Genomic DNA, 60,948 nt, shown 5'->3' with positions numbered 1-60,948 from the left:
TGGGCTAGTTCCTCCATGCGGTCCCGCAGTTCCAGCACATAAGGTACAACCGGGGTCCCCTCAATCTCCGTCTGCCCCTCCCAGTGGTCCTTGATAAGATCTAAACGCCCCCTCACCCGCCTCCCATATAGGAGTTCGAAGGGTGAGAATCTGGTTGATTCCTGCGGCACCTCTCGGTAGGCAAAGAGAAGGTGTGGCAGGAACCGCTCCCAATCCTTGTACGCCCCCGTGAACGACTTCAACATTTGCTTTAGCGTCCCGTTGAAGCGTTCACACAGGCCATTAGTCTGGGGGTGGTATGGGGAACTAGTCAGGGATTTAACTCCACAGACTTTCCATATCTGCTGGGTTACCTCGGCCGTGAACTGTGTACCTTGGTCGGACAGTACCTCCTTGGGAAAGCCCACTCGGGAGAATATCCGGACTAGCACATCTGCCACCGTCTCAGCCTGTATGTTAGAAAGGGCCACCGCTTCGGGGTAACGGGTGTCGTAATCTACCACTGTGAGGATATAACGTTTGCCGGAGCGGCTAGGTTGGGCCAAGGGTCCTATGATGTCCACGGCTACCCTCGTGAACGGTTCTTCAATTATGGGCATGGAGACCAGTTTAGCCTTTGGGTGGTCTCCCTTCTTAGCTATGCGTTGACATATCTTGCACGTCTGGCAATACGCCCGGACGTCATCGGATACCCCAGGCCAGAAAAAGTTCTGGGTTACCCGATATCCCGTCCTGCGTATTCCCAAGTGTCCTGCCAGAGGAATGTCGTGCCCAATTCTCAATAACTCCCGCCGGTATTTCCGTGGAACTACCAGCTGGCGTTTTTGCCTAGGCCCAGGTGCGTTAACCCGTGTCTCGGTGAGCCTGTACAAGCAACCATTTTCCCAGATAAACTGTTCCTTCTCTAACCCCCCCGTTCCCCGCCTGGCCTTCTCTCTATACTTTCTGAGGGAAGGGTCTCCGGTCACCTCCCGCCCAAAGTCTTCTGGGGTGTCCCAGGGAAGGGGTTCTATAGTCAGGGGTAGGTCAGGTCGGCTTACCTGGGTCTCAGTAGGAAGCGGATGGCTCTCGGCAGTGCGACTTTGTGCTCTGGTGGTTACTGCGTGGGCCTCCTGAGCGGTGGTTGAGGCGAACGCCGAAGTCAGGGGCCCAATGTCATTGCCCAACACGACTTCAGAGGGTAAGTCTTTCATTACGCCCACTTGAACATTGCCAGCTCCCGCACCCCAGTCCAGGTGTACTTGTGCAGTAGGAATGCGATACACTGCCCCCCCTGCCACTCTCACAGCAATTGATTTCCCCGGCTTCTCCGATGCGTTAATGAGATGTCGTTGTACTAGCGTGATGGTCGCACCACTGTCTCTTAATCCCCGTGCTGTCTTGCCGTTAACCATGACCAGTTCGCAATGGTGTTTCCGATTGTCTGTGACGGTGGATTGCACCATGAGGGCTTCGTAAAGGGTGCCCAATGGTTCTTCCTGACCCAGCTCCTTGGGACCCCAAGTCGAATCTACAGAATGGGCTGCTGCTGGTGGTTGCTGGTACCCAGGTCGAGACCAATTTGACCTGGTGTGGTTGTCCATGGGGCAATTCTGTCGGATGTGACCCAGCTGTCGGCACCAGAAGCAACGTAGCTCGCCGACATCCTGTCGTGGGTAGCGAGAGTTAGAAGTCACCGGTCGGTTAGGGGGTTGGTATCGGGCTGCTGGTGGGTGTGATGGCACTGAAGGTTTTGGAGGTTGAACCCGTGGTGCGACTTGGTTAGTTTTGCGAGTATCCGCATACTCATCCGCCAACTTGGCGGCCTCTGGTAGAGACAGGGGCCTGCGGTCTCTCACCCAGTCTTTGACATCCGCCTGGATATGGTTGTAAAACTGTTCCAGGAGTATCAGTTGCAAAATCTCCTCCGCGGTGGAGGCCTGGCTACTGTTTACCCAGTTCGAGGCCAACAGGGATAACTGGCATGCCCATTCCACGTAGGAATCTTTAGCGGTTTTGCGTGAGTCCCTGAACTTCTGTCGGTAGGACTCTGGGGTTACTGCATAACGGGCCAGGAGTGCTTCTTTAACCCTGGCGTAGCTATGGATCTCCTGTTCTGGTACAGCCCGGAAAGCATCAGAGGCTTTGCCTGACAGCTTTCCTGACAATATTAAAACCCATTCTTCCTTAGCTATCCGGTGCAGGTTACATTGCCGCTCAAAATCTGCTAAATAGTTATCAATCTCAGTCTTTTTCGTCAAAAGCTTTAAAAGCGCTGAACGGAATTTTCTTTGTATCCGCTGTGTTGTACTCACTGTTTGGGGAGTGTGCGGCTTCCTGCTGGACCGCTGCCAGTTTTAATTGTAGCTCTGCGTCTCTTTTTTGTTTAGCCTCCTCCGCTAAAAGGCTCATTACTTTCAGAATAATGTCAGCTGTTGGGTTCGGACCGAACCATGCTAGTTTCTCCCTCATTTCTTTGTTGGCTGGTGATTCCTCCTCCTGAATCACTGGTGTCTCCATCTCTTGTACAGCTGGCATTGCTGCAACCAAGTTCTCTCGGTCTAGCTCCATTAACTCTGCTATAATGACCTGCTTGGTTTTGTTGCTAGCAATCCTTCCACGAGCTTCCAGTGTATCTCTTTTAAGCAGGGTGTAACAGCCTTCCATTCACTGTTCTTAGTGTCTGCTTGGAATCCTGGTGTAACAGAAGTAAAAAAGGGAAAATCCCGCCGCTGCCAACCAGTTGTAACGGGACTGCAATATTAAATCCCCAGATCTCCGCTGGTATAGAAGGTAATATCCCAAATCCCCCAGTAACCAGACGAAACACCGTTCAGGGAGACAACAGCCAATTTAATAAAAGCTCAAGGAGTAAACTGCCAACTGTCAACTTTTGAAAAATGTTCTTAAAGTGGTACATACATATTGAACTGAGTGGATACAGGCATTTAAACAGCAGGGAGAAGGTTTAACTGAGGGCCCACAGGCAAATACAAGAAAAATTCTTCACATAGGGTCTTGGGGACCCCCAGTCACCTTTGAAGGGGGGGAGGAGGGGGGCTTTTTAATTTAGGGCCCTCACCCACCACTCAGGGGTGGGGGCCGGGGGGAGGACAGTAGGTCCCCCCCCATTATTCTTCTATAGGGCCTCCACCCGCCGCTATGGGGTGGGGGCCGGGGGGAGGACAGTAGGTGTGTGTCCCCCTTTATTGCAACTTAGGGACCCCACCTGCCGCGCAGGGGTGGGGGACAGGGGGAGGACAGTAGGTCCCCCCCATTATTCTTATATAGGGCCCCCACCCGCAGCTCAGAGGTGGGGGCCGGGGGGGTGGACAGTAGGTCCCCCCCTTATCCTTATTTAGGGCCCCCACCCACCGCCCGGGGGTGGGGGGAGGACAATAGGTCCCCCCCCCCCCGATTGTCCATCATGGCCCCCACTCACCGCTCAGGGGTGGGGGCCGGGGGAGAGGACAATAGGTGTCCCCCCCTCATTATCCTTTAGGGTACCTGTACTAGGGCTTTTTTGTTTCTTTTCACAGTGAGCAGACAATTTAGGTCTTTCAGCCTTTTGGTAGATAACTCCCTAATACCGTGGGAATTAGGGAGTTATCTACTAAGCGGTTGCAAGATGCAGCCGCGGCAATGAATAGGATCGGAGTTTCATTCATTCGAATGAAATTCCGATACGAACAAAGTCCCGAATTGCGTTCTAACACGAATGTAGAAACTGTTAGAACGCAATTTGGCAGTTTTCCGGCGTCCTGTCTAAGTGACAGGAAGCATCGCGGGAACAGAAAACCGCTGGTCACCGCGTAGGAAACCTCCATAAGAGAAATAATCCCTAGAGCAGACAGGAAGAAATGAATAACAGATCCTGAAAGAGGGAGAGAAGAGGAATCGATTGGGGAAAGGTAAGTTCGGCATGACAGTGCCGCTTTAAACTTTGAATTATTAAAGGAACACTATAGTCACCTAAATTACTTTAGCTAAATAAAGCAGTTTTAGTGTATAGATCATTCCCCTGCAATTTCACTGCTCAATTCACTGTCATTTAGGAGTTAAATCACTTTGTTTCTGTTTATGCAGCCCTAGCCACACCTCCCCTGGCTATGATTGACAGAGCCTGCATGAAAAAAAAAAACTGGTTTCACTTTCAAACAGATGTAATTTACCTTAAATAATTGTATCTTAATCTCTAAATTGAACTTTAATCACATACAGGAGGCTCTTGCAGGGTCTAGCAAGCTATTAACATAGCAGAGGATAAGAAAATCTTAATTAAACAGAACTTGCAATAAAGAAAGCCTAAATAGCGCTCTCTTTACAGGAAGTGTTTATGGAAGGCTGTGCAAGTCACACGCAGGGAGGTGTGACTAGGGTTCATAAACAAAGGGATTTAACTCCTAAATGGCAGAGGATTGAGCAGTGAGGCTGCAGGGGCATGTTCTATACACCAAAACTGCTTCATTTAGCTAAAGTTGTTAAGGTGACTATAGTGTCCCTTTAAAAGTAAACCTACACAGCCAAGCTGTGAGTTTAGCTTTGTTGGAAATATTTTCAGCTCAGCTATTTGGCTTAATTTTGAAATACTGTTTCAATGGGTGTATGAAAGCAATAAAACCCACTTAATCTTAATGCATTGCATTTACCCTGCCCTCGCAGTCACAACACTTCTCATAATTATGTTGTTTTTTTTTTTTTTGTGTCTGTGTGTAGGACAACCGCCTGCCCAGGCTGCGTCAGTTGGTCAGTCACCATCATTTTCATGTTGTACAAAAAAAATGTTTATTATATATCTAAACAGAATATGTGTGAATACCCATATAAAAAGGGTCTAAAGTACTAAAAGTGGGTCAGTAACCATGGAAACAGCACAAACGGCGACTCCGGCCCTTTGAAGAACGGACCTTTTTTATACATGACTTCCAGTGTATTTATCTCAACATAGTTATAGCAAGGCATTGTTCTGACCGAATTTATTCAAGGGTAATAATTTTCACTAGGAGAAACATGTTCTAACTCATAATCCTCCCCACCCACCAAAAAAAAAACACATTATTTTTGTTGTCTACCTGGTCTATATCAATCAGAATCTGCCTCTGAGAAAGTCCACTGCAATATATTGCGCCTCCATTGCTCCAATAGGAATACTCCAATACCAGTAATTGTTCCATTGTTCTAATAAATGTAATGCCAGTATCACCACTTTCCTGTCAGAAAAAAAAACAAATCATGAAATGGTACAAAGTTAGCCCTAGCTTTATATAAACAGAACACCCTAAGCATGTTTACAAACACAGCATGCTGTAATGGCTATGGTGCAAAGTGTCCTGGTGTCGCCCCACTAGTTGGCCAAACCGCTTAGAAGAGGTTGACTTCTCACCTGTGGTCTGATGCCACTTCTTACCTTCACTACTTTCACCAGTGAGCTGGAAGCTCCGAGTCCTGCCTAGGAGTTTTCTTAACTCTCCTAAGCCCTTGCGCATTGCCTTAAAGCGTCACCAGATTGTCATCCTACAGCATTGCACTTAGCTCAATGAAGAGAGCTTTTGGCATTCTTAAGGCTTTAGTAAAGACAGGAGTGGTGCCTGGCAAACCCCGGGTAAGAAGTCAAACCGTTATGAAAACACTGTAGTGGTTATGGTGCACTGAGTGTTGATTTGAATAGTTTGTTGATGAGACCTTTAAAACATAAAGGGGAGATTTATCAAATTGCTTTGAAAATAAATTTTCATGTTTAGTTTCTAATGTACTCATATTTATTAGAAAGACTATGATTAGTATCTAGTTCTCAGGTGGGGGAGGGGTTAATACGTGATATACCGACTATGGTTCTGAGGTAGTGGAGGAGGGGTTAGTGTCTGATTCTGAGGTAGTGGAGAAGGAGTTAGTGTCTGTCTCTGAGATAGAGGAGATGGGGTTAGTGTCTGGCTCTGAGGTAGAGGAGGAGGGATTAGTGTCTGGTTCTGAGATGGAGGAGGGGTTAGTGTCTGGTTCTTAGGTAGAGGAGGAGGGTTAGTGTCTGGGTCTAAGGTAATGGAGGAGGGGTTAGTGTCTGGTTCTCGGGTAGTGGAGGAGGGGTTAGTGTCTGGTTCTGAGGTAGTGGAGGAGGGTTTAGTGTCTGGTTCTCAGGTAGTGGAGGAGGAGTTAGTCTCTGGTTCTGAGGTAGTGGAGGGGTTAGTGTCTGGCTCTGAGGTAGTGAAGGAGTTAGTGTCTGGCTCTGAGGTAGTGAAGGAGGGGTTAGTGTCTGGTTCTGAGGCAGTGGAGGAGGAGTTAGTGTCTGATTCTGAGGTAATGGAGGAGGGGTTAGTGTCTGGTTCTTGGGTATTGGAGGAGCTATTAGTGTCTGGCTCTGAGGTAGTGGAGGAGGGGTTAGTCTCAGGTTCTGAGTTAGTGGAGGAGGGTTAGTGTCTGGTTCTGAGGTAGTGTAGGAGGGTTAGTGTCTGGCTCTGAGGTAGTGGAGGAGGGTTAGTGTCTGGTCCTGAGGTAGTGTAGGAGGGTTAGTATCTGGTTCTGAGGTAATGGAGGAGGGTTAGTGTCTGGTTCTGAGATAGTGGAGAACGGTTAGTCTCAGGTTCTGAGGTAGTGGAGGAGGGTTAGTCTCAGGTTCTGAGGTAGTGGAGGAGGGTTAGTGTCTGGCTCTGAGGTAGTGGAGGAGGGTTAGTCTCAGGCTCTGAGGTAGTGGAGGAGGGTTAGTCTCAGGTTCTGAGGTAGCGGAGGAGGGTTAGTGTCTGGCTCTGAGGTAGTGGAGGAGGGTTAGTGTCTGGCTCTGAGGTAGTGGAGGAGGGTTAGTGTATGGTTCTGAGGTAGTGGAGGAGGGTTAGTGTCTGGCTCTGATGTAGTGCAGGAGGGTTAGTCTCAGGTTCTGAGGTAGTGGAGGAGGGTTAGTGTCTGGCTCAGAGGTAGTGGAGGAGGGTTAGGGTCTGGTTCTGAGGTAGTGGAGGAGGGTTAGTGTCTGGCTCTGAGGTAGTGGAGGAGGGTTAGTCTCAGGTTCTGAGGTAGTGGAGGAGTGTTAGTGTCTGGCTCTGAGGTAGTGGAGGAGGGTTAATCTCAGGTTCTGAGGTAGTGGAGGAGGGTTAGTGTCTGGCTTTGAGGTAGTGGAGGAGGGTTAGTGTCTGGCTCTGAGGTAGTGGAGGAGGGTTAGTGTCTGGCTCTGAGATAGTGTAGGAAGGTTAGTCTCAGGCTCTGAGGTAGTGGAGGAGGGTTAGTGTCTGGCTCTGAGGTAGTGGAGGAGGGTTAGTGTCTGGTTCTGAGGTAGTGTTGGGGTTACCTCAGCACATTTCGCCCTGTCACTATGCTTTCCCGCCCATTATGTGGAAAGTTTCGCACTGGACACGCGCCGTTGCCGCCAATTTCTTCGCAGCGCATTATGGGTCGGCTGATGGGCGTGGCTGCGGTCTATACCCTCCCATTGCCTTGTAGTGGGCGTGGTTAAACCGCATCCTAGCCCTTTTAGCGGCGTCATCAAAGAGCATCTCGCCATCATCCCGAGCATCGAGGCGGAGGAGGCCGTCCGTGCTCTCTGATTGGATGAGTGCTGATAAGGTTTCGTTGAGCTGTGATGTGATTAGTTGAGAGTGCTGTCAGTCAGTGCGGTGGGGGCGTGGTCAGTGCTGAATGAGAGCAGAGTGTCAGTGACAGGCAGCAGAGTGACAGGTTCGGAGGGAGACTGGAACAAACCGGCTCTCCGGGTCACCTACCTGGCCACATCACCTAACTACCTGCCGGCTCATGGTAATATGTTACTATTATTATAGGGAGGGGGTATTACATTATATTATTATAGGGAGGGGGTATTATATTATTATAGGGAGGGGGTATTACATTATATTATTATAGGGAGGGGGTATTATATTATTATAGGGAGGGGGTATTACATTATATTATTATAGGGAGGGGGTATTATATTATTATAGGGAGGGGGTATTACATTATATTATTATAGGGAGGGGGTATTATATTATTATAGGGAGGGGGTATTATATTATATTATTATAGGAAGGGGGGTATTACATTATATTATTATAGGGAGGGGGTATTATATTATTATAGGGAGGGGGGTATTACATTATATTATTATAGGGAGGGTGGTTTTTCATTATATTATTATAGGGATGGGGTATTATATTATTATAGGGAGGGGGTATTACATTATATTATTATAGGGAGGGTGTTTTTTCATTATATTATTATAGGGATGGGGTATTATATTATTATAGGGAGGGGGTATTACATTATATTATTATAGGGAGGGGGTATGCTATTATTATAGGGAGGGGGTATTACATTATTATAGGGTGGGGGTATTATATTATTATAGGGAGGGGGTATTATATTATTATAGGGGGTATACTATTATTATAGGGAGGGGGTATGATATTATTATAGGGAGGGGGGTATACTATTATTATAGGGAGGGGGTATGATATTATTATAGGGAGGGGGGTATTACATTATTATAGGGTGGGGGTATTATATTATTATAGGGAAGGGGTATGATATTATTATAGGGAGGGTGGTTTTTCATTATATTATTATAGGGATGGGGTATTACATTATTATAGGGGGTATACTATTATAGGGAGGGGGTATTATATTATTATAGGGGGTATACTATTATTATAGGGAGGGGGTATGATATTATTATAGGGAGGGGGTATTACATTATATTATTATAGGGAGGGTGGTTTTTCATTATATTATAGGGATGGGGTATTATATTATTATAGGGAGGGGGTATTACATTATATTATTATAGGGAGGGGGTATGCTATTATTATAGGAAGGGGGTATTACATTATTATAGGGTGGGGGTATTATATTATTATAGGGAGGGGGTATTATATTATTATAGGGGGTATACTATTATTATAGGGAGGGGGTATGATATTATTATAGGGAGGGGGGTATTACATTATTATAGGGTGGGGGTATTATATTATTATAGGGAAGGGGTATGATATTATTATAGGGAGGGTGGTTTTTCATTATATTATTATAGGGATGGGGTATTATATTATTATAGGGAGGGGGTATGATATATTATAGGGAGGGGGTATTACATTATTATAGGGTGGGAGTGTTATATTATTATAGGGAAGGGGTATGATATTATTATATGGTGGGAGTATTATATTATTATAGGGAGAGGGTATGATATTATAGGGAGGGGGTATGATATTATTATATGGAGGGGGTATGATATTATTATAGGGAGGGGGTATGATATTATTATAGGGAGGGGGTATTATATTATTATAGGGAGTACACTATTATTATAGGGAGGGGGGTATGATATTATTATAGGGAGGGGGTATTCTATTATTATAGGGAGGGGGGTATTACATTATTATAGGATGGGGGTATTATATTATTATAGGGAGGGGGTATTATATTATTATAGGGGGTATACTATTATTATAGGGAGGGGGTATTATATTATTATAGGGGGTATACTATTATTATAGGGAGGGGTATGATATTATTATAGGGAGGGGGTATTATATTATTATAGGGAGGGGGTATTCTATTATTATAGGGAGGGGGTATTACATTATTATAGGGTGGGGGGTATTATATTATTATAGAGAGGGGGTATTACATTATTATTGGGAGGGGGTATGCTATTGTTATAGGGAGGGGTATTACATTATATTATTATAGGGAAGGGGTATTACATTATTATAGGGAGGGGGTATTACATTATTATAGGGAGGGGGTATTATATTATTATAGGGAGGGGATATGATATTATAGGGAGGGGGTATGATATTATTATAGGGAGGGGGTATGATATTATTATAGGGAGGGGATATGATATTATAGGGAGGGGGTATGATATTATTATAGGATGGGGGTATTACATTATTATAGGGAGGGGTTATTATATTATAGGGAGGGGATATTACATTATTATAGGGTGGGGGGTATTATATTATTATAGGGAGGGGGTATACTATTATTATAGGGAGGGGTATACTATTATTATAGGGAGGGGGTATGATATTATTATAGGGAGGGGGGTATTACATTATTATAGGGTGGGGGTATTACATTATTATAGGGTGGGGGTATTATATTATTATAGGGTGGGGGTATTATATTATTATAGGGAGGGGGTATTATATTATTATAGGGGGTACACTATTATTATAGGGAGGGGGGTATGATATTATTATAGGGAGGGGGTATTCTATTATTATAGGGAGGGGGTATTCTATTATTATAGGGAGGGGGTATTCTATTATTATAGGGAGGGGGTATTACATTATTATAGGGTGGGGGTATTATATTATTATAGAGAGGGGGTATTACATTATTATTGGGAGGGGGTATGATATTATTATAGGGAGGGGTATTACATTATATTATTATAGGGAAGGGGTATTACATTATTATAGGGAGGGGGTATTCTATTATTATAGGGAGGGGGTATTATATTATAGGGAGGGGGTATTACATTATTATAGGGAGGGGGTATGATATTATTATAGGATGGGGGTATTACATTATTATAGGGAGGGGTTATTATATTATTATAGGGAGGGGGTATACTATTATTATAGGGAGGGGGTATGATATTATTATAGGGAGGGGGGTATTACATTATTATAGGGAGGGGGTATGGTATTATTATAGGGAGGGGTATTACATTATATTATTATAGGGAAGGGGTATTACATTAATATAGGGAGGGGGTATTCTATTATTATAGGGAAGGGGTATTACATTATATTATAGGGAGGGGATATGATATTATTATAGGGAGGGGATATGATATTATAGGATGGGGGTATTACATTATTATAGGGAGGGGTTATTATATTATTATAGGGAGGGGATATTACATTATTATAGGGTGGGGTTATTATATTATTATAGGGAGGGGGTATTATATTATAAGGAAGGGGGTATTAGATTATTATAGGGAAGGGGGTATTATATTATTATAGGGAGGGGGTATTATATTATTATAGGGAGGGGGTATGATATTATAGGGAGGGGGTATTGTATTATTATAGGGAGGGGGTATTGTATTATTATAGGGAGGGGGTTTAATATTCTATTATTATAGGGAGGGGGAATTATATTATTATAGGGAGGAGGTATTCTATTATTGTAGGGAGGGGGTATTATATTATTATAGGGAGAGGGTATGATATTATAGGGAGGGGGTATTATATTATTATAGAAAGGGCATATTATATTCTGTTATTATGGGAGGGTATTCTCTTCTATCTTCATAGGAAGTGGTATAATATTTATTCTATTGTTATAGGGAGGGGGTGTTATATTCTATTATTATAAGGAGGGGTATTATATTCTATTACCATAGGGAGGGGGTATTATGTTATAATAAAAGGGGAGGGGGTATTTTATTATTATTATAGGGAAGGGCTATCATATTCTATTATTATAGGGAGGGGTATTTTATTCTCTTATTATATGGAGAAGGTATTCTATCCTATTATTATAGGGAGGGTGTATTTTTATTCTATTATTATAAGGAAGAGGTATTCTATTATTATAGAGAAGAGGTATTTTATCCTAATATTATAGGGAGGGGGTATTCTATTATTATAGGGAGGGGGTATTCTATTATTATTATTATAGGGGGGTATATTATAGTCTTTTATTATAGGGAGTGGCTATTATAATATATCAGTATAGGGGGGTATTATGTTATTATATATGGAGTTGTATTCTACTATTATTATGGGGAGGGGTATTGTATTATGATAGGGAAGGGGTCTTTTTATTATTATTATTATTATAGGTAGCTATGTTATAGTGTATTATTATTATAGGGAGGGGTATTATATTCTATTATTAACATAGTAAGATGAATTATTATTCCAAGTAGTAGGGATTATTATTATTATTATAGAGATGGTTATTATATTCTATTATTATAGGGAGGGGTATTATTACTATTGGGATGAGGTATTGTATTCTATTATTATCATAGGAGGATAGTATTTTAAATTATTATAGGGAGGGTTAATATTATTAGGGTGGGGAGGGTTATAATATTATAATTATTATAGGGAGGAGGGCCACTATATTTTTTATTATTATTATTATTATAGGGAGGGTATTACTTTCTATTATTATTATTATTATTGTAGAGAGTGGTATTATATTATTTTATTATTATAGGGAGGGTTATAATATTATTATTATAGCGTGGGTTATATTATTATTATTATTATTATTATTATAGGGAGGGTTATATTATTATTATAGGGAGGTTATTACTTTCTAATATTATTATTATTATTATTATTATTATTGAGAGTGTTATTATTTTATTATTATAGGGAGGGTATTACTTTCTATTATTATTATTATTATTATAGCAAGGGTTATGTTATTATTATTATTATAGGGAGGGTATTACTTTCTATTATTATTATTATTATTATTATTATTATTATTATAGAGAGTGTTATATTATTTTATTATTACAGGGAGGAGGGCCACTATATTCTATTATTATTATTATTATTATTATAGCAGCAAGGGTTATATTATTATTATTATTATTATTATTATTATTATAGGGAGGGTATTACTTTCTATTATTATTATTATTATTATTATTATAGAGAGTGGTATTATATTATTTTATTATTATAGGGAGGATATGTTATAAAAGAAAAGAGGGACATTAGGATAGAAAAGAGGGACAGAGAAATTTGGGCCTTCAATAGAGACACTTAGGAGGTGTGCTACCCAGTGACTGAACGCCCCCTGGCAGGCTTTCAGCGTTTGCCAGACTGCTAGCCCCCTCCCTCTGATCTGGTAGTCTGCCTCATGGAGGTTACTGTCAGTCAGACATCGGCTTTAGCTCTAACAAAACGACCGTTTGGGACCAATTGAAGGGATTTACTGGCACAGAGGGCATCGCTGCTGATCTTGTCCTGGGTGCAATATGGGGCAGGATATTGATACAATCTATAGTATGGGAATTGGCATTATCAATACATTGAATGCAGGAATGATATTCCACGCTATCTCTCTACTACACATATTGGTGCTGCTCACCGTCTGTTGACTGTTTTAGGCGTGTCGGATATTTGCGAGACAAATAGCGTGTTCTATAAAGTAATCACCTTCACATGTGAGTCATGTATGACAATGGCTACCTGTGTGTGATAAAACGACACTTTCAGTTCACTTCCCTGAGGGTGGCAGGCCATGCACACATCTAGATATGAGTTAGAGCAGGGTTAAATGCATAGATGGATTTTTATATTGTGTACAGAGACAAATATTGTCTTGCTCGTAATGCTTTTTATCTTTATATATATATATATATATATATATATATATATATATATATTCCCATTGTGGCATCATATTCTCAATGAGAGCCTGTGATCAAGTACTACATATTCCCCCACCGCAGAAGCCCCCCCTCCCCCGGGCTGGTGCTGGTGTAGCTGCTGGGGTCTGTTTGTACAGTGCTTTTGAAAGCAGACGTTGATTTAAAGTAGCGTTATGGATGATGTGACAGGGAACACAGAGTCTTTCACTACCTCTCAGCAGAGGATGGAGGTTTTATAACTTCAAAATATTGTATTGCCAGGATGCAGGATAATGGGCGCGTTTTAAATCCTTAAACCCTCGCTTGTATGTTATGCTTTAATAAGAAGATTTCCTGTGATGGGACAGTTCTAATAAAATGAATTACGATGTCAGTGTTTTCTCTTTTCTATTAAATTCCCTGCCTCAGTGTTAATGGGGGGGAGGAGGGGAGGCTCTGTACATTATCTCTTGGCGGTCTCGACTGTATATCTCGGCCTAGCTGGCAATGTGCAGCAGCTTAAGTGCACTTTATTCCAAGTAAAGCTTGGAGAGGAACCCGGAAACATACACCCCCGGGGAGTTTTGGTGCAGTTGCCCTTTTAAATTTCCCATACAAATGTCAATCTATATTTCATCTTTAAAACTGTGTATTTCACATTTAAAGTGAACCTCCCATCACTAAATACATGGTTTTCAGGTAGGTACACATTTCATCTCTATATTGTGCCGGCAATATCATTACCATATGTAGCACTTAGCGTGCAGATATATAACTCCCTCCTCCAGTAAGATGGTGCCTGGGATCCCATACTTCCTAGAGTTTTATTATTATATTAGATCTCACTGTGCACACTCCTATACAGTACACTCTTACACATCGCTCTCACTGTGCACACTCCTATACACTCTTACACATCGCTCTCACTGTGCACACTCCTATACACTCTTACACATCGCTCTCACTGTGCACACTCCTATACAGTACACTCTTACACATCACTCTCACTGTGCACACTCCTATACAGTACACTCTTACACATCACTCTCACTGTGCACACTTCTATACAGTACACTCTTACACATCACTCTCACTGTGCACACTCCTATACACTCTTACACATCGCTTTCACTGTGCACACTCCTATACACTTTTACACATCGCTCTCACTGTGCACACTCCTATACAGTACACTCTTACACATCACTCTCACTGTGCACACTCCTATACAGTACACTCTTACACATCACTCTCACTGTGCACACTCCTATACAGTACACTCTTACACATCACTCTCACTGTGCACACTCCTATACAGTACACTCTTACACATCACTCTCACTGTGCACACTCCTATACAGTACACTCTTACACATCACTCTTACTGTGCACACTCCTATACAGTACACTCTTACACATCACTCTCACTGTGCACACTTCTATACAGTACACTCTTACACATCACTCTCACTGTGCACACTCCTATACAGTACACTCTTACACATCACTCTCACTGTGCACACTCCTATACAGTACACTCTTACACATCACTCTCACTGTGCACACTCCTATACAGTACACTCTTACACATCACTCTCACTGTGCACACTCCTATACAGTACACTCTTACACATCACTCTCACTGTGCACACTCCTATACAGTACACTCTTACACATCACTCTCACTGTGCACACTCCTATACAGTACACTCTTACACATCACTCTTACTGTGCACACTCCTATACAGTACACTCTTACACATCACTCTCACTGTGCACACTTCTATACAGTACACTCTTACACATCACTCTCACTGTGCACACTCCTATACACTCTTACACATCGCTCTCACTGTGCACACTCCTATACACTCTTACACATCGCTCTCACTGTGCACACTCCTATACAGTACACTCTTACACATCACTCTCACTGTGCACACTCCTATACAGTACACTCTTACACATCACTCTCACTGTGCACACTCCTATACAGTACACTCTTACACATCACTCTCACTGTGCACACTCCTATACAGTACACTCTTACACATCACTCTCACTGTGCACACTCCTATACAGTACACTCTTACACATCACTCTTACTGTGCACACTCCTATACAGTACACTCTTACACATCACTCTCACTGTGCACACTTCTATACAGTACACTCTTACACATCACTCTCACTGTGCACACTCCTATACAGTACACTCTTACACATCACTCTCACTGTGCACACTCCTATACAGTACACTCTTACACATCACTCTCACTGTGCACACTTCTATACAGTACACTCTTACACATCACTCTCACTGTGCACACTCCTATACAGTACACTCTTACACATCACTCTCACTGTGCACACTCCTATACAGTACACTCTTACACATCACTCTCACTGTGCACACTCCTATACAGTACACTCTTACACATCACTCTCACTGTGCACACTCCTATACAGTACACTCTTACACATCACTCTCACTGTGCACACTCCTATACAGTACACTCTTACACATCACTCTCACTGTGCACACTCCTATACAGTACACTCTTACACATCACTCTCACTGTGCACACTCCTATACAGTACACTCTTACACATCACTCTCACTGTGCACACTTCTATACAGTACACTCTTACACATCACTCTCACTGTGCACACTTCTATACAGTACACTCTTACACATCACTCTCACTGTGCACACTCCTATACAGTACACTCTTACACATCACTCTCACTGTGCACACTTCTATACAGTACACTCTTACACATCACTCTCACTGTGCACACTCCTATACAGTACACTCTTACACATCACTCTCACCGTGCACACTCCTATACAGTACACTCTTACACATCACTCTCACTGTGCACACTCCTATACAGTACACTCTTACACATCAGTCACACTGTGCACACTCCTATACACTCTTACACATCGCTCTCACTGTGCACACTCCTATACACTCTTACACATCGCTCTCACTGTGCACACTCCTATACACTCTTACACATCACTCTCACTGTGCACACTCCTATACACTCTTACACATCGCTCTCACTGTGCACACTCCTATAAACTCTTACACATCGCTCTCACTGTGCACACTCCTATACACTCTTACACATCGCTCTCACTGTGCACACTCCTATAAACTCTTACACATCACTCTCACTGTGCACACTCCTATACACTCTTACACATCGCTCTCACTGCACACTCCTATACACTCTTACACATCGCTCTCACTGTGCACTCCTATTCACTCTTACACATCACTCTCACTGTGCACACTCCTATACAGTACACTCTTACACATCACTCTCACTGTGCACACTCCTATACAGTACACTTACACATCACTTTCACTGTGCACACTGCTATACAGTACACTCTTACACATCACTCTCACTGTGCACACTCCTTTACACTCTTTCACATCACTCTCACTGTGCACACTCCTATACACTCTTTCACATCACTCTCACTGTGCACTCCTATACACTTTTACACATCACTCTCATTGTGCACTACTATACAGTCACTGTGCACACTCCTATACACTCCTACACATCAATCTCACAGTGCACTCCTCTACACTCTTACACAACACTCTCACTGTGCACTACTATACAGTCACTGTGCACAGTCTTATACACTCCTACACATCAATCTCACAGTGCACTCCTATACACTCTTACACATCATTCTCACTGTGCACTACTATACAGTCACTGTGCACACTCCTATACACTCTTACACATCAAATATCACTGTGCACACTCCTATACAGTACACTCTTACACATCACTCTTACTGTGCACACTCCTATACAGTACACTCTTACACATCACTCTCACTGTGCACACTTCTATACAGTACACTCTTACACATCACTCTCACTGTGCACACTCCTATACAGTACACTCTTACACATCACTCTCACTGTGCACACTCCTATACAGTACACTCTTACACATCACTCTTACTGTGCACACTCCTATACAGTACACTCTTACACATCACTCTCACTGTGCACACTTCTATACAGTACACTCTTACACATCACTCTCACTGTGCACACTCCTATACAGTACACTCTTACACATCACTCTCACTGTGCACACTCCTATACAGTACACTCTTACACATCACTCTCACTGTGCACACTTCTATACAGTACACTCTTACACATCACTCTCACTGTGCACACTCCTATACAGTACACTCTTACACATCACTCTCACTGTGCACACTCCTATACAGTACACTCTTACACATCACTCTCACTGTGCACACTCCTATACAGTACACTCTTACACATCACTCTCACTGTGCACACTCCTATACAGTACACTCTTACACATCACTCTCACTGTGCACACTCCTATACAGTACACTCTTACACATCACTCTCACTGTGCACACTCCTATACAGTACACTCTTACACATCACTCTCACTGTGCACACTTCTATACAGTACACTCTTACACATCACTCTCACTGTGCACACTTCTATACAGTACACTCTTACACATCACTCTCACTGTGCACACTCCTATACAGTACACTCTTACACATCACTCTCACTGTGCACACTTCTATACAGTACACTCTTACACATCACTCTCACTGTGCACACTCCTATACAGTACACTCTTACACATCACTCTCACCGTGCACACTCCTATACAGTACACTCTTACACATCACTCTCACTGTGCACACTCCTATACAGTACACTCTTACACATCAGTCACACTGTGCACACTCCTATACACTCTTACACATCGCTCTCACTGTGCACACTCCTATACACTCTTACACATCGCTCTCACTGTGCACACTCCTATACACTCTTACACATCACTCTCACTGTGCACACTCCTATACACTCTTACACATCGCTCTCACTGTGCACACTCCTATAAACTCTTACACATCGCTCTCACTGTGCACACTCCTATACACTCTTACACATCGCTCTCACTGTGCACACTCCTATAAACTCTTACACATCACTCTCACTGTGCACACTCCTATACACTCTTACACATCGCTCTCACTGCACACTCCTATACACTCTTACACATCGCTCTCACTGTGCACTCCTATTCACTCTTACACATCACTCTCACTGTGCACACTCCTATACAGTACACTCTTACACATCACTCTCACTGTGCACACTCCTATACAGTACACTTACACATCACTTTCACTGTGCACACTGCTATACAGTACACTCTTACACATCACTCTCACTGTGCACACTCCTTTACACTCTTTCACATCACTCTCACTGTGCACACTCCTATACACTCTTTCACATCACTCTCACTGTGCACTCCTATACACTTTTACACATCACTCTCATTGTGCACTACTATACAGTCACTGTGCACACTCCTATACACTCCTACACATCAATCTCACAGTGCACTCCTCTACACTCTTACACAACACTCTCACTGTGCACTACTATACAGTGACTGTGCACACTCCTATACACTCCTACACCTCAATCTCACAGTACACTCCTCTACACTCTTACACAGCACTCTCACTGTGCACTACTATACAGTCACTGTGCACACTCCTATACACTCCTACACCTCAATATCACCGTAAACTCCTATACACTCTTGCACAACACTGTCACTGTGCACTACTATACAGTCACTGTGCACAGTCCCATACACTCCTACACATCAATCTCACAGTGCACTCCTATACACTCTTACACAACATTCTCACTGTGCACTACTATACAGTCACTGTGCACAGTCTTATACACTCTTACACATCAATCTCACAGTGCACTCCTATACACTCTTACACATCATTCTCACTGTGCACTACTATACAGTCACTGTGCACACTCCTATACACTCTTACACATCAAATATCACTGTGCACTACTATAGTCACTGTGCACACTCCTATACACTCTTACACATCAATACCACTATACACTCCTACACATCACTCTCACTGTGCACTCCTACACATCAATCTCACTGTGCACTCCTATACATCAATCTCACTGTGCAATCCTACACATCAATCTCACTGTGCACACTCCTATACAGTCCTATTAATCAATCTCACTGTGTACAGTACACTCTTACACATCACTCTCACTGTGCACACTCCTATACAGTACACTTACACATCACTTTCACTGTGCACACTGCTATACAGTACACTCTTACACATCACTCTCACTGTGCACACTCCTTTACACTCTTTCACATCACTCTCACTGTGCACACTCCTATACACTCTTTCACATCACTCTCACTGTGCACTCCTATACACTTTTACACATCACTCTCATTGTGCACTACTATACAGTCACTATACACCAATCTAACCATGCACACTCCTATACACTCCTACTCATCAATCTCACCGTGCACACTCCTTTATACTCCTACACATCAATCTCACTGTGCACTCCTACACATCAATCTCACTGTGCACACTCCGGTACACTCCTACACATTAATCTCACCGTGCACTCCTACACATCACTCTCACTGTGCACTCCTACACACCAATCTCACCATGCACACACCTATACATTCCTACACATCAATCTCACTGTGCACTTCTATACACTCCTACACATCAATCTCACTGTGCACTCCAATACACTCCTACACATCAATCTCACCGTGCACACTCCTATACACATCACTCTCACTGTGCACTCCTATACACTCCTACACATCAATCTCACCGTGAACACTTCTATACACATCACTCTGCACACTCCTACACATCAATCTCACCGTGGACACTCCTATACACTCCTACACATCAATCTCACCGTGAACACTCTTATACACTCCTACACTTCAATCTAACTATGCACTCCTACACATCAATCTCACTGTGCACACTCCCATACATTCCTACACAATAATCTCACTGTGCACACTCCTATACACTCCTACACATCACTGTCACCGTGCACACTCCTATACACTCCTACACATCACTCTCACCGTGAACACTCCTATACACTCCTACACATCAATCTCACTGTGCACACTCTTATACACTCCTCCACTTCAATCTAACCGTGCACTCCTACACATCACTCTCACTGTACACACTCCTATACACTCCTACACATCACTCTCACTGTACACACTCCTATACACTCCTACACATCAATCTCACCGTGCACTCCTACACATCAATCTCACCGTGCACTCCTACACATCAATCTCACCGTGCACTCCTACACATCAATCTCACCGTGCACTCCTACACATCAATCTCACCGTGCACTCCTACACATCAATCTCACCGTGCACTCCTACACATCAATCTCACCGTGCACTCCTACACATCAATCTCACCGTGCACTCCTACACATCAATCTCACCGTGCACTCCTACACATCAATCTCACCGTGCACTCCTACACATCAATCTCACCGTGCATTCCTACACATCAATCTCACCGTGCACTCCTACACATCAATCTCACCGTGCACTCCCCTATACACATCAATCTCACCGTGCACACTCCTACACATCACTCTCTCCACGCACACTCCTATACACTCCTACACATCAATCTCACTGTGCACTCCTATACGCTCCTACACATCAATCTCACCGTGTACTCCTATACACTCCTACACATCAATCTCACTGTGCACTCTCATTTAACCCCTTAAGGACCAAACTTCTGGAATAAAAGGGAATCATGACATGTCACACATGTCATGTGTCCTTAAGGGGTTAAAGGTGGAGAATGTGTTGTTTTTGTAAACATTGCTGTACATCCTGTAAATAATCTTTCTTGTTCTTTGTGTTTGCACAGACCTATTTTTGCCAAACTGACCTCACGCTGCATGTGGACTAAATACACACCACTGGGGGCTGGATCATCACCACTGTAACCTAAGCTGAAAGTTTCTTCTCGGATGCCTTTTTCAGCATTTCATGTGAAATGCTCCATCATAAAAATTTAGAAAGCTCATTCAATTCTAAGCAGGAGCTTCTCTATCTGAACACGCCTTCTCACAGCCCAAGTGAATATGATCTGAGCAGTCCATCTCCTGACCCTCGAGACCAAGGGAGAACATTATTCTCCAGGGGTGCTTTCCATTTAAATGATGACATTTCCCCTGGTTCCTTTACTGAACCCCTGTACGATGAGACCAAGAATCTGTATGAAAGCGGTGACCCCTGTGAGATTAAATTTGTGGCCTCGGACAATGAAAACCAGTGTGGCTGGGGGGGCTTTACTCCATCATTCCTCCAGATATTTAACAACTCCCGAGGCGTGCTGTTCTTTCTGTGCATGGCGTCCTTTCTGCAAGGAATGGTGGTAAATGGCTTTATTAACACTGTGATCACCTCAATAGAACGGAGGTTTGACCTTCATAGCTACCAGAGCGGACTGATTGCAAGCTCCTACGATATAGCCGCCTGTGTGTGTTTGACGTTTGTTAGCTATTTTGGTGGGAATGGGCACAAACCTCGCTGGCTAGGTTGGGGTGTCCTGATTATGGGAATTGGATCGCTAGTATTTGCACTTCCTCATTTTACCTCCAGCGTGTACAAAGTTGACCTATCAGATGATATCGGAGGGTGTAGTTCAAACCAAACACAGCAGGTCGCAGAAAGTGCGTCCAGTCTGTCCCATTACAGATATGTTTTCATGTTGGGCCAGTTTCTCCATGGCATTGGTGCCACCCCCCTCTACACCCTCGGAGTAACCTACTTAGATGAAAACGTCAAATCCAGCTACTCCCCTGTGTACATTGGTACGTAAAGGACACGTTCTGTCTCTTGCTCTACAAACAGCCCATGTGGTTTTACTTATTTTTGTTTGTATTTGGGATTTGGGTCATTCCATGACAAATATACAAATGCAGGTTGCCTCACAGTTTTTGATTATTTTGTTTTTAGAATTTTTTTTTATTTATTTTTTTAAATTCTCCTGAAATATAGACAATTATATGCTGTAAGGCTGACCTAGAATCAGGCCAATTTAGGGCATTTTTGGATTGGCCAGTACTTATTTTTTCTTTAAGAGCTATAAAGCTCAGTATAAATAATTTCTGTGATTTGTTGAGCCTTTGTAACGTTATGACTAAACAAACCTCATTTTCTACATGTTTTGACCTTCAAGGTTGAATTATAAAATGCTGGTAACAACTTGATTTTTTTTTTTTGCCCCCGGAGTACCCTCCAAATGGCAGCTTGTTACACTCAGTACTTGAATGTTAAAACAAAATATGAAGAATATGGTGTTTCAGGGCCAAAAATGTCAATCTGGGACCAAATCTAAAATGTACTAAAACTGTAGGTTTACAATATGGTGGCAATGTGATGGAAAGTTTCCAAATGACGTGTCTACACAATTAACCATTACAGGCTATGGAAATTTCTTGTAGATAAGTCATTCGGAAAGTTTTTCTAACCGTATTGAATCATTTGAAAAGCATAATGTAACAAGATTTTGCTGACTTCAAATGGAATGACCATTTTTGTAATTTTGTGCTTTTTAAACTGTCGTAAAAATACCTGAACCTATTTCCAAGAAAAAACTCGATCCGTGGTGGCCAGAAGTGTACTCAGCTCCAGCCCCTTCAAAAGTACAGCCATGCACCTATCTTTCTCTGTATATATTTCTTGAACTAGTGCAGGACTCGATGAGGGCATGGGATGGATTTCCTCCCCCCACCCCCGCCCATGGTATAGTTGCAGGTAGGTTACTTTGTATTATGAGAGATACCTTTTAAACCGGCTGCCTAGTAACAGAATGTGCAGTCAGTTCATTCTGAAAGTCTGATGACAGACTAATCTAGCTGTGAATGTAAATCTGTACATTGCAGCCAGGAGCGATAGCAGAAGCTGAATCACTGTCACATGAATATGGCAAGATAGCAGGTGTACTGTCCAGGGTCACGTCCAGAGTTCAGGGATCAAAGGCACACACTGTGTTTAGCACTTAGTCATAGGCTACAGATAGCAAAACATGCACAACAAACCTTATAAGGTTATTCTACATTGTGTGAAAGTGATACAGATTGTGAGTAAATCCACTAAGCAGGGCTGCTCCTTTGGGACACCTTGTTCATGAATTTGTTCATTTAATTCCGGCAGTGTATGAATACTATGTATTGAAGGGCAACACTTCTCACGTTTAGACCAACATTATGATGCCCGAATATGGTAGATTACACTGTGAATGTCTTAGCTATTGTGAGCACAGATTCTGGGGTGTTGGTGGGGGCAGTCAAATAATTACCCCTTCCTTGTGATTGCTGCTCCCCTAGCACCCCATGCCAAAATGCGAAAGGTCCACCATGACACAGACCACGATTCACGTAGACGTGTGATGAACCCTATTCACACGTCTTCACAGCTTCTATGCTTCACATATGTCTTGCTTCCCTAATTGCAGGTAAAATCTTTTTTGTTCTAGGATACTAGAAGCACCACAGGTTGTGGTGAGTTGGAATTTATTTCCAAACCTGCTATTTTTGCCCCAGCTTTTTTAATTCAGATTTAATTTGTAAAACTTCCAAGTTTAATGAATAAACCTGTAAATTTTCAGGAGATAAATCAGAAATCAAAACAACCAGAAATGAACGTTTTGCAAAACATCTTGGACGGCAAATTAGGGGTTTAGACCTCCTTATACCATGACCTTATAGCTGCAGTTATAATACACTGTGTGCAGGGAGACGGGGGACCTCCTTCACCATAACCTTATAGCTGTAGTTATAATACACTGTGCGGGGGGACAGGGGACTTCCTTACACCATAACCTTATAGCTGGTATAATACACTGTGTGCGGGGAGACAGAGGACCTCCTTACACCATAACCTTATAGCTGTTATAATACAGTGTGTGCTGGGAGACAGGGGACCTCCTTATACGATAACCTTATAGCTGCAGTTATAATACACTGTGTGCGGGGAGACAGAGGACCTCCTTACACCATAACCTTATAGCTGTTATAATACAGTGTGTGCTGGGAGACAGGGGACCTCCTTATACGATAACCTTATAGCTGCAGTTATAATACACTGTGTGCGGGGAGACAGAGGACATCCTTATACCATAAGCTTATAGATGCAGTTATAATAAATTGTGCGGGGAGACAGGGGACCTAGTTACACCATAATCTTATAGCTGCAGTTATAATACACTGTGCGGGCAGACAGGGAACCTCCTTACACCATAACCTTATAGTTGCAGTTATAATACACTGTGTGTGGGGAGACCGGAACCTCCTTACACCTTAACCTTATAGCTGCAGTTGTAATACACTGTGACAGGGGCAGGGGACCTTCTTACACCATAATTTTGTTGCTGCAGAGGGTAGGGAATCTCCCAATCTATGCAATAAACATTTGTTGTTCTGATGTTTTGTATACCTTTTTATGTTTTAGACTACTATATGTAGAATAGCAGCTCACTACCCGTCATGGGACTGAGCCGGTGATTTTGCCAAGTTCCATTTTCATGGACGTCAGTCAGGTGTCAAATAAAGCAAATTAGATTAGAAGAAGCTGCACCAGATGAGGAAATGGCAACATGTGTAAGTTTTTTTTTTTTTTATCTAGCAAGAATCCATGCACCTGGTTTCACTCTGTCTGTCCGGCTCTGTCAGTCTGTACGGCAGAGCTATGCAGGAATCCTATATGGATTTAGGGAGGGAAGGATGGATGGCAGAATGGAGGGAGGGAGAGAGGTAGGGAGAAATGGACTGATCGATGGATGGACGGATATAGAGATGTATGGAAGGAGGAAGAGAGGCAAGGAGAGATGGATCGATGGCAGGATGGAGGTAGAGAAGGATGAAGACATTTACGAATGTAAGGAAGGAGGGAGAGATGGAGCGATCGATGGTAGGATGGATGGTTGGAGGGAGGGATGGATGGGCAGATGAAGAGATGTATGGAAGGAAGGAGAGAGGCCGGGAGGGAGGGACCGAGCAATGGTTGGATAAAGGGAGTGAAGGATAGATAGGCAGATGGAGGGATGGATGGTTGGATGAAGAGATGCATGAATGTATGGAAGGCAGGGAGAGATGGATGGTAGGATGGATGGTTGGATAAAGGGAGTGAATGATGGATGGTTGGATGAAGAGATGGATGAATGTGTAGAAGGAGGGAGAGAGGCAGGGTGATATGGATTGATGGTAGGATGGAGTGAGGGAGGGATGAAGAGATGTATGAATGTATGGAAGGAGGGAGAGAGGCAGGGAGTGATGGATTGATGGTAGGATGGAGGTAGAGATAGATGTATGGAAGGAGGGAGAGATGGAGCGATCAATGGTTGGATAAAGGGAGTGAAGGATGGATGGGCAGATGGAGGGATGGGTGGTTGGATGAATGTATGGAAGGACAGAGAGGCAGGGAGAGATGGATCGGTGGTAGATAAATGTATCAATGGATGAAGAGATGTATGGAAGGAGGGAGAGATGGAGAAATCGATGATAGGATGGATGGTTGGATAAAGGGAGTGAAGGATGGATGGGCAGATGAATGTATGGAAGGACAGAGGCAGGGAGAGATGGATCGATGGTAGGATGGAGGTAGAGATGGATGAATGTATCAATGGATTAAGGAATGGAGTGCTGAAAGTATGTATGTGCAGATGGATGGAGGGATCGACTATAAGGTCTACATGTGAACTGTCTGACCATTAAAGCCTGGGCAGCATGCAATGACGACAGGAGTGGGCTGGGTTGGCATATTATTGGGGTCAGTCATACACTTATAACACACTGGCGATTTATAGCTAATGCTCTGTATGTACGATTTACAGGGAAATCATTGGTATTTTCTTCCTTTACCCCTGCATGCTGACATTGTGGAAAAGGAAGGGCGGCCATACATTTTAACATAGCGTAATTAGGGATATCTGGTCAAGAAGTGCTGTCATCCTGTATCATTCTGTTATATGCATTTTCACATTATGTTCTTTAAATCATTTGCCTTGTGTTTCCCATGCTACCTATCTAAATGTGTTTCACCTTTATCTCTTCATCATTCCAGGTCAAATGACCTTTTCTGAGGTTAATCTGTTTTTTAAGAGGGGTGCAGTTAGGTATTGGTTATTGATTGAAATCATATTGCAGTGAGTCTGTCTGTTACTTAATTGTTGCTGTATTTTCCTGTTTAGGTATATTTTATACGGCTGCAATAGTTGGGCCTGCGGTGGGTTACCTGCTTGGTGGATTTTTCCTAAATATATACACGGAAATCAGCAATCCGTAAGTTGTTCATTACTATGTCAGAAAAACATTCGTATTAACTCTAAGTAAGATTAGTTACAAAGTGTTTGGAAAAGTTTTGGTTAGAACTTTGATCGTATTAATTACTGTAATATAAAACGTGGCCATTTAAGTATAGTACATCCCACCAGTTTTAGCAGAAATTTCCATTTCAGAAAAACACTACACAATTCATAGTGGCCGAAAGATTCCACTGTTTTTCCGTTGAAAATAATGTCAGAAAAATAAATAGTCCCATTGTGTTGGCAAAAATATTATGAATATTTAAAAATAATGGCTAGGATAAAGCTCAATGCATCATGATAGTTTATTGTAGTGGTTATAATACACTGAGCTGTAATAATCTAATAATCTGTAATGATACAATAAGCTGTCATAATACACTGATCTGTGATAATACACTGAGCTCTAATAATCTGTAATGAAACAATAAGCTGTAATAATATAATGAGCTGTAATAATACACTGAGCAGTAATAACATAAGCTGTAATAACTCAATAAACTGCAGTAATACACAGAGCTGTAATAATATAATGAGCTGTACTAATACACTAAGCTGTAATAACTCAATAAACTGCAATAATACACTGAGTTGTGATAATTAAAGGAGCTGTGAGAATACACTGAGCTGTATTAATATAATGAGCTGTAATAATACAATACGTTTTGATAATACACCGAGCTGTGATAATACAATAAGCTGTAATAATATAATGAGCTATAATAACTCCATAGGCTGCAATAATACACTGAGCTGTAATAATACAATAAGCTGTAATAATGCACTGGCTGTAATAAGATCAGCTAATTTGCGCCCCCACACTTTGCAGGGCATGGGGGGGGGGGGTAATGCTTTGTTGGTGCCCCTGGATAATGCAGAATGTCCAAATGTGACAAGAGTACTTCAGAACAGAGTAAAAAGTCTATATATTGTATGTATATAAAATATTCTATATGTTGTATGTACGGTATATAATATCATGATGAATCTGTTGCTGCGAGGAGAATAAACAATCATTCCTGAACACTCTGTCCCGCAGCACTGAACTCACGCCTGAAAATCCCCTGTGGGTCGGAGCTTGGTGGATTGGCTTCCTGGGAGCCGGAGCTGCTGCTTTCCTTATTTCATTCCCGATCCTTGCATTCCCACAGCAGCTGCCAGGTACGTCAGTCAGGGAATCTGTGTCAACAAGGAGAGATTAGAGCAATAAGCGATTATCGACAGATATTTATCAGTTCCGAGCAAAGCCTCCATTATGATGTACACTATTTCTGGTAATCTAGCATGGATGTTTACTCGTAGTGGCCCCTCATAACCTCTTCCTCCGTTAAGTCAAACTTATATTGAATTTACTTGCATTCTTTTGTGAACACATTCTACTGCGCTGTAGCATATGTTAGAGCAGTGGTTCCCAACCCATTCCTCAAGTACCCCCAACCAGTTTAAGATTTATGGATTACCCAGTTGTGTTTTTAGAAGAAAGATAAAACAACACTTTAGACACAACAGGGTAATCCCTAAATCCTGGACTGCTTGGGGTACTTGAGGACTGGGTTGGGAACCCCTGCGTTAGAGCATTGGATTGAAAGATTGCTCCAATACAATGTGTCAGTGTTTGTATTAGATCCCTTTATTGTGTCTGTTACATATTGATAATGCTGTTTGCAGATCAGTTACAATTTAACTTTAAAATGATTGCATTCTGCAAAATAAAATAATGTAAATTCATCACACCTGTTCTATTACTCGTTTTATATATATACATTGTTATTTTGTACAAGCGATGGGAAACCAATCAACATAGCAGTGTGTCGACCCACATCAAATCCCCCCTGTTCCGACCCAGAGAACGACACTGGAGGATGAACGAATCCATCCTGCTGGAGACACCGGTGGTGGCAGACCTCCGCACTGCTATCACAGAGTATTTCGAGGAGAACGAAACGCCGGACACACCACCGCTGACCATCTGGGAAGCCCACAAATGCATTGTCCGGGGACACCTCATTAGGGTCTGCACGCGGAGGAAAAGAGAGCGACAGAGACAAATGGCAGACCTGACCCAGAGGCTGGTGGAACTGGAGGGCAAACACAAAACAGCCCAGACGGACGACAGCTACAGGGCCCTATTGGAAACTAGGAGAAGACCTCCTCACACAAAAGCTACAACACACGATTCTCAAATCTGGCCGCTTCTTTTATGAATATTCGAATAAATGCGTTCGGCTACTTGCTAAAACACTCCAGAAACAACAGCGCATGAGCCATATCACCAAAATTAAACCCAAAGAAGGCCCGGCAACCCAACTACTGGACAAAATCACGGAAGAATTCCATAATTACTATGCAGACCTGTATAACCTCCAGCAGAATGAAAGCCCTAATGAAGAACGAATTAAGACCGCGATGAGGACGGCTTATCTACAACAGCATGTGGAGAGGACTCTGAGCGACACGGAAGCGGCTGAGTTAGAGGCACCCATCACTCTCACAGAACTACAGGCAGCCCTGAAGTCCTCCAAATTGAACAAAGCCCCATGCCCGGATGGTCTTCCGGTCTGTTACCTTAAGGAGTTCGGAGATGTGCTCTTGCCACAATTCATGAAGGGCATAAACTCCATACAAGATGGCGGAGTGTTCCCCAGAGATTCCCTAATGGCGACTGTGGCAGTAATACCGAAAGAGGGGAGGGACCCCACAAACTGCGCGAGCTATAGACCAATATCCCTCCTGAATGCAGACTTGAAACTGTACACCAAGGTCCTGGCCACGCGTCTGAGGGAGATCATCCCGGAACTGGTGGACCCAGACCAGGTGGGATTCATCCCTGGGAGGGAGGCGAGGGATAATACCACCAGAGCATTGAATGTCATCTACGCGGCGGAGAAACGGAAACAGCAGACCCTTCTTCTTTCCACCGATGCGGAGAAGGCGTTTGATCGCGTAGACTGGAAGTACAGCCACCCTGGAGAGGATGGGATTTGGTCCCTACCTAATGGCATGGATTACATCGCTATACACACATCCGAGTGCTAGGATACGGATCAACGGGGCTCTGTCGCCACCATTCCAAATTCGAAACGGAACGAGGCAGGGGTGCCCACTCTCCCCCCTTCTGTTTGCCCTCTCCCTGGAGCCATTCCTGGGGGCGGTCAGACGGGACGGGGGTGTCTCAGGGTTCACCCTGAAGGACACGACCCATAAGATAGCAGCCTACGCAGATGACATGCTATTTTTCATCAGCAACCCATTGGTGTCCCTCCCAAACCTGTTACAAGCCTTCAAGGCATACGGACAGATATCGAACTTGAAGCTAAACACCGATAAATCAGAAGCAATGCTCATCTCAGCCGAGCCCGGGGCGGCCTCCCACTTATGCACGCAGTTCTCTTTCTCCTGGTGCGCAACCAAGCTGAAATATCTGGGCATCTGGTTACCGATGGATCTATCCCAACTATATATCCTTAATTTCGCCCCGCTCCTGCAGAGCCTCGGGGCGGACATGCGGAGATGGTCCGGACTGTGTGTCTCCTGGTTCGGTAGAATAAATGCCATCAAAATGAACCTCCTCCCCCGGCTGCTATATTTATTCCAAACGATTCCGATTTGCCTACCTCATACCTTTTTCGCCCAGCTGGAATCTGACATCGCTAGGTTCATATGGCAGAACCAACCGCCCAGGATCCATGAGGACCTACCACAGGGCTGCACACTTGCTACGCATCGTGGAATGGCACATACCACACTCACCCAAGCACTGGATACTCCTGGAGAGAGCACAGATGGAGGAGGCAATCCCAGCGATAGCGTGGAGGTATGGACCTACGAGGGATACACTGGCTCTCAACCACCCACTCATTGGAGCCACACTGAAGACCTGGAGTACGATACGGACAAAGCTCTCGCTTACCACGCTCCCGGGGCCACAAATGGACGCCCGGACCTGGCCGGGCTGGGGCCGTGGGGGGGGGGGGGAAATCCGGGCGAGATATGTAAACTGGACACAGGGCAGAAGGACACAGACACTCCACCATGACCCGACAAGTAAAAGACTATACACACATACAGCTGATCAAACTTAAGGGAGGAGACCGGGAGCTTGCATACGCCCTAAAATACGAGACACACGACACCAGGGCACCCACAGAGCACACGATACCTGACCAACCACCCCACAGGGCCACCTAACACACGGACACCTAAAACCACGCAACATGGCCTGAACCCCAGATGCACTGATGTAGATACCCGAACCCTAAACATACGCTACCAATAAGGGGGGGGAGGCAGTGGGAGGGGGGGGGGGCACAAGGTTGACGAATGGACGGTACAGCGGGGGCACACACTAACTCACATAGGAGCTAGCTGCCAACACGGAGCTGGTGATCAACACCCACAGAGAACCCGAACCCCATAGCCCACATACTTAGACACCCGCCCCAAAGCAGCGGAGCAGGTCCACTATCCACGGGATACGGAACAGGGCGACCGACACAAACGGGGTATAAAAGAACAATGGCAGGCAACAGACCAGCCTGGGTCGCTACGAACACCCCTTCATTTAGAAAACCCGTAATAGGTAACTCTACCTCGGATAAAGTAGCAAGAGTATTAGCTAACCCTGGATGAAGTACCCGGCGAAAATCTATCCGGCCCAGACAATGAGCCGGGAACGCCAGAAGGCTACCTACTTTAGACACATTATAACAACATAAGTGACCGTAGTTGCCCACACACAACGACCTAACGTACATATTCCGCACGTCCTAGGACACAACACACCGAAAAGACACACTGAATGTAAGACTACATAACCCAGTGGGGTGTACCAACGACTGCTCTGACCCAGACGTTACCAGTAGGATGAAATACTGTCCAGACGATGCACACAATGGGGTAACCCCGATAGCCTAACAAAGACAAGAGATAGAGGAGGTAGGGCAGGGGCACCCCTCAATGATGAGAGGTATCTCAGCTCACTAAGAATTACGTATGGGAACAATGACCTACTCACACATTCGCTACCTGATTTAGCCATATTTCAACTCAAAGAGAGCCATATACGCATACGAACATACAAGGAGATCGCGCTTACTATTGTATACCATTGCATGTATGTCATTGTGTATCTATTGTTCTGCTATGAAAAACCAATAAAAACAACATTAACTAAAAAAAAAAAAAAAAAACTGTGATTCGTATTTTATTTAGAATTAATGATATTACAGTCAAAACAGGTTACCAGCAAGTGGATCTGTGTTTGTCTTCTCTGACTTGATAAGATTCCGCTCTTTTATTCTCCTTGTTAAGTATTAAGAAATCTGTAGGTTGTTAACAGGGTGATGGGAATTAGAATTTTATATTTGCATCCATTTTGTTAGGATCTCAGCGTTACGTGGTTATGAGAGTGTCAGAAGCTCATCAGGTGAATGGTGGAAGCCATAAACCAGATCCTGACTTCGGGAAAACCATTAAAGATATGCCAAAGTAAGTACCTTGCATACGCTGTGAGCCCTATGTTAGAGTGTGGCATGTTGGCACAGTGTGCTACTTATATGGAGATACAATAAGGTAAGTGCTAATGTGATTCCTTCCATGGAAATAGCTGCCTAGTTTTAGAGAACCTTCTTTCCGTTATTTAGGGGAAACTCTCAAAAAGTGGCTATTTTTCAATACATTGCATTTTTTTTTGCCATAACCAGCATCACCAGCCAATGATCATCTTACAGTGATTAGTTTTTAGAATCTCCATTTAAGGTTGTCACATACCAACATGTCATTGGTCCAGAAAGGGTTAAACAGTGCTGGGAATTTCACGGAACACGTCAGCTGTGCTTTATATGATTTTACAATGTTTAGAAGACGGACTCCCTGTAAATGGCTTAAATCAGATTTATTATTGCTCATTATCCCTGGAAGCAGTCTCGTGGCATACTGTACTGTAATTGCTGGTTTACGTGTTTGATATTTTTCTTTTTTTTTTTTTTATTCCATGAAGCCAGGATTCTATGGCTTTTAAAATGTCAGCGTGAGATCAAATCATTTTTGTGAATTCTGCTTTCTCCAGGTCTCTCCTCATGCTGCTCAGGAACCCCACGTTTATCTTCCTTTGTTTGGCAGGAGCCACCGAAGCCACACTTATTACAGGGATGTCAACCTTTGGCCCTAAATTCCTGGAATCCCAGTTTAGTCTGAGTGCGTCAGAAGCTGCTACTTTCTTTGGTAAGAAGTGATTGTGATGGATAACGCCCGGTGTGGAGTGGGGCACAGCAGGATGCCTGAAATAAAGGGATCATGTGTGTTTCACTGCACTATGCTGAGTGAGACCAAGCTAGGCTGGCAAGGATTGGGAAACAATGCCACTATCAGAGGTCTATTCACTTGCCATAGGCCTCCATACCTGTGTCTTTGTCTGCCAATATTGATATTTAGCCTTTCAGTTAGCATTCGGGGGCCATTTAGTTAGTGTTGATCTGCCATTTACTTAGCGTTCGGCTGCCATTCACTTAGCGTTCGGCTGTCATTCAGTTAGCGTTCGGCTGCCAGTCAGTCAGCGTTTGGCTGCCATTTAGTTAGAGTTCGGGTGGCATTCAGTTAGCGTTCGGCTGCCATTCCGTTAGTATTGGTCTGCCAGTCAGCGTTCGGCTGCCATTCAATCAGCGTTCGGCTGCCATTCAGTCAGCGTTAGGCTGTTGATACTCTGAAACTCTATATCACTGCTGCCATGAGATACATTGAAAATAGCTGGGACCTGTTTGACTGAATTTTCATTTAGTTCAGTCAATAAAGAATTAAGTAAAAATTTGCCGTAGTCAATAAAGTCAGAAGAAATTATATTTTCCTGTAACGCTATTTATAAACAATACAAAGGAATCTGTCATCCAAACAATGCAGGTAACAAAGTCCTCGTTGGTTAAGTATTTGATCCATACATTGTGTCATCCAATTTCCCACCAATTGTACAGAACAACCTGGAGCATGCAAGGCATTGTGGGATGCCCGCTTTGCACTGTGGGACCTTGTGTCTACACCTAGTGCAGGAGCAGTGACTGCACCTTATCACTCCATGCTATTAGCCGAGAAGGTTCAGGGACATTTAATCCATATATTGTACTGTTCTATCATTCTTTACAGTAATATAGCCAAACTGTATTATCTGTACAATGCCGCCATAACGTAAGGTTTAGCTCTAGATAAATGTAATGTTGGCTGGGATGCGTGACTGCCCTGTCGGAAAGGATTCTAGTAAAGAATGAGGGCTACTTTACGCAGTATCAGAGATGGACATCTGGCAGTATTGTTTGCATAGTAGGGAATACCGAATTCCATGAAAGGTTAAACTTCACTGATGAGCTGAATAGGAAGAGAATTAAAACAGAGGATGTTATTCTAGTTCATTGTGTGCCAGCATTAGCAAGAAACTATCGACTCAGCCTGAGCTGGAAGCAATCCTTGTACACTGGCGCCATCTACTGTCATATCACATAATACACATAACAGGCAGCTGTCACTGGAAAATGTATGGCACAATCTGCCTATGCAGCACTAATGTAATCTTCTCTACCTTTGATATTGAATACTCCAGTTGCACCTTTACCTTCTCCCTACAAAGATCTTACATGACCTACGTTATAGTTTCAATATCTGACTGTTTCACTGCTTTCAATTATACAGAATGAACTCAGAATTGCCTCTGTTCTTATGGGGAAAAATTACCTCCAGTTGGGTTTTCATGGCTGTTACACGTAATACCCGATCCTACCCTGCAACAAATTCACCGCTATTATATGATAACTTGTACGACTACCTGAATCTGATGATATCGGAATATTACAGTGTGTGTAGTCCCTTCAGCGTTGGCAATATTAAAAGATTACAGTGTGCGTGCAGTGCCTCCAGTGTTGGGGATATTGACAGATTACAGTGTGCATGCAGTGCCTCCAGTGTTGGGGATATTGACAGATTACAGTGTGTGTGCAGTGCCTCCAGTGTTGGGGATATTGACAGATTACAGTGTGCATGCAGTGCCTCCAGTGTTGGGGATATTGCCAGATTACAGTGTGCATGCAGTGCCTCCAGTGTTGGGGATATTGACAGATTACAGTGTGCATGCAGTGCCTCCAGCGTTGGGGATATTGACAGATTACAGTGTGCGTGCAGTGCCTCCAGTGTTGGGGATATTGACAGATTACAGTGTGCATGCAGTGCCTCCAGCGTTGGGAATATTGACAGATTACAGTGTGCATGCAGTGCCTCCAGCGTTGGGGATATTGACAGATTACAGTGTGCATGCAGTGCCTCCAGCGTTGGGAATATTGACAGATTACAGTGTGCATGCAGTGCCTCCAGTGTTGGGGATATTGACAGATTATAGTTTGAGTGTGCAGTGCCTCCAGCGTTGGGAATATTGACAGATTACAGTGTGCATGCAGTGCCTCCAGCGTTGGGGATATTGACAGATTACAGTGTGCATGCAGTGCCTCCAGCGTTGGGAATATTGACAGATTACAGTGTGCATGCAGTGCCTCCAGTGTTGGGGATATTGACAGATTACAGTGTGCATGCAGTGCCTCCAGCGTTGGGAATATTGACAGATTACAGTGTGCATGCAGTGCCTCCAGCGTTGGGAATATTGACAGATTACAGTGTGCATGCAGTGCCTCCAGTGTTGGGGATATTGACAGATTATAGTTTGAGTGTGCAGTGCCTCCAGTGTTGGGAATATTGACAGATTACAGTGTGCATGCAGTGCCTCCAGCGTTGGGAATATTGACAGATGACAGTGTGCATGCAGTGCCTCCAGTGTTGGGGATATTGACAGATTACAGTGTGCATGCAGTGCCTCCAGCGTTGGGAATATTGACAGATTACAGTGTGCATGCAGTGCCTCCAGTGTTGGGGATATTGACAGATTACAGTGTGCATGCAGTGCCTCCAGCGTTGGGAATATTGACAGATTACAGTGTGCATGCAGTGCCTCCAGCGTTGGGAATATTGACAGATGACAGTGTGCATGCAGTGCCTCCAGTGTTGGGGATATTGACAGATTACAGTGTGCATGCAGTGCCTCCAGCGTTGGGAATATTGACAGATTACAGTGTGCATGCAGTGCCTCCAGCGTTGGGAATATTGACAGATTACAGTGTGCATGCAGTGCCTCCAGCGTTGGGAATATTGACAGATTACAGTGTGCATGCAGTGCCTCCAGCGTTGGGAATATTGACAGATTACAGTGTGCATGCAGTGCCTCCAGTGTTGGGGATATTGACAGATTATAGTTTGAGTGTGCAGTGCCTCCAGTGTTGGGAATATTGACAGATTACAGTGTGCATGCAGTGCCTCCAGCGTTGGGAATATTGACAGATTACAGTGTGCATGCAGTGCCTCCAGTGTTGGGAATATTGACAGATTACAGTGTGCATGCAGTGCCTCCAGCGTTGGGAATATTGACAGATTACAGTGTGCATGCAGTGCCTCCAGTGTTGGGGATATTGACAGATTACAGTGTGCATGCAGTGCCTCCAGCGTTGGGAATATTGACAGATTACAGTGTGCATGCAGTGCCTCCAGTGTTGGGGATATTGACAGATTACAGTGTGCATGCAGTGCCTCCAGCGTTGGGGATATTGACAGATTACAGTGTGCATGCAGTGCCTCCAGCGTTGGGAATATTGACAGATTACAGTGTGCATGCAGTGCCTCCAGTGTTGGGGATATTGACAGATTACAGTGTGCATGCAGTGCCTCCAGTGTTGGGGATATTGACAGATTACAGTGTGCATGCAGTGCCTCCAGTGTTGGGGATATTGACAGATTACAGTGTGCATGCAGTGCCTCCAGTGTTGGGGATATTGACAGATTACAGTGTGCATGCAGTGCCTCCAGTGTTGGGGATATTGACAGATTACAGTGTGCATGCAGTGCCTCCAGCGTTGGGGATATTGACAGATTACAGTGTGCATGCAGTGCCTCCAGCGTTGGGGATATTGACAGATTACAGTGTGCATGCAGTGCCTCCAGTGTTGGGGATATTGACAGATTACAGTGTGCATGCAGTGCCTCCAGCGTTGGGGATATTGAAAGATTACAGTGTGCATGCAGTGCTTCTAGTGTTGGGGATATTGAAAGATTACAGTTTGTGTGCACTGCCTCCAGTGTTGGGGATATTGACAGATTACAGTGTGCGTGCAGTGCCTCCAGTGTTGGGGATATTGACAGATTACAGTGTGCATGCAGTGCCTCCAGTGTTGGGGATATTGACAGATTACAGTGTGCATGCAGTGCCTCCAGTGTTGGGGATATTGACAGATTACAGTGTGCATGCAGTGCCTCCAGTGTTGGGGATATTGACAGATTACAGTGTGCATGCAGTGCCTCCAGTGTTGGGGATATTGACAGATTACAGTGTGCATGCAGTGCCTCCAGCGTTGGGGATATTGACAGATTACAGTGTGCATGCAGTGCCTCCAGCGTTGGGGATATTGACAGATTACAGTGTGCATGCAGTGCTTCTAGTGTTGGGGATATTGAAAGATTACAGTTTGTGTGCAGTGCCGGAGAGATTAAAATATTACAGTGTGTGTGCAGTGCCTCCAGTGTTGGGATATTGACAAATGACAGTGTGTGTGCAGTGCCCCCAGTGTTGGGGATATTGACAGATTACAGTGTGTGTGCACTGCCTCCAGTGTTGGGGATATTGACAGATTACAGTGTGTGTGCAGTGCCTCCAGTGTTGGGATATTGACAGATTACAGTGTGTGTGCACTGCCTCCAGTGTTGGGGATATTGAAAGATTACAGTATGTGTGCAGTGCCTCCAGTGTTGGGGATATTGAAAGATTACAGTATGTGTGCAGTGCCTCCAGTGTTGGGGATATTGACAGATTACAGTGTGTGTGCACTGCCTCCAGTGTTGGGGATATTGAAAGATTACAGTATGTGTGCAGTGCCTTCAGTGTTGGGGATATTGAAAGATTACAGTATGTGTGCAGTGCCTCCAGTGTTGGGGATATTGACAAATTACAGTGTGTGTGCACTGCCTCCAGTGCTGGGGATATTGACAGATTACAGTGTGTGCAGTGCCTCCAGTGCTGGGGATATTGAAAGATTACAGTTAGCGCGTGCAGTTCTGTCACTATATTAAACTCAGTTTACCGTTTCCGTTCCGTTGTGGAATGGTGGATATGGCTAAACCGTTTTTTATTCTGCCGCAGGTTATATGGTGGTCCCTGCAGGAGGAGGTGGTACTTTTCTTGGCGGATTTATCGTGAACAAACTGAAACTGCACTGCTCAGGGGTGATCAAGTTCTGCGTGTTGTGTACTCTGCCCGGCCTGCTGTCCATCTTCATATTCTTAATCAGCTGCCCTAACATGCCAGTGGCAGGGGTGACTGTGCCATATCACGGAAGGTACACGCTATACATTTATACATCGCCTGTGTGTTTTATATTTAAAGCACATTTCTGCGTTTTAGTTTTTATGTTTAATGAATCTTAATGATCTTTTTTTAAATGATGTATATCTATTATTATTTTTTTTAAATACTTTTTTTTTTTAAATCTCACTTTTAATTATTATATTTATTATTATAAAATGTCACTTTCTCTCTGGCTATCTGGCCATGACACTACTGATATCGGATCAACTGCTGCTCATCCTAATCGATTAGTTTGTGTTCCATACAGTGCGCTGATAGAACACAGTCTCAATCTGTCCGTCGCATGTAATGCCGACTGCCGCTGTGTGGAAGAGCTGTACAGCCCAGTTTGCGGAGAGGACCAGGTTATGTATTACTCAGCGTGCTTCGCAGGGTGCTCTGGAACACACACAGAGCTTGCAAGCGGGAGAAAGGTAACTTTATGTTTATTTTTATTTTTTTGCAATCTTTATTGAATGAGTTATAAAGATAGATTTATTATAAAACTAATTATCGCACTGAGAAGAGTATGTCTGGAAGACCAGGGGTATGGAAATTATACACAACTAATACATTTTAATGAATATAAAAATTATTATATGTTATTAAGGTTACATGATGTTTTGCATGGAGGTACTTTAACTCCTTGTGTGCCTGGATCCTCCGTATACTGAGGAAGGCCTTCATAAACATATATTTGTACACACACATAAATATATAAATGTTCATACACAGCAGATTAGAACTGAGTATGACACATCATCATGGAATATCAGTATGTTGTATGTTCAGATTTGCCCTTCTCTCATTAACAAGGCGTTCCAGCTGACATATACCATTTTTATTCTCTATTAGACTGTGAGACCAGTAGAGGAAATGGTTTATAGCACCAAGTGGGACCAATTAAATATTCCCTATTAGACTGTGAGACCAGTAGAGGAAATGGTTTATAGCACCAAGTGGGACCAATTAAATATTCCCTATTAGACTGTCTGACCCATGGGGAAAGGGGTTTATAGGGGTATTTAGCACCCAGTGGGACCAATTGTATATTCTCTATTAGACTGCAAGACTGGTGGTGCAGGGTTTATACGGGGTATATAGCTCCCGGTGGGTCAGTTACTCTCCATTATACTGCGAGATCACTAGGTGAAGGGGTTTATACCGGTTATATAGCTCCTGCTGGGATCAGTTATATATTCTCTATTAGACTGGGACCGTAGGGGGTAGGGGTTAAATAGCTTCCGTTGGGGGTCAGTTATACTATATTAAACTGTTCAGGGAAGGGGTTTATATGGGGTAAACAGCACCCGTTGGGATCAGTCATTCTCTTAGACTGTGAGAATGTACAGGGGAGGGGTTTATATGGGGTAAATAACACCCAGTCATTACAGAAGTTGGAGGGGGGCTCCCGACTGAGGCATGGCCTATCGAGAGTGCACGTACATTCGTACCCATATACATGGTTCTTAGTGGTGGACGATTGCGGGATCTATCATCGCTCCTAGGGGATAGACCTCCTACCTTTCTCTCACACTTCCGCTACCTACAACTGAAACATTTTCTGGCCTCCATACCACACAATGCACGACTCCACAGGGAACTTACGTGGTATGAGCAGCTTTGTGATCAAGGTACCACCCTAGACCACGCAATCTCATCTCTATATATGCACTTGCTCACTGGAGGCACCTCCACACGGATGGCATTCAAACGGCAATGGGAAGGACAACTAGGGAAGGATCTCACCGCCCAACAATGGGAATCCGCGCTACTTTGGCAATATAAGAGCTCCATGAGCTCTTATTATCAGGAGCTAAATTATAAGCTGATCTCCCTATGGTACAGGACACCGGTGTTGCTCCACCGCATCTTCCCTTCTACTCCTCCGACGTGCTGGAGATGTCAGGAGGAGCTCGGTACAGTGATACATATCTGGTGGGAGTGCAGGCTTATCATTCCCTACTGGGATATGATTAGGGAGGCGGTTCGGCTCATTCTAAGAGATCTACCAACGTGGGGTGCAGAACTGGCTTTATTACACATCTCCGCTCTACCCATACCAGTGTACAAGAAATCGATACTACGACACCTGCTTAACGCCGCAAAAGCTAACATTCCGGCACACTGGAAAACGGACGTGGTACCGACCAGAAGTGAGTGGATTAAAAGAGTGGAAGATATTCAGGGGGCAGAAGAAGCCCATGCTACCATCATGGGCCGGGTAGCCAGACACACTGACATGTGGGCGCCATGGTTCTTCTATATTGCCAGCTGCCGACAGAACGGGGACAATCAGGGGCACGCAGCGCAGCTTCCAATGCCCCCCCCTCTCTAACCTCTTTTCCTACCCTCTTCTCTCTGAACTCTGGGCCACGGGGGATCTGGGCTCGGGACTGGCTAGACCATACACAGGACGGATAATTGACATCTCACGGTACATGACTGACCTGACTGCTGACTGACGACTTTTCTGTGGACAAACTTGGGGGTGGACGGTAAACCATGATCTCCGGGGACGCCCTCGGAGACCCTGGAGACCTAGGTCACACTGGACACTTATCAAATTTGGACAACCACCGCTCTAGTTCACCCCCTCAATGCCCCGGGGTGGCGCCCATACAAACTTATGCATTGAGAATTCGTGACCTTTGACAAGGGCGATCAATTGACCCCTCTTTAAGTGGCTTAGTGGTCTGTTGGGTGTACTAGCCGGTGGATGTGTCTCGAGCTCCGCTGTGGAACACTGTCTGGAGGGATAATTCCCCACCACCGCAGAGTCTTAGATCCTGAATATTGGCTTTATCTGGGGATCCACTAGACAAAGGGGTTATGTATGGGAAGTGATGAGTAAGTACTCTATAGCGTCTTCACAGACCCAGAATTCTAACCTCTACGTTACTAACGGTTGACCCAATTTTCCTAACTCTGCTCTCATGGGATAGATCATGCCAACTGTTTCTGCCCAACCTAAAGCAACGTCACAACTAGAATAATCAGTGGTGCACTCATGCAAACACCTTGGGAATGTTCTGAGGTACTACTCATTTACATATCTGAACCTGACAGTTGGGGAACTGCTACTGACCCACGAGATGAAGCTCGGATCTCCTGATCTGATATTGGTTACTAGTATTGCTCCTGTCTATATTACAACTCACTAGATACTGAAACTTTGTATACATGTCTTGCTCATGTCTTGAAAATATTGCTCGTATATCTGGCCTGCGAGCCACCTTTGTACTATTTATTATGCCTTAATAAACAGATTTACAAAAAAAAAACACCCAGTCATTATTCCTAATTCCAGTTGTTATTCCAGGTTTACCAGAACTGCAGCTGTGTGGCATGGAAAGTGTCCTCTGTTGGGGGTCAGGCCGTGGCTGGGAAATGCTCGTCTTCCTGTGATAAAATGACTCTACTTCTAGTGTTTTTTTTCTGTGTGATATTGTTTACATTCCTGTGCAGTATTCCTGCATTAACAGCAACACTAAGGTATTTCTACACATGTAATGCTGTTCAGTTAATGTGTGTCTGGTAGTAGTGTATGGATGTGTAGTTAGTGTGTGTCTGCCTGTAGTGTGAGGCTTTGTAGTTTGTGTGTGTCTGGTAGCAGTGTAAGGATTTGCAGTTGGAGTTGATGGCTGTACGCTGTAGGACGCGCTCTGGCAAGTTCGGTCGCCAACTGCCAGACGTTCTGCCCACCCCCCCTCCCCCCAGTCTGGACCTACAAGTCCACTCTAAATTACATGGTTGTCTGCTTGTAACCTACTTGCGAGTCCCCTACCAGCACAAAAATACTGTCACATTCACTGGTGATGTCGGGGGGGGAGGGGGGTAAAAAGATACACCACCATTCCCTCATACATACCTATTCACAGGGGATAACAAACTAAGAAGAATCAACAAACCAAGCAACAGAGTAAGCAGGCCCCAATTGTAGGTGAATCACCCTTCCTAGAAAGTACCTGAAACTTAAGGGTCACATGCCTGTGATGATATAATGCAATAACTCTCACAAAGACACTCACACCAGTAAGACAGTAAGATGTCCCCACAGTGTATATTACAACAGATATATATAGCTCACCCCCATCTTTCTGTTTTACCTATCCCATCCTACCGGTTCTACTGTCCTTCGAGGTACCATACACCTCCTCTAACACGAAACCTTTAAAGCTGACTGTTCACAAACTACTTCTTAACTAAGCGACGATGCCTGAATTGTGTTATAACTTAATCGCAGAGCCCTGCGAGGCTGTGATGCAACCGTTTAGTACTGAGACCTGTGCGTCTTACTCATGATATCACACATATGGTCAAGAGTCATGTATCCACTTGTGGCTTAAAAAAGAGGAAAAGGAAGAGATAACAAAGTCGCTCGACTGTATTGAGCTTGGTAACACTGTTGTATGTTTATATGAGAGACCTGCGCGTCTCTTGCGTTACTTATTTACCTTTTTATCCTGATGTAATTGTCTCAATGACAAAAACAAAGCTTCTTTGAAATAGACATAGGATTTGCAGTTAGTTTGTGTGACTGCTAGTAGTGTAAGTCTTTGCAGTTAGTGTGTGTCTGGTAGTGTAAGGCTTTGTAGTCAGTGTGTGTCTGGTAGTAGTGTAAGGATTTGCTGGTAGTAGTGTATGGCTTTGCTGTTAGTGTGTGTCTGGTAGTAGTGTATGGCTTTGCTGTTAGTGTGTGTCTGGTAGTAGTGTATGGCTTTGCCATTAGTGTGTGTCTGGTAGTGTATGACTTTGCTGTTAGTGTGTGTCTGATAGTGTATAGCTTTGCTGTTAGTGTGTGTAGTGTATGGATTTGCTATTAGTGTGTGTCTGGTAGTGTATGACTTTGCTGTTAGTGTGTATCTGGTAGTAGTGTATGGCGTTGCGGGTAGTGTGTGTCTGCTAGTAGTGTAAGGCTTTGTAGTTAGTGTGTGTCAAACTTTCCCTTAATTCAGTTGCATTGTGTTGCAGGTGTGTGTCTGACAATCAGCGCTCCTTCGCTCTGGGGATCCAGTGGATTGTAGTGCGAACCCTAGGTAATGGATAATGATGTATTTGCTCATGTGACTTATGTATTTCCTGCAGAGTTTCCAGAGGCTTTAAATGTTCAATCCCATCTATCATGCTGTGTTTACATGCCTAACATTGTGGTTTCACTTCTCTCTAACACTCCAACTCCAACATGTACAGACTTAGTCACTGTAGTTCGAATGGCTGCGTTCAGAATCAGAAAACCATTAGCTGCTGGCTGGGGCTATTCGGACTACAAAATCCGGGCACTGTTCACAAAAACTAACAATGGACAGGTTTTGCTGACCAGGCTTCTAATGAGCCTAAATTTGGTCCTGACCAAAAGCTGCTAGACTGATAAAATACAGGCTGGAATTGTTTTGAGCCAAAATTCCTAAAACTTTAAAACTTCCCATGGCTCATGCGAGATGTGTCACGGGCTTATATTAAGCAGATAAGTATCCAGTACTAGAAAATAAGACTAGAATAGGCACCAAACAAGATAAGACAAGACTAGGAGAACCCAGTACCGGAGCAGGAAAGAAAGCAGAATCCAGACCATGTACACAATACAAGAGGGAAACATGGACATGGACAGGACAGGACTGTACATGAACTGGGAATACAAGACCAATAAAACAAGACAAAAGATACAAGGCAAAACAAGGAGACTAAGTACTATATATGCAATAAACATTGGAGATTTCGACATACATAAATGGCTAAGATGTATGCAGCCCACCACTGCACCAAAGTACTCCAATTACGGTGGGTCCTAACTGCTTAGATATGCATGACTAAAAGTACAATAATAAAACACACACAGTACTTACCTGCAAAGAAAGGAGCAGGAAATGAGACCACTGCTTGCAGGAACAGACTGAAACAAAAAGGATTAATGGCAAAGGGCGTGGCAACAAAAACAAACATTTAAAGGAATCCAGGAGACTGGGAATTCCAGGAACGGAATTAAGGAATGAACCCTGAATACCCAGCATAAAGAAAACCAGACATAGAATAGAAAAACAGAAAAACCAAGAAAAACTAAACAAGAATTGTAAAAAGAGTACTGGATACCAGAAGCCAAGGCCAGACATCTGCGCAGAACGTAACAGGACGTGACAAGATGAGACTTGCCTGTCAGAGTTATCGGATTGGTTCGTTTACAAGCCAACCAATCAGAGTGTTCTGTTGAGATTTCAAAGTGTCGGATAAAGGGTTTCTAAAAGGGTTTTCCCTGTGCAGAGAACTTGCAGGGTGCACATGGATTTATTTTTCTTGCGAAACATTTTTTTTGTATTGTCGTGTTTTTGCAAATCAGGTTCGGGAATTAATGTTTTTTTTGCTTGGCCTTTTGTGGGGCTGAATAAAAGAAGATTTAAGAAGAAAATACATCTGATGGTAGGTATAACTTTTTTAGAGGTTCTTAGATTTCTTGTGCCATCAACGTTATTAGGGGGGTAGACAATAATTTTTTATTGGGGGAGCTACATGCTTGTGACAGTGGCCACAGTTTTTTGTTTTGTTTGTTTTTTAGGGATGGACAATGGTATTTCCAACTCCTTCCTCATATATTTTATTCGTGGCCCACCTGCCATGCATGGGTGGGACTGTGGGGATATTTGGTCCCCTCCACATTTTTAATTTCAAATTATTGGCCCCTAACCATAGGCGATAAGTGGCGGGAGGAGGCATTAGGTTCCCACCTGTTTATTTTAGTTAGTTGCCCCTACCCACCAACTATGGGTGTGGGTAGGGAAGGGACTATTAAATTGTTTTAAATATCATGGCAATTATTTGTCCACCCCCATAATTTAATTTAACCGAATGCGTCTGACCGAATGATCCAGTGTCGCTCAACTCTACCAAATTCTGACTAAAATTTGCTTTACTAAATCTGAGAATTACAATTCCGGTCTGAATTCTGCCATGTTTATAGAATTTTGTCCATTCAGATTCTGTAATTTACTAAATAACCCTGTAAGTCTTTTCAAATGATCAGTTAGACTGATCTGTTAGAATGATCAGTATTTTTATTCATTTTTAAAATTGTTTTCAGCCCTTCCGTTTCACTCTGTCATTATTACACCCGCCCCATATTATTAGCTCTTCTATTAAATCCAGCACACAATGGCACAGCCAGCACTGTTTTTGTAAAACATCTCTCTTACATTAACAGCTTTCCAAGGTAGAGCAGTAGCATTAGATATGGACTGGCATATTGCATGGCAGACCAAGAGGGAATATAGAGCCAGGTAGATACCCGGCGTGCGGTGCTGTACCCTGCGGCACTCTGTAATGTGCTAGTTGTCACTTTTCCTATGTGATCACTAATTCACTGTGTGTACAATCTAAAACATAGGATACAAATGCTGTCTTCCATTCATACTCACTTGTGAATTGTCTGTGTTTCTAGGTGGAATCCCCGGGCCCATCGCCTTTGGATCCGTGATTGATATCTCATGCCTCATATGGCAGAACCAAGATGGCGAGCCCGGGTCCTGCTATATTTACCAGAATTCTGCTATGAGCAGATACACCCTGACTGCAGGGCTTGTTTACAAGGTAACAACCCCTCCAAAATAAAATATGTATATATACACACAATACACAGGATCCAGCGCACTCACTTATCCACTAAACAGCAACTTTAATGTTTACAGATTGTATTCGTTTTTTTAAAAACATCTAATCTAGGCAGGGAGTCTAGCCAACTCCTTGGGTTTGCATCCCTCACTGTCACAGGTGCCTCATCCCAGGGCCTATTTAGCCTTGTACTGCAGAGAGCCCCAGATGGATTCCCTCCCCAACCCCCCAAGTAAGTTGGTTTAAAGGAACACTCCAGGCACCCAGATCACTTCTGCCCTTTGGAGTGGTCTGGGTACCAACTTCCATCACCCTTAACCCTGCAAGTGTAATTATTGCAGTTTTTATAAACTGCAATAATTACCTTGCAGGGTTAAGTCCTCCCTTAACTGCGAAGGTCACATAATAACAACAACAAAGTATTTAACCAGTACATCCTAGGGATGTTACGTTTGCCCAACATCCAGTATTGTTACTATTACCCAATTTTATGTACTAATTTCATCTAACAAAGAAAGATGAAGGGCTGAATCAACCCTGCAGGGATTTGAACCTATGATCACTAATTTTTGCCTAGATTAGGTGTTTTAAAAAAAAAACAAAAAAAAAAACGAATAAATCTGTCAACATTGAAGTTGCTGTTTAGTGGATAAGTAAGTGCGCTGGATCTTGTGTATTGTATGAATTGGCCCCCTAGCAGCACCCCATTTATGCATGTTCAGGTGAGTGCAGCCCCCTGGTTTCATATATATTTATACACACAGACACACACCTTTACATTAAATAAAGACATCAGAACTCTGATGTTCTGGTTTTATGTTATTTAACAGACTAGTTCTGATATTATGTTATAACAGACTAGTTCTGATATTATGTTATAACAGACTAGTTCTGATATTATGTTATATAACAGACTAGTTGATATTATGTTATAACAGACTCGTTCTGATATTATGTTATATAACAGACTCGTTCTGATATTATGTTATATAACAGACTAGTTTATATTAGGTTATAACAGACTCATTCTGATATTATGTTGTATAACAGACTAGCTCTGATATTATTATGTTATAACAGATTAGTTCTAATATTGTGTTATATAACCATCTAGTTCTTATATTGTGTTATAACAGACTAGTTCTGATATTGTGTTATAACAGACTAGCTCTGATATTATGTTATATAACAGACTAGTTGATATTATGTTATATAACAGACTAGTTCTGATATTATGTTATAACAGACTAGTTCTGATATTATGTTATAACAGATTAGTTCTGATATTATGTTATAACAGATTAGTTCTGATATTATGTTATAACAGATTAGTTCTGATATTATGTTATATAACAGACTAGTTCTGATATTATGTTATAACAGATTAGTTCTGATATTATGTTATATAACAGACTAGTTGATATTATGTTATAACAGACTAGTTGATATTATGTTATATAACAGACTAGTTGATATTATGTTATATAACAGAGTAGTTCTGATATTATTCTGTTATAACAGACTAGTTCTGATATTATGTTATAACAGACTAGTTCTGATATTATGTTATATAACAGACTAGTTCTGATATTATGTTATAACAGACTAGTTCTGATATTATGTTATAACAGACTAGTTCTGATATTATGTTATAACAGACTAGTTCTGATATTATGTTATAACAGACTATTTGATATTATGTTATATAACAGACTATTTGATATTATGTTATATAACAGACTAGTTGATATTATGTTATATAACAGACTAGTTGATATTATGTTATATAACAGACTAGTTGATATTATGTTATATAACAGACTAGTTGATATTATGTTATATAACAGACTAGTTGATATTATGTTATAACAGACTAGTTCTGATATTATGTTATATAACAGACTAGTTCTGATATTATGTTATATAACAGACTAGTTCTGATATTATGTTATAACAGACTAGTTCTGATATTATGTTATATAACAGATTAGTTCTGATATTATGTTATAACAGATTAGTTCTGATATTATGTTATATAACAGACTAGTTGATATTATGTTATATAACAGACTAGTTCTGATATTATGTTATATAACAGACTAGTTCTGATATTATGTTATATAACAGATTAGTTCTGATATTATGTTATAACAGATTAGTTCTGATATTATGTTATATAACAGACTAGTTGATATTATGTTATAACAGACTAGTTCTGATATTATGTTATATAACAGACTAGTTCTGATATTATGTTATATAACAGACTAGTTCTGATATTATGTTATATAACAGATTAGTTCTGATATTATGTTATAACAGATTAGTTCTGATATTATGTTATAACAGATTAGTTCTGATATTATGTTATATAACAGACTAGTTGATATTATGTTATAACAGACTAGTTCTGATATTATGTTATATAACAGACTAGTTCTGATATTATGTTATATAACAGACTAGTTCTGATATTATGTTATATAACAGACTAGTTCTGATATTATGTTATATAACAGATTAGTTCTGATATTATGTTATATAACAGACTAGTTGATATTATGTTATAACAGACTAGTTCTGATATTATGTTATATAACAGACTAGTTCTGATATTATGTTATATAACAGATTAGTTCTGATATTATGTTATAACAGATTAGTTCTGATATTATGTTATATAACAGACTAGTTGATATTATGTTATAACAGACTAGTTCTGATATTATGTTATATAACAGACTAGTTGATATTATGTTATATAACAGACTAGTTCTGATATTATGTTATAACAGACTAGTTCTGATATTATGTTATATAACAGATTAGTTCTGATATTATGTTATATAACAGACTAGTTGATATTATGTTATAACAGACTAGTTCTGATATTATGTTATATAACAGACTAGTTGATATTATGTTATATAACAGACTAGTTCTGATATTATGTTATAACAGACTAGTTCTGATATGTTATAACAGACTAGTTCTGATATTATGTTATATAACAGATTAGTTCTGATATTATGTTATATAACAGACTAGTTGATATTATGTTATAACAGACTAGTTCTGATATTATGTTATATAACAGACTCGTTCTGATATTATGTTATATAACAGACTAGTTTATATTAGGTTATAACAGACTAGTTCTGATATTATGTTATAACAGATTAGTTCTGATATTATGTTATATAACAGACTAGTTGATATTATGTTATAACAGACTAGTTCTGATATTATGTTATATAACAGACTCGTTCTGATATTATGTTATATAACAGACTCGTTCTGATATTATGTTATATAACAGACTAGTTTATATTAGGTTATAACAGACTAGTTCTGATATTATGTTATAACAGATTAGTTCTGATATTATGTTATATAACAGACTAGTTGATATTATGTTATAACAGACTAGTTGATATTATGTTATATAACAGACTAGTTGATATTATGTTATATAACAGACTAGTTCTGATATTATGTTATAACAGACTAGTTCTGATATTATGTTATATAACAGATTAGTTCTGATATTATGTTATATAACAGACTAGTTGATATTATGTTATATAACAGACTAGTTCTGATATTATGTTATAACAGACTAGTTCTGATATTATGTTATAACAGATTAGTTCTGATATTATGTTATATAACAGACTAGTTGATATTATGTTATAACAGACTAGTTCTGATATTATGTTATATAACAGACTCGTTCTGATATTATGTTATATAACAGACTCGTTCTGATATTATGTTATATAACAGACTAGTTTATATTAGGTTATAACAGACTAGTTCTGATATTATGTTATAACAGATTAGTTCTGATATTATGTTATATAACAGACTAGTTGATATTATGTTATAACAGACTAGTTGATATTATGTTATATAACAGACTAGTTGATATTATGTTATATAACAGACTAGTTCTGATATTATTATGTTATAACAGACTAGTTCTGATATTATGTTATATAACAGACTAGTTCTGATATTATGTTATATAACAGACTAGTTCTGATATTATGTTATAACAGACTAGTTCTGATATTATGTTATAACAGACTAGTTCTGATATTATGTTATAACAGACTAGTTCTGATATTATGTTATAACAGACTATTTGATATTATGTTATATAACAGACTATTTGATATTATGTTATATAACAGACTAGTTGATATTATGTTATATAACAGACTAGTTGATATTATGTTATATAACAGACTAGTTGATATTATGTTATATAACAGACTAGTTGATATTATGTTATATAACAGACTAGTTGATATTATGTTATAACAGACTAGTTCTGATATTATGTTATATAACAGACTAGTTCTGATATTATGTTATATAACAGACTAGTTCTGATATTATGTTATAACAGACTAGTTCTGATATTATGTTATATAACAGATTAGTTCTGATATTATGTTATAACAGATTAGTTCTGATATTATGTTATATAACAGACTAGTTGATATTATGTTATATAACAGACTAGTTCTGATATTATGTTATATAACAGACTAGTTCTGATATTATGTTATATAACAGATTAGTTCTGATATTATGTTATAACAGATTAGTTCTGATATTATGTTATATAACAGACTAGTTGATATTATGTTATAACAGACTAGTTCTGATATTATGTTATATAACAGACTAGTTCTGATATTATGTTATATAACAGACTAGTTCTGATATTATGTTATATAACAGATTAGTTCTGATATTATGTTATAACAGATTAGTTCTGATATTATGTTATAACAGATTAGTTCTGATATTATGTTATATAACAGACTAGTTGATATTATGTTATAACAGACTAGTTCTGATATTATGTTATATAACAGACTAGTTCTGATATTATGTTATATAACAGACTAGTTCTGATATTATGTTATATAACAGACTAGTTCTGATATTATGTTATATAACAGATTAGTTCTGATATTATGTTATATAACAGACTAGTTGATATTATGTTATAACAGACTAGTTCTGATATTATGTTATATAACAGACTAGTTCTGATATTATGTTATATAACAGATTAGTTCTGATATTATGTTATAACAGATTAGTTCTGATATTATGTTATATAACAGACTAGTTGATATTATGTTATAACAGACTAGTTCTGATATTATGTTATATAACAGACTAGTTGATATTATGTTATATAACAGACTAGTTCTGATATTATGTTATAACAGACTAGTTCTGATATTATGTTATATAACAGATTAGTTCTGATATTATGTTATATAACAGACTAGTTGATATTATGTTATAACAGACTAGTTCTGATATTATGTTATATAACAGACTAGTTGATATTATGTTATATAACAGACTAGTTCTGATATTATGTTATAACAGACTAGTTCTGATATGTTATAACAGACTAGTTCTGATATTATGTTATATAACAGATTAGTTCTGATATTATGTTATATAACAGACTAGTTGATATTATGTTATAACAGACTAGTTCTGATATTATGTTATATAACAGACTCGTTCTGATATTATGTTATATAACAGACTAGTTTATATTAGGTTATAACAGACTAGTTCTGATATTATGTTATAACAGATTAGTTCTGATATTATGTTATATAACAGACTAGTTGATATTATGTTATAACAGACTAGTTCTGATATTATGTTATATAACAGACTCGTTCTGATATTATGTTATATAACAGACTCGTTCTGATATTATGTTATATAACAGACTAGTTTATATTAGGTTATAACAGACTAGTTCTGATATTATGTTATAACAGATTAGTTCTGATATTATGTTATATAACAGACTAGTTGATATTATGTTATAACAGACTAGTTGATATTATGTTATATAACAGACTAGTTGATATTATGTTATATAACAGACTAGTTCTGATATTATGTTATAACAGACTAGTTCTGATATTATGTTATATAACAGATTAGTTCTGATATTATGTTATATAACAGACTAGTTGATATTATGTTATATAACAGACTAGTTCTGATATTATGTTATAACAGACTAGTTCTGATATTATGTTATAACAGATTAGTTCTGATATTATGTTATATAACAGACTAGTTGATATTATGTTATAACAGACTAGTTCTGATATTATGTTATATAACAGACTCGTTCTGATATTATGTTATATAACAGACTCGTTCTGATATTATGTTATATAACAGACTAGTTTATATTAGGTTATAACAGACTAGTTCTGATATTATGTTATAACAGATTAGTTCTGATATTATGTTATATAACAGACTAGTTGATATTATGTTATAACAGACTAGTTGATATTATGTTATATAACAGACTAGTTGATATTATGTTATATAACAGACTAGTTCTGATATTATGTTATAACAGACTAGTTCTGATATTATGTTATATAACAGACTAGTTCTGATATTATGTTATATAACAGACTAGTTCTGATATTATGTTATATAACAGACTAGTTGATATTATGTTATATAACAGACTAGTTCTGATATTATGTTATATAACAGACTAGTTCTGATATTATGTTATAACAGACTAGTTGATATTATGTTATATAACAGACTAGTTCTGATATTATGTTATAACAGACTAGTTCTGATATTATGTTATAACAGACTAGTTCTGATATTATGTTATAACAGACTAGTTGATATTATGTTATATAACAGAGTAGTTCTGATATTATTATGTTATAACAGATTAGTTCTAATATTGTGTTATATAACCATCTAGTTCTTATATTGTGTTATAACAGAGTAGTTCTGATATTGTGTTATAACAGACTAGTTCTGGTATTATGTTATAACAGACTAGTTCTGATATTATGTTATAACAGACTAGTTCTGATATTATGTTATAACAGACTAGTTGATATTATGTTATATAACAGACTAGTTCTGGTATTATGTTATAACAGACTAGTTCTGATATTATGTTATAACAGACTAGTTCTGATATTATGTTATAACAGACTAGTTGATATTATGTTATATAACAGACTAGTTCTGATATTATGTTATAACAGACTAGTTCTGATATTATGTTATAACAGACTAGTTGATATTATGTTATATAACAGACTAGTTCTGATATTATGTTATAACAGACTAGTTCTGATATGTTATAACAGACTAGTTCTGATAATATGTTATAACAGATTAGTTCTGATATTATGTTATAACAGACTAGTTCTGATATTATGTTATAACAGATTAGTTCTGATATTATGTTATATAACAGACTAGTTCTGATATTATGTTATAACAGACTAGTTGATATTATGTTATATAACAGACTAGTTCTGATATTATGTTATAACAGACTAGTTCTGATATTATGTTATAACAGACTAGTTGATATTATGTTATATAACAGACTAGTTCTGATATTATGTTATAACAGACTAGTTCTGATATTATGTTATATAACAGATTAGTTCTGGTATTATGTTATAACAGACTAGTTCTGATATTATGTTATAACAGACTAGTTGATATTATGTTATATAACAGACTAGTTGATATTATGTTATAACAGACTAGTTCTGATATGTTATAACAGACTAGTTCTGATATTATGTTATATAACAGACTAGTTCTGATATTATGTTATAACAGACTAGTTGATATTATGTTATATAACAGATTAGTTCTGATATTATGTTATATAACAGACTAGTTGATATTATGTTATAACAGACTAGTTCTGATATTATGTTATATAACAGACTAGTTGATATTATGTTATAACAGATTAGTTGATATTATGTTATATAACAGACTAGTTCTGATATTATGTTATAACAGATTAGTTCTGATATTATTTTGTTATCAATAACTTATTTTAAATCAATTTGTATTCTCTGCACAATAAGTAGTGAGCTGTTTTTGATGAATAATTGTTCGTGCAGTGATCTCTGTGTTATACTAGATTTGCCTTGTTCGTATTATCCTTCCGTTACTTTAATAAGAAACCCTATTTTAATACGAGCCTCGTTTCCTAACCAAGCATGTTCTTTGTGTTACAGGTTCTGGGACTGGTGTTTTTTCTACTTGCGTTGATGCTTTATAAACCGCCTCATGTATCCCCACCAAGCTGCATAGACAAAGCAGAGCATGCTGGGAATGGCCACTCGAACAGAGATTCTAGACAAGAAATCGAGAACGAAATTCTCACATCAGTTTCCCAGTCTTGAGTCTAATAAGCACTGTTTCTGGGCTCTGCGTGGTCCTTTCCTTCTGCAATATGGTGCTATGGGGATTTCCTACAGACAATATCCTGTAAGGGCTAATTCAAGCACCGACATGTTCAATCAATCATTATGTAAGACTTCGTGAGAAACAAGATTTGTTATCTTGTCATCAGAACAGATAGGAGGCCCACGTATATACTGCCACTTGGCATGCACTGGCCAAATGGAAGAACCCTGCCATGTAACATGCTCCGACCAAATGAAAAAACCCTGCCACGTGGCTTCCTCTGGCCAAATGGACGGACACCCTGAAAAATGGAAAAAAGCCTGTCATGTGGCATGCTCTGGGCACATGGAAGAACCCTTTCACATGGCATACACTGGCCAAATTAAAAACGCTGCCATGTGGCTTGTTGTGGCATGCAGCATCCTTACAATCTGATCTCTTCCAGCCCAGGTCAACAATTCACCCGGTCTGGGAGACGTAATGCACTTATTAGTTTATATACCTTTCTTTTCTATTTAAAAAACCTTATTTCATGTAGATGATATCTAGTGAATGAACTGCCTGCCCCTCTTAACCAGTAACGGGTGTAATGATTTTCCTAGATTCTCCCTTACTATATCGTAACTGGATGAGCTGTATGTATCGGAACTCCTCTACTCAGCCTGAGTATCCCTGCCAAGTATTCCCTTTTCCTAACGTAGGAGAACCAGAGTGATTATAGCAGTGTCACAAATCATCAGACGAGGTTTGATGTAGGGTATAAGAGATACAAGTTTAATTGGTGACAAGTTGGCTTTATATACAGCTGTCCCCAGCATGGGGTAATCATAGTGACAATGCATGCCCCACCCTGACGCCTTGATGTCTGGGACATAACTCAATCATAGCTAGATAATTGAATTAACTGTCAGACACCAGGGCGCCTTACAACGGTATCCCCGAAATAATACTCTTCTTCTTGAAATATCCCCCAAAATTATATGTTCCTAAAGAGCTTTTGTGGAAATGGTTAATCAGTCCAAAAAGCACCTGGATTGGAGGTGTCTGGCCCGAATCTTGAGAGAAAGTTTGACCAGGCCACTACTACTCTCCGATGCAGCGCTGAGTTCCAGGCCACTGAGTGGAAAGACCCGGTCATAAAGAATAGCTTCTTATGGGTCAGGGACAAGGAGCTCCCTCTAGTCCTTGGTGCCCTCTGATGCCTCGTCACCTCCCTGATCTCTCTTCCAAATGGCCCTGGGACCAAGCGCTACCCAGGTGATGTTTTACCAGATCGCGGCAACTCGCAATCCGATACACAGTTCCATACAATTTCTGGGCCTCTTACTAGTCCCTGATGGTCTCCCGGTTGATCGATTCAACTCCACAAAGTGGAAAGGCACAGCAGGGAAGGGGACACCCCAGTGATTATAGTCCTTTTAGGGAGGTGTTGGCTGGGAGTCCTGCGCCAGTTGCCTCATTGACCAGGAGGACTGTCATATTATACATTTATACAAAATGTCACGGTTAAAATGTTCTAAGTGTGTCTTACTGATCAGAGTTTTGTGAGGAGTTAAAATTGCCTGAAAAAACATTTTTACCCAAAATTTGAAGGCTTTTTGTTCCTACCTTTTTTTTGTAAATGAATTTTTCAGTAGACGCAATACTGAAATTTTATGAAAACAATGTATTTTTAAAACTCTCTCAAAGCCTGATTTTCACTTTAAACAGGTACTGAAAGGGTTATAGTTTGTTATAGAAACCCTCTATAAAGTTGGCTAATTTGCAATGTGCACAGAAAGTCACTTCGATCGCCACCTCGATAGTAAGCACACATAACCACGGTTTGTATATTCTTTGGACTACGCCAAGTGCACAGTGTCATGAAGGTTATGCTCACCACTACGGCACTAAAAGTTAAAAGGTACCAGGTTTAAAAAAAATAATAATAATAAACCCACATAAGATTTTAACTATGCAGATTTTTTTATTTATGTATTTTTCCTCTGTGTAAAAATTTCTATATAATTACTATTGTTTACAATGCAGATAGTTTGTAAATAGATTGATTATTGTTAGAATTAATTATTCTAAAATAATTTTAAATGCCTATAAAATATTAGGCTTGTGCATAGCTGAATGTTCCTATGTATGCAAGTAGATATATATATATATATATATATATATATATATATGTAGGTATGTATGTATTTAGGTAGGTACGTGTGCATGTATGTAGATAGATATATGACTATATGTGTATGTATTTAGGTAAGTATGTGTGTGCATGTAGGTAGATAGGTGTGTGTGTGTGTGTACTTAGGTAGGTATTCATATGTGTATGTATACATATATGTAGGTGTGTGTGTGTGTGTATATATATATATATATGTGTGTGTGTGTGTGTGTGTATATGCATGTTCATAGGTAAATATGTATGTAGGTAGGTATGTGTGTGTGTATGTATGTACAAAGGTATATATGTAGGCACGTGTTTGTATGTAGGTATGAGTGTTTAAGTGTATGTATGTGTGTTTTTTTATGTATGTATGTATGTAGGTAGGTATACATGTACGTACGGCAGGTGAGTGATGTTCCCTTGACTCATATGAAGAGTTACGGGTGTGAACAGGGGTTGTTTTAGAGAGTTTTTCCATGTATGATTATCTCATTGCTCTATGATCATAGTAAATCACTTGATGCAATTAAATGTATGACGATTTCAGTATTTATTTTAATGTTTAATGTATTTGTTTATGATTTGTGATCATTTTGTTTATTTTGTATTCTATTTTTTATTGAGAATTAAATTCTTACCGACGAAAGAGCTAATTCTGCATCCGTTTTCAAAGCTGTAATTTTTTTCACTCCGCCAGTCACCGAGTGAGAGAGACCCCCCTCGCCCCTATTACCACGTCTGACGCAGGTTCTTAATACAGTGGGAATTGCCCGAAATTCAAAGGGATTTAATATTCATTCAGTTTACATTTCAGGCACAATAGTTGAAATTTATAAATTCTCCCAATAGCTCTGCTTTTAGTTTGAATTCTCGTTAATTCACACTTTATTGCTTATCCTGTGTGCTTATAATGTTGCGTGTTTTGAAGCACAGGAATCATTATGCCAAACTCTCTTTTTTGGATAGTTTTTGTGATTTCTATACATATAATCCAGTTAAAATGTCTTTCTCCTCAAACTTACCTTTCTCCTATTGTTTCCTCTTCTCTTTCAGAATTTGTTCTTCTTTTCTTCATTTCTGACCTATTTCTCTTTACATACGACAAAGAAGTCCCTACTGTAAAGTCTCTACTTTGTCTTATTTTTTACTTTTCCTACACCTGACAATGGGTGAGTTTAAGGCAAGCTTCGCTCTTTGTTAATTGAGAAAGGAAGTGAAGTTTGCCTTCCTATCCATCCTTTGTTGAGATTGCCAAGAAAAGAACAGATTCTGAAAGTGGAAACAATAGGTGAAAGGTTTGCGGTGGCCGTATATGTCTGTATAATTCATTCCTTTGTGCGCAGTATAGGATGTAGCGAAGTCTCTGTTACGTTGGTTCAAGCCTCTCCGTGGCATTTTTGTTATTTCATTACAAGCGTATGAGATAGTTTATGTGTTTAAGAATGTTTGATATGACTGTTGCATATTATTTATGTTTATTACATTATTTTGGCTTGCTAGCAAATTAAAACTATTTTATGTGGATATCCTGTGTTGTCCTGTTCCATCAGAGCCAGATTGTCAGGGGAGGACATACCTGCAGCACCTCGTACCCATCAATAGCATGTTTCCATAATACATCCTCAGAATGACATAGAAGGCGCTGGTGGCTGAGGCGGTGTTTTTAGTAGAGGTATTAAGTATGATGCAGTCCCTGCACAGTGCACTGCAGATGTTCTCTTAGCCCTTCTTCTATGGATTTATCCAGGGCACCAGCACAAGGAATACAGGAACCCAAAACAGGGAATACAGGAGCCCAAAATGGAATACAGGGGCCCAGCTCAGGAAATTCAGGTGCCCAACACATGAAATCCAGGGCTCCAGCAGGAGGAATCCAGGGTCTTGGCACAGGGAATCCAGGGTCTTGGCACAGGGAATCCAGGGTGTTGGCACAGGGAATCCAGGGTCACGGCACAGGGAATCCAGGGTCTCGGCATTGGAAATCCATGGGCCCAGCACAGAGTATCCAGGGTCTCCGCACGGGGAATCCAAGCGCCCAGCACAAAGGATCTAGCTTCATAGGCAGTCACCCACTTTTCTCTCCCAGTTGCTTTCTCTGTGCCATATGTATTAATACATGTTGGATGGTTTTATTTATGGCGGAGGTTAGTCTTATAATTTTTTTTAAAAGGACTCTGTGGATGGGGGGGACTGGTGTAGGTGGTCAGAGAGCAATCTGGTTCCACTCCTTTAATTAATTAACTAATTATCAGATCAGTGCGTTCTGTTTGTGGCTTTGAAATACATCCTTTTATAGCGAGAAAGCAGCTTCTCATAGAAAATACTTTGAGAAAGTACCAATCACATCCATTCCCACGTTCCGGGCTCAGAGTTAGACAACATGAGGTCAAACTCATTATGAGTTTTAGACAAATATGAGTCAACAATTAAACCCTAGGTTTAATTGTAAACATTGGTTTGACTCTGATCAATTCTCAACATACGAATACGATTCAAGCTTTTCAGAAGCATAGAAACATAGAATGTGACTGAAAATCACAGTGAGAAGACGCTGGACGTCCATAAGAAAGCTTTGAGAAATGCTTCCCTATGGACTGTTTGAATGCGAGCACGGCTCTTTACGCGCATGCGCATTCGGTGCTGACGCCGGCAGAGGGAGGAGAGTTGCCCAGCACTGGAGAAAGGTAAGCGTTTAACCCCTTCAGCCCAGCAGGAGTGGGACCCTAAGGGTGGTGGGGACCTACAGACTCTATAGTGCCAGGAAAACGAGTTTGTTTTCCTGGCACTATAGTGGTCCTTTAAATGTTTCTATCATATCCCTCCTGTCTCGTCTTTCCTCCAAGCTATACATGTTAAGTTCCCTTAACCTTTCCTGGTAAGTTTTATCCTGCAATCCATGAACCAGTTTAGTAGCCCTTCTCTGAACTCTCTCTAAAGTATCAATATCCTGGAGATACGGTCTCCAGTACTGCATACAATACTCCAAGTGAGGTCTCACTAGTGTTCTGTACAATGGCATGAGCACTTCCCTCTTTCTACTACTAATACGTCTCCCTATACAACCAAGCATTCTGCTAGCATCTCCTGCTGCTCTATTACATTGTCTGCCTACCTTTAAGTCATCAGAAATAATCACCCCTAAATCCCTTTCCTCAGATATTGCAGTACAAATATTCTGTACTCTGCCCTTGGGTTTTTACGTCCAAGATGCATTTTCTTGCACTTATCCACAATTAATGTCAGATGCCACAACTCTGACCATTTTTCTAGTATACCTAAATCAATTGCCATTTGGCTTATCCCTCCTGGAACATCAACCGCTTTATAAATCTTAGTATCATCAGCAAAAAGACATACCTTACCATCAAGACCTTCTGCAATATCACTAATAAAAATATTTAAAAAGAATGGGTCCAAGTACGGATCCCTGAGGTATCCCACTGGTGACAAGACCATGCTTTGAAAATACTCCATTGACAACAAACCTTTGTTGCCTGTCACTCAGCCACTGCCTTACATATTTAACAATATTGGAATCCAAACAAATATTGCAGTTCATTGATAAGCCTTCTATGTGCAACAGTGTCAAAAGCTTTACTGAAATTTAGGTAAGCAATGTCTACTGCACCACCATTATCTATTATTTTAGTTACCCAGTCAAAAAAATCAATAAGATTAGTTTGGCATGATCTCCGTGAAGTAAACCCATGTTGTCTCTGATCTTGAAATCCATGTGATTTTAGATGTTCAACAATCCTATCCTTTAACATGGTTTCCATTACTTTACCCACTACTGAAGGTTTACTGACCTATAGTTGCCCAACTCCTCCCTATTACCTTTCTTGTGAATGGGCACAACATTCGCTAACTTCCAATCTTCTGGGACTACTCCTGTTAACAATGATGGGGTAAATAAATCTGGTAATGGTTTTGCTAGTACACCACTAAGCTCTTTTATTAACTTTGGGTGTGTTCCATAAGGTCCCATTGACTTATTTGTCTTTACTTTTGACGGTTGAAATAGAACCTCTTCCTCTGTAAACTCACATGTAACAAATGACTCATTTGTTCTTTTTCCTAACAGGTCCATTTCCTTCATTTTCATCTGGAAATACTAAACAAAAATATTCACTGAGGCAGTCAGCTAGACCTTTATCCTCTTCTACATACCTTCCTTCTTTTGTTTGTAATGTAACTAATCCTTGTTTTACTTTCTTTTTCTTATTTATGTATCTAAAAATGTTTTGTCCCCTTTTCTTTTTACTGACTGTAAAATCACACACTTCGGTGTGTGATTTGGAAGCTCTTCTAACTTGCTTAGCCTCTTTCTGCCTAAACTTATAGATCTGTCAATCTTCATCACTCTCTTTTTTTTTTTTTTTTAAATAATTACTAAATGCTAACTTTTTTGGCCACATCTGCAGAATACCACAGTGGTCTCTTGAATTTTTTGCTTTTACCGACAAGCCTAATGCAATTTTCTGTTGCCTTCAGCAGTGCAACTTTTAAATAATCCCATTTCTCTTGGACTCCATTTAAACTACTCCAGTATGATAATGACTTCTTCAAACATATTCTAATTTTAGAAAAGTCTGTTTTTCTAAAGTCTAAAACTTTTGCTATTGTGTGGTGTTACTGTTCTTAAACCACACTGACTGACTGATCACTGGATCCTAAACTTTCATCTACAGTAATATGATACCAAATCTTCATTTGTTAACATTAAACTAGCATGGCCTCTTAATGAGTTGGCTCCTCAACAACTTTTTTAGAGACAATCCCAGTAGGAAGTTTAGAATATCTATGCTCCTGGCACAATCAGCGATTTTGGTCTACCAGTTTACATCAGGAAGATTAAAGTGAAGTCACCCATGATGATAATGTCCTCCTTTATTGGCATTTTAGCTATTTCCTCAACTAGTA

General features: G+C 40.8%; 1 protein-coding gene across 1 annotated transcript; it reads left to right on the top strand.

Moving 5' to 3' along the window:
• Positions 1-7,590: 7,590 nt before the first annotated feature.
• Positions 7,591-55,821, top strand: SLCO4A1 (solute carrier organic anion transporter family member 4A1). The gene is made up of 12 exons (XM_063459590.1): positions 7,591-7,713; positions 21,146-22,094; positions 26,474-26,564; positions 27,627-27,748; positions 31,969-32,074; positions 32,655-32,809; positions 37,800-37,995; positions 38,272-38,437; positions 41,326-41,498; positions 42,978-43,042; positions 45,433-45,581; positions 53,696-55,821. The coding sequence occupies exons 2-12, from the start codon at positions 21,275-21,277 to the stop codon at positions 53,861-53,863; spliced, it is 2,211 nt and encodes a 736-aa protein (XP_063315660.1). The 5' UTR covers positions 7,591-7,713; positions 21,146-21,274; the 3' UTR covers positions 53,864-55,821.
• The last annotated feature ends 5,127 nt before the right edge of the window (positions 55,822-60,948 follow it).

The sequence above is a fragment of the Pelobates fuscus genome, chromosome 6 (genome assembly GCF_036172605.1).
Source record: "Pelobates fuscus isolate aPelFus1 chromosome 6, aPelFus1.pri, whole genome shotgun sequence".
In the NCBI taxonomy this organism is placed as follows: domain Eukaryota; kingdom Metazoa; phylum Chordata; class Amphibia; order Anura; family Pelobatidae; genus Pelobates; species Pelobates fuscus.
This window is presented reverse-complemented; position numbering and strand designations above follow the sequence as displayed.

What these genes read in the sequence shown, in the direction of transcription:
- SLCO4A1 (XM_063459590.1), top strand. Translation starts at nt 21,275, where the DNA reads ATGCTCCATCATAAAAATTTAGAAAGCTCATTCAATTCTAAGCAGGAG. An exon ending in TACACGGAAATCAGCAATCC is followed by an intron (nt 26,565 to 27,626) that starts GTAAGTTGTTCA and finishes TCTGTCCCGCAG; the next exon opens with CACTGAACTCACGCCTGAAA. An exon ending in AGAAGCTGCTACTTTCTTTG is followed by an intron (nt 32,810 to 37,799) that starts GTAAGAAGTGAT and finishes ATTCTGCCGCAG; the next exon opens with GTTATATGGTGGTCCCTGCA.